Source organism: Podarcis erhardii (assembly GCF_964252035.2).
Source record: "Podarcis erhardii genome assembly, chromosome: 5".
In the NCBI taxonomy this organism is placed as follows: Eukaryota; Metazoa; Chordata; class Lepidosauria; order Squamata; family Lacertidae; genus Podarcis; species Podarcis erhardii.
Window position 1 is genome coordinate 49,211,923 of NC_138509.1, and position 72,089 is coordinate 49,284,011.

Consider the following 72,089-nt stretch of genomic DNA (forward strand, 5'->3'; position numbering starts at 1 on the left):
TATATTACCTAGTGTTCCAAAGAATAGTTTTATTCCATCAGTTTTACTCCTTAAAGGGGAGGAATGCCCTCACTATCATTTGTGTTCAGCTGCTACATAATCATTCCACTAGTTTACAGCAGATTCCACTGTCAATGAAAATAATCACCCATCGTGATTTTCTATTACTGAATCAAAGGTGGAAAAACAAAAGCATTTGCAATAGCCTGCAGCAGCTGACCATCAACATGAGTTTGGAACTGATTTTGCTGCCTCTCCTTTTATTTAGATGGACATTTTTCATACCATTTTTGGTAGAGTATTTTTCCGTCCGATGCAGCAGATCAACTTTTTGTACAGAGAAATGAGCCTGTCTTGTCCCAGCTTGAAAGCGATGATGACGATTTCCATGCCGACCACGATATAAAATGACAAAAACAAAAAGAAGTTGGGGTGTTCCAGGGCAACGTCACCAAAGCCAATTGTTGTTAAGGTGATGAAGCAGAAATAGAAAGCGCCCTCGAAATTCAAACGGCTTTCCCAGCGCGGAAGGATGGCGGCAGCACAGGAAATGTATACAAAGACAATGAGCATCATCAACCAAAATGGCACATCCAGCTTTTCTACTCTTTTCCCTATATTGTCAATATTGTCAATCATGTGGTTCATCATTGCCCCTGAATCCAGTTCAGGGCATGAACTCCATCGTTCAAACTTGCCAGGTCTCGGTGGTGCAAGGAACTGGTTCTCCCTGGCAATAAGTTGTTCAAATATTTCGACATTTCGACTTTGGCAAGGCTTTATTTTCAGTGAAGAATGATGTCTTAGCACTTCTTTGATGTTTAAAGGTTCATGAAGGACTACTTTGGTTTGCCTGAGGGCTAAGGATCCAGATTTTGAGTCTCTCTTCTTCTTCCAGCAGGATGCAAGAGAAAGCCTGGCTAATATTTTTGACTGTAGTTGTCTCCCTTTATTGTAAGATGTGGATAATATAGATGAGAGGATGTCTCCCATATCAGTGAGAACTAAGAACATTAGAGGGATGCCAAATAATGCATACAGCATACACAAGTATTTCCCAGGTCTTGTCACAGGGTAGGTATGACCATAACCTGAAACCAAACAGAATCAGACAAGCACAATTTAAATTCCATTTGATTTGTTTTTTCACTGGTATGCCAGTTAAATCCAAGCTGATGAAATATGCAAAGAATTTCCTCCCTTTATCCAATATTGCTTCCCTGCCACCCAGAACGTGAAGTCTAAAAACAGACAGCTCTACTACATTCATGTATTTCCATTGCATGTGACAAATACTATGCAGAACTTAATTTTCCTACCTACAATGCAAGATTAAATGGTTTCTTTAAGTCCCCTTTTGTGCATTTTTTAAATTCTTTTGGAAAGGTTGCCTCCTTCTGTAGAGTTTATCCTTAGTTTCTTCATGCTTATCAGCAAATAACAACATTCTTCCAGTACAGTGGTACCTCGGGTTAAGAACTTAATTTGTTCTGGAGGTCCATTCTTAACCTGAAACTGTTCTTAATCTGAAGCACCACTTTAGCTAATGGGGCCTCCCTCTGCCGCCGTGCCGCCACCGCATGATTTCTGTTCTCATCCTGAAGCAAAGTTCTTAACCCAAGGTACTATTTCTGGGTTAGCGGAGTCTGTAACCTGAAGCGTCTGTAACCTGAAGCGCCTGTATCCCGAGGTACCACTGTATCTAACTTGGGTATCGTTTGCTCAACTAAAGACTGACTTTTGGTAATCCTTGGTTGATTTTTATTTTTTTAATTGCCGGTAGGTGATTTAGCAAGATGTTAGCATACTCAACTTCATCTCTTTGTAATACACTGGTTGACTACAACACAAGACATTTTGCTGCCTGAGGCAAAGGGAAAGATGGCACTTCTCCCATTCCATGCACGGAAGTTGATCAAACTTGTACTTGACTCTTACATTTGGCAATGGGAAAAAATTATCCACCCCATCTGAGGACAGCAAGCTACCTTAGGGCTTTCAGGGCAGTCTGTATGGGTTACACCATTCTGCCTGCTCCCTTCCCTTTAGTATCTGCTGCCTGAGGCCTCACTCTCCCTTAAAGATCTAGCAGCAAAGGGCAAATCGTCAACAAATCAAATCACATAATGTCAACTTGCATTAATAACATTCCTATATGTTATGATCAGAGTCCTTTCCTCCTAAGAACTAATAGAAAATTGGGGGGGTACAGTGATTCCACACTGCATACAAAGTACAATATGAAGATAGTAGTTTATGAGGAGATCTGTCACTACATATGCTACTTAGTTCATCAAGAGATGTTAGCAAACCAAAGGTTTAACAGCATATCTTATTTGTGTCCACTCAAAAGCATGTCACACTGAGTTCAATAGGACTTACTCCCAGAAAAGTTGTTATAGAAGTACGTCCCAAATACTGCATGAATTCTTGCTACTAAGCATTCCTACAGTCTTTAGATTCCATTCTCAACTTTACAGCCAACTTGATGTGTGGCCTTGAAGCTTGGAATGCCTTTACCTCCTTACTTTCACACCTGGAAGCAACTAATAATATAGACTTCAGGGATTGGCTAGAGGAGGAAGTTAATTGCTATAATTTAAATGTGTGGAGTAGGGTTTTTTTGTTTCCTTTTTATCTCTTAATGATAGTAATCAAAAAGGCTTAAACCCAGACTCTGGGATTTTTTGGGGGATGGGGTGGGGTTGTTATTTGTAAAATACTTTAACAATACAGTCCACCCAAATACTAACAAATTCTGCCTGAGGTTACAGGCAACAGAGAGTGTGTCCTCCTTTCCTATCTCAAATAAACAAAAAAAACCTCAGCAAATAGATTGGCATTGCTTTCATGATTTTGCTGGCTTGGCTTAATTTCCTGAGTCCAGGGGTATTTGCCTTACAGGCACCGTCTAGTTCATGAGCCACAACTGTCTGTATTGCGTATATGGATTGGACCAGGAAGGGGAAGAGAACTGGTGGAGGGATAAGCCTTCTTTTGGAGCAGGGAACTATATTATTATTATTATTATTATTATTATTATTATTATTATTATTATTATTTCCAGCATTATGATAGTATGAAATCTCCAGTGCAAGTCTACAGCTGGACAAATATTATTTTATATGTTTGCTGCTTTAAGATAACGTTGAAAACCTGCTGTACTAAAATATCTTCAAATTTCTTGGAGGTTTTATTTCCCTGCAAGATAGATTCTTATTTTTCTGCCTCATTCACAACACCTGTATGTTTCCAGTAGTTTTAATAGTCAATGTTATCTATTCTGTTCAACATATAAGGTGGCAAATACCCAACATATGAAATTTTTATAATGATTTTATTCTAGGTTAATACAAATGGACTTTGCTGCAGCTGCTAAGAATGTCATATTCAAACTGGATTCCTTTATTTGTTCATTTATCATTTGCCCCCTAACAGGATTTGAAAACTAGTATTTCACTGGAAATATTTTTTACAATCAACTTTTTGATACTTAAGTTATAGAAACATTTCTATGGCTTTTCTAACTGTGAGGCTACAACATGGGAAAGTCAGGATGAGTAAGGTCACTCTGCATGAACTACTTGCATCACTGCAAACTCCCTTTGCATGCTTACAGAAGCAAATCTCACTAAGTTAATGAGGCTTACTCCTTAGTACAAGGATGGTCAACCTTTCATCTGTCTTTGAGAGTAAGCTATGGTGGGCTGAATGCCAGCAGTTGGCATAACCAGAGCTGAAAGTGGACCTAACCCCCACACCCATCCTCATCTTTATTCTCTCTCTTCCACTCTTCTGCCTGCACAAGGGGATGGGGACAGATGGCTCTTGACAGACATCTGATCCAGTAGCTTTCTGCAACCTAAAGGCCATAAGACCCAAACACACCTGCCATGCTCTACCCTAGCAAGTGGGCTGTGGGTTGCAGCCTCACTGACTTCAGTGGGCCAGCTGTTAAACTGATTCAGCCCATCTCAGTTGGAATGCTGTTGCTGGATTGCAATGTATGGTGTCAAAAATAAAATGTCTTATGGTCCATTTTAATCCTCACAGCAGTCTAGGCTAGGCTGAGATATAACTTCTATCCCAAGGACAGAGGGCAGGTGTCTGAACGTGGAACTCCCTGGCACTCTAAATACTATACCACACTGGATCTCAGTTAGATAGTAGGAATTTGCCACATATCAGGTCCATCTAGCTAAGTAGTCTCTACTCTTCTGTCCCTTTATATTCCTTTTCTTCTAATATACACATTTTTCTACAGAGTTTTACCTAATATACACATTTTTGGAAAGCAGTTTTCTTGAGTATAATGTGTGTGTGTATATATATATATATATATATATATATATATATATATATATATTTCAACAATAAGTTGATTCTCATACACATTTTACCCTGGGGGAGTGATTTGAAAAATTCAAAGATGTGCAAATTTCAGAGGATGGCTGTGCCAGTTGGTACCTCCTCTGATGCTCATGAAAGGTCTCAGTGAACATCCCCTCTTTCCCAAACTGTTGTCTAAACAGTTTGGGAAATTTTTTTAAACAGAAATCAATGACAGACTATAATTGGCCATTAACTCCCAAATCCTTATTGCCTGGATTCATAAGTGACTACAAATCAGACATGCACTGTCTTGTAATCCCAGAATTGTTGACGACAGCAAAAATGATAATTGCAAAAAGTTGGTGTAGTTCCAAAGTGCTCACAATCAAGAAATAGGTTGCCAATGTATGGCAAGCAGCCACAAGTGAGGAGGGGGGAAGAGAATGCAGAACAGTGTCAATCATGTCTTAACTTTTGAAAATCATCAAATGACATCAATACTAATATTTATATTTTATTTTTGTTAAAAATTGTCATGTATTAATATTTCTGTTATGAGATACCTTTTGGATCTACCCTGTTGCTTATTTTACTATAAATTCAATTGCTAAAAATAGCAATATGGCATTTGTCAGCCACAAACGAATTAGGTCCCTATTACTGTGAATCTTTTGGTATGCATATGTTGCTTAGATGATTCTTTCTTGAAACAGTCATCTTAAATGACTTAGCTAGCAGAAGAAGACTAGATTCACCAAAGCCCACCTTTCCCCATATGATGTACTACACTGGAAGGAAAATGCAAATGTTAAAAACTAACATTGCTCCTTGCTAATATATCTTTAAGAGAACTCCAAGTGAGATTTTACTTGCTCCTTGAATATCATTGGTTACCCACATAATATGTTCATTGAAGTGGTCCCTATAAGTTATTGTCTTTACCTCAATCGCAGGAAATAAATTGGGGTATACCAACTGATGACCTGAAGATTCATTCATTCATTTATTACATTTATATTCCACCTTTCCTCCAGGAAGCTCAAGGTGGCATACATGTTTCCTCTTCCTTCCCATTTATCCTCACAACAACCCTGTGAAGTAGGTTAGGTGGAGAGGTAGTGATCCAGTGAGCTTCATGGCTGAGTGGGGATTTGAACTCCAGTCTGCCAGGTACTCTAAGCACTATACCATACAGGCTATCTGTGCAGAGGTAGAGAATCTATCTCTGGTGCATGCATCACAAGAATATACATAGTACACATAGCCTAAGCACTAAGAGAGGCATCAATGCTCTGACACTGAAACCAAATCATCATTTATACATTATGCACTATGGCGGTTTGAGACTAGTGTCCTCCTGACCTGGTTTCTTCTTCCTGGTTTGAGGTAGTGGCAATCATATTTCACTGAGAAAAAATTGGGGTTTTTTTTCTGGAGGGGGAGCTCCCAATTTAATTTGATTATATACCAATATATTCTGACAGAAGATGAAATAATATTATTAGCAGCTGAATTAAATATGAGGGGTGAATGGGGTGTTAAGAGAGGGGTAGTACCTGTGGTGGGGGACACGTGGTTCTCCTTCTGGGGTAGTTTGTCCACTTTGGTCCCCACCCTGCACTCAGCTCTCACCTGTGGCTCTTAGAAGCTGTCAGCACGCGACAGCAGCCATATCCCAGGAATGACTTCAACTGGCTGGCTAAACCAGGTGAGGGTAGCCGATGGGTCTCAAACCCTTGGTGAGTTGGGGACTTCTCCTGCACGTGAAGACAGGCGCTGCCAGATTGAGTAGACAAGACCAGTAGTGGGTCCAACGATGAAGAAGGGAGTTTCTGCACATGCTGTAGAGCAGCGGTTCTCAACCTGTGGGTCCCCAGGTGTTGTTGGACTACAACTCCCATTATCCTTGAGCTCTGGCTTTGCTAGCTAGGGGTGATGGGAGTTGTAGTTCAACAACATCTGGGGACCCACAGGTTGAGAAAGGCTGCTGTAGAGGGAAGTGAGGGGCAGATGAGGCTCATCAACCTGGGAAGGCAGCCCATCTAGAAGAAGGAAAACTCTGATCCTAAAACTCTGCTGCCTTGCGGGATATCTTTGGGAGAAGAAAAGGCTAAGGACTAAACCCTACACAAATCCTGAGTGGAGTCCCTAACACAGTTGGATGGCATCTTGTATACCTCCTTCCGGCAACTCCTGCAGCAATGCTGGTGCCAAACATATTGCTCGGCTTTCCTTTGAACCACAACAGAGAGGCTGAGAGGGGGATCTTGTCTTGTCATCTTGGCAGCCCTGGACCTCCATACACACTGCCCTGGTTTGTGCCCCAGGGGAGTCACTTCAGTGCTGCTAGCACAGCAGTTTGACTTCCGCCTGCCCCCCAGGCACACTCCATTGTCTCTCAAGATAGATGGAGGCCAACAAAATTAATAATAAGGAACATCTCCACCTCCATTGTTCTGCCCGGACACTGAGGTCCACCTCCGAGGGCCTTCTGGCAGTTCCCTCACTGCGAGAAGTGAGGTTACAGGGAACCAGGCAGAGGGCCTTCTCGGTAGTGGCGCCCGCCCTGTGGAACACCCTCCCATTGGATGTCAAGGAAATAAACAACTATCTGACTTTTAGAAGACATCTGAAGGCAGCCCTGTTTAGGGAAGTTTTTAATGTTTGATATTTTATCACTTTATTATTATTAATACTGTATTAATATTCTGTTGGAATATAATTAAATATGAAGTGAATGTGTTTTATGTGTGTTTTATCCTGTTCTCTAAATGTTGTTCATCGACAAGATTAGTAAAGATTTGATGTGATGTGATTTGATTGGGGATTAAAATATGAAGCACAAGTCTTCAGAATGTATATAAATTAGAGACACGTCTTTACACATAATACTAACTGACATAATAAAATTATATTCGAATATTGCAAATATTATTTTTTTAACATCAATAACTTTAAACCTTTTCCAAACAGAAATGTAAGAAGATTTCTAGATTTGGTGTGCCTGGGGACCCTCATGAGCCCCACATCCTGTACTCCCTTATATGGCTGCCCCAATGAATAATCCTGGAAGCTTTACTCCAGCTTTCTATGGGAAGTTTCTGCACCTAATGATGATTTAACTTACTTGTTTGTTTCAGCTATTTTTATAACACTGAAGAAGTGTCTTCACGTTGTATGTAAAAACTTTATGAGAGGTCCTTGATGTAACTTGCAGTACAATCACGTGTTTTCTCGGAAGTAAATCCCACTGTATCCAATGTGACTTACTGTCTGATAAATGAGCACAGGATTGTAGCTTTGCAACCATAAACCCTATGTGTATATATATTTGGAAGTAATCTCTCTGAGTTCAATGAGAGTTACTCCTATGTACATAGACACCGACATTCACCCTCAAATGACTATATTCATGGTGTAATGTAGGTAACTTTGAGATTCTGGTGGCATATGCTGTTGCTGAAGAAGCTACAGGTTCCCACTGGGGTTTATATATTTCTTGCAGACATGCTGATGAGCTCAATTATCTTAACAAGTCAAGTGCAAAATACTTTCGAAAAGTCATACTTACCCACTGTTGTGAACACAGTGCAGCAGAAAAAGAGAGAGCCCAGAAAGGACCATTTCTTTTTAGGGTCGCCAAACCATTCCCATTCAATTGTTTCAATCAGCTTACGTGCTTCTTCCTTGAACTCATCAAAGGAGATCTCATTTCCTGTTCATAAGAAAGTGGGATTTAGTATTAAACAAACTGAAAATTATGGTCCTGGATGATGGACAATAAGTAAGGGTTATGGACCGTTGAGTTATTCAGCACAGACTGGCTGGCTGGCTTTTATTGAGGTTTAGCTTTTTTAAAACAAGTCCACACACGCCTCTCTTCCAGTCCATCATTCCATGGAGAGGAAAGTAATGATTGGACGGGGGGGGGCGCTTATGATCTGGCAGCTGTTCTTCCCTAATTCCTGGGTGAGGGTGGGGGTTTCCACTCTAGCTGGTGTTGAAATAAATGCAAACAGCACCTGCTTGGTAACACAAGCATGTGCGTTTACATGTTTTCCATAGTACTGAGTGAAGGCATGGAGAAAATACTGAGGAGTGATAGAAAAAAGAAAACATCATAAAATTAAACCTGAGATTGAATTTAAAGCATAATTTTAACAAAATGTTCCTGACAAATTTGGATCTTAAATATTTTTTCAATAAATTATCACCATTGTTCCAAACCCATTCTTTCTTAAAATGATACATCCTGGAACAATCACATTCCTCGAAAAGGACTTATTGCTTCTTAGGATATGTACAAAACTTGACTTTAGGATTGTAGCATTGTAGGGCAGGCATGGTACAGCCGCCTACAGCGATTGGTATGAAAGAAAGCCTCAAAATAATGAACTGCTTTAATGGAACCAAGGAATCTGTTTCACACCAAAATGTCCATTCATGGGCAGTGTCCCACAACCCATGACCAAGATTGCGGGGTAAGAAAGATCTACACAACAATAGAGTCATAAAATGGGGAAGAAGACCTAAGCAGCAGCTGTTTTCATAAACCAGAGATAAGTATAATGTTCGGAAACTGGGAGCAGAGATTCCTCTGAAGATGAGAAATCCTTTCACATTAAAACAAGCAAAAAACCAACCAACCACCCAACACAGTATATTGCAGAGTCACAGGTGCCCAAATATATTCAGACATTCAAAAGGACAAGAGAATTGACATCCACTCTGTGAAATAAACTTGGGTTAATACATCTCTGCCAATGCTACTTGTGCACATACCTGATGAATTCTTTGACAGATTCCAAAGCTGTCGCATGAAAGTCTGATATGCTTCTGTTTCATTGCTTTCTCTGTTGCCTTCAACATGGGAAAACATGAGAGCACCCAGCAATGCGTAGATCACTAAGGAACAAATGAAGCAGACATGAGGGAAGACTGTCCAAAACACTTGGTTGCAGGACTTTTTCTCTGTCTGGGAAGGCGATGGTTCTGTCTTCATCTTCTCAAAACTTTGTCTCGGCAAAAGCAGACTCAAGAAGGCTCCAGCACTCCTGCGAAACCTCTTCCGCTTAAGAGGAATAGAATACACTATTTCTGTTCCATGCTTAAAGCGCTCTTGATATTATAACTGGAGTTATCGTCACAATACCCAAAGGAGCCTGGAGAGAGCTTGCAACCAATCATGTCTGAGAAATATCCGTCTGTCAGATGTTAATACTTTGTGCAGAATGGCTATTGATTTCCACCGGAGCTATAATGCATGCAGATGACAGGCTACAGTACAGCCTCTCCGACAGTTACGTGATATTTGAAAGGAGGGGATAGTTTGGGTACTGTGAAGTATAACTTCCTGCGATCTGCCCTCTGGCAACAACTGAAACGAAATTTCCAGTAAGAGAAAGCAAACTGCAGAGTATAGATAATGGATACAGATAATGGATCGGAATATGATCAGGGGGTGTCCCCAAGGAGTGAAGATGTAGTATCTATTGTGCTTCTGCCATTGTATGGATTGATGTCTATTTTCCAGGGAATTCAAAATATCACTCTGTTTTGCTATTCCTCCCACCCTTTCATCCTGGCTTTCTGGGTGTTTGCTGCACTAAGACTGCACTCCTAACAACAACAACAACAACAACAACAACAACCCCACTAACCTGGAAATAAGCCCCATTGAATTCAAGTAGTAGACAGGATGTGTTGTAGGTCAGTATCCTGTGTATATATACAGATTAGAATGCCTTAAGTGCCTTCATTATACACCTTTAGGTGCCAGGCAAAAACGTTCCTCTTTAACCTGGCCTTTGGCTGATGGCCCTTTTAAAATGTGTTCTGGAAGGGTAGATTATTGAGTAGAGATGAGTTGGGGGGCTCTGCTGTGGTGGAGCCCAACCTATACCCAAGTGGACAAGAGGATTCCTCCAGACAGTCTCCCACCAGCAGTAGGCAACATTAAACCCCCCCCCCCCAAATGGAGTGTTTGCAGCAAGGTACTGGACAGTTTGGATACACTCCATCCAGTGGGAGGGGCTGAACAGGAAGAGGTGGAGGAGAAGCAGGAGTCAGAGTTAGCAGGACACAGTCTTGTTGCCAGTAACCAAGTGCTGCTTCTGTGGACTGGATCAGATGCACTAGCCCAGACAGAGCATGACTTTGAATGGTCACGTAAGTGAGAGAGTCTTGCAAGTTAACTCACCCTGACTCATATTTAAAAGCTTGGTGGGAGGGGAGGGGAAATTGTTGGGACATCTGCATTGCTTCTGTTCAGTTCTGTATGTGTTACCTTGGGATCCTGATTTCTGGGCCCTATGCTTGCTGCTGAGCCTGTAACATTTTTAGCCAAAATAAAGATCCCTTTCTTATTCTCAACTAAGAGCCACTGTTGTTGAGTTTGGGGATGAGGGTGTGACACATGGGAAGAGGCCTGAAGGACCACATTCAATTCCTAGGCCTGGCAATTCTACTCATTTCTCTCAAACCAGGCTGCAAGTCACTATTTGCTATGTGCTGTTGTATCTCTGAGAAGTATTTTCATGAAATTGCTGTGACATTGTTTAATCTGCTCCTGAAAGCATCCTGATGTTGGGATAAGAAGATGTTGAGTAGCCTTCTGACTGGGCACAGACTACCTGACCCATTCCTGAGCATGATCCAGTCTACATGGATCAAGAAACTGGGTATCTGTGCACTCCCTCCCCATGTTCAGGTCTGTACTAATAAAAGGTAAAGCCCAACACATTTTCAAAAGTCTATTTCATTTGCTAACACAGAGATGTTGTGCTATGAAAATATTCTGTGGAAATAGGGGGAGGGGGATTACTGCAGACAAGCCTAATTCAATTATTCCGTCAGATAAGTGCAAATTAGAATGCAGGCAGTTCTTCTAATTTTCTTGGATCACAGTAGTTCAAATTAGAAAGCTCTTTCTTTGGATACTGAAAGGCTTTTAGATAATCAATAACTCTCCCTGCATTATTTTATCAATGAGCTGTTGTTTAGGTGTTCCATTATAGTCAACTGCCGTACTTCCAAGCATTAAATGCTCAGATTTCAAGTCCATATAATTTATACATATACTATACGTCTTCCCTTCCTGCCCATCACTAAGTAATTCATTGGGGGAAGGAGTAAAAGGAAAGGGGCAATGTTTGCTACATGCCACACTGTACTCGAGGCATTCCATTGGACAAGAACAGCTGCAGGAATCCCTCACCCTCAAGATCACTGAACTGAGTGGGCAGGTTGGCAAGCCTTGGAGATCAAGAGCAGAAGCAGTGGCAGATAGCATGGTAGTGTGGCACCATGTGCCTGTCCTTCTGTCAGTCATGCTGCTGCTGCTGCTGCTTGCCAGGACATATAAGGGGGGAGGGGAGAGATATGTGGTGGTGAAGCAAATGCATTCATAATAAACACATTCCAATAGTTTGTTGGGAGGAAAATGAGAAACTGGGCAGGGCAAGGGGAATGAACTGGAGTGGGTAGAATTGTTAACAGGACCACTCTGCACATCACTGTTTTATTGCAGGTGCAACTTGTATACAGTCTAAATGGACAATCTCTGATCGGCTATTGCTTTGATGCAACTCGCTATCTCCATGTTTTGGGGTCCCTGTGGTCACAATGACCAGATATTAATGCTAAGACAAATCTGGGTACGTAAATCAAGATTGTCATGTTATTTGTTCCATTTCATCTTTTGAGCCATTATCCCAGGCTCATATCTTACAATATAAGACCACTATGGTGAAGATTATGTATTACCACCAGCGCAGATGGTACTACCTGAAACCATATGGTTAGATGTGACAGAGCCATAGCCAATAACCAAACAACCGCATTTCATTTATATGGGCATTGATTTTCATCTCTTATTTTGCCTGCTCTTGCCTGCTGCTCTCTTGAAATATTAATAGGTGGGTTATAGTATCTTCCATTAGGCATTGCTGGGCCAGGATAGTAGCTTTTCAAGGCATTCCAAATGATCAAAAGCCAACACATGCACATTAACGTTACACTAAAATCAATGGTCTTGAGCTGGTTTATGACCATGAAATTATATTTCTTTTTTACCTCTTTGGTGGCCTCTCTTCAATTATATTAGTTTTTTAAATAGTACAGATATAAATAGGACTTGACCCAGAAGTATGATCTTTTTTATATATCTCACAGTACCTTTAAATTACAATTCATGCTTTCCCGAACAGTTTTTATATGTGATGAATTATGCTTTACATCCTGAATATAAATGAACTAGACTTCTCATAGAGATGGAAAATAATGAACAGGGTGGAAACAGCCAAAGGTGTCTTTCAGTTACCTTTAATAAATATTCATCTAAATAGATCTCTGAACCAAGTCATCTGTAAATGCTTAAATGGAGGAGCTGAATGTTATTAAACTAACAATAGATGTGCATTTTATGGAGTAAAGAAGCTCACTGTGTTTGTGTTATCATAAAGGAAAACCTTTTACATTTAGATATAATATAATTCTGTTGGGAGCTGCCCAAAGTGGCTGGGGAAACTCAGCCAGATGGGCGGGGTATAAATAAATTATTATTATTATTATTATTATTATTATTATTATTATTATTATTATTTGGTGCTCATCAAGATAAGCTACAATCCTAAGCCTGGCTGACTGTAATATTGTTGTTATCAGTGTGGTTTTATGCTCTTAAATAATATACTTGCTTACTTTGGAATATGTTCCACAGGGATATACGTGTGTTTAGGACTGAAATAAACCATTCCCAAGATCTAGGCAGCACCAGAAAATAAAAGGAAAATATTTTTATGTGTTTGTGCTGGTTGCATTTGAACAATTTAGATTCTTTTATTTTCTTAAAAAAAACCCTTATTCTATTGATACAGTGATTTTTATACGAAAATTATTCAACAATAAACAATGAGTTGTATTGAAGAGTTGACTGGGTTAAGAATCTGTTTTTGATTGCTCTAAGCACATCACAACGAAGGCAGAAGGAATCTCACACACAACTTGTAATAGCATGAATCTGCTTTTTCTATCTCTTTTGGATAAATTAGTAGATAAATTACACTTGCTCCACAGCATGGAACCAAAAAATCTGTGTCTTTTGGTCCTGCACTCTGGCACAGCCCAAACGGGACATCTGGTGTTGGGATCAGAAGTCAGGGTAGTTTCTGTAAATCTGGGGTGTCTTGCTTGAAATGGGACATTTGTGCGGTATGGGGTAGAGTTAATGTTAGCCACTGAGATACTGGCTTAATCAGGGGAATCTTTCTTTCAAGAGGAATGGGGCATCCGTTTACTGCTTTCTTCTTCTTCCGATTTAAATTGGTGGAAGAGGATCTTTAAATTCCCCGTGGCACCTTTGTTTAATTTAATGCTTCTACAAATATTGCTCTTAGATAAATTATTGATGGGCCTTATTGAGGAATGCCATTTAGAGTATCAAGGGCATATCCCACTATGCCAAGTTTTGTAGTAGCATTTAAAAGAGCCAAATGGGAATGGTGGTTTTGTGCCACTATTATACTTAACAAGGAGATGCCATTACTTCATCCTCAAATTGCACCACAATCCTATCTTCATACTCAGGTCACATTTCTGCTCTACAGCACCTGGCAAGCATTGGTGGTTCTTAGAGAACAAGTTTGTGCTTGTGGATTTAAATAACAGCCATAGGCGCCGACTCCATGGGGCCTGAGGGGGCCCGAGCCCCCTCAAAAATTCGTTTGGGGGGGCTCTGCCCCCCCAATAATTTAAGAAAATTATTAGTTATATTATGCTTTGTAAAATCACAAAATTATGTTGGTATTTTTTATTTTCCTTGTTTGACGATAGTTACCTTTTAAAATACATTCAGTAATGAGTTAAAACAAAGCCACTCCCGATCTAGAGAGGGGGTGGGGTTGCGGGCTCTCGACTCATCAACAATCTCGCGGGGCTGGCGTCAGCCCCGCGAGAAGCGGGGATTCCCCCTAGCTCATTAATATTCACCGCCCACGGCGGCAGCCAATTGGCTGCCGCAAAGGGCAGGCCCTCACAGGTTCACTTAAGGTCGGGGCAGCCCGGGGTTCGCCCCTTTCGTTCCCCCAGCAGCAGCGGTTTGGAGGTCTTGGGCCCCCCCAATATTTTTTATAAGTCGGTATGGGCCCCCGCCCCCCCAATATTTTTTATAAGTCGGCGCCCCTGATAACAGCAGGAACACTCCCAACTCTTGATGCGTGATTCATTCCCAATGCAGAAGGTTAACAATCTTAAGAGAGAAATACGCTTGCTTTTGACATAAAGGCTTAAAACTAATGACCTTTAAGACCAACCCATATTATTATTATTTATTAAATTTGTATACTGCCTTATACCCGTAGATCTCAGGGCTGTTTATAACACAAAATTACAATATAAAAAACACAAATAAAAACAAAAACAGAGACATCCCAATAATCCCCCCCCCCCTTCCACAAAACATTTAAAAGGGCATCGGATGTCAATTAGCCAAAGGCCTGATTAAAGAGCAATGTTTCTCCTGGTGCCTAAAGGTGTAAAATGAAGGCACCAGCCGAACCTCCTGGGGGAGAGCATTCCACAAATGGATAGCCAGAAAGGGTCCATTCTCGCGTTGCCAAACTTGGGACCTCCCATGGAGGAAGCACACAAAGAAGGGCCTCAGAGGATGATCTCAGCTTCCAGGTAAGTTCATATGGAAAGAGGCGGTCCTTGAAGTATTGTGTGATCATGACCTATATGTCCGCTGACACCATACCGAGGGACAGGGAATGTGATATCTACAATGGCCGCCTAAGAGATAGTGACTTGCCCAAGAGTTTCTAGTTCAAAGTTTCCCACCAACCCAAAGTTTCCCCTGCCCTTGTCGCCACCTACCCTGACCCATCTTAGTCCTGATGAGCAGTAGTGCCATCACAGCCAAGAGGGTAGTACAGTGACAGTACCCCAGCTCATGTGCCACAACTCCACGGGGAAGAAGAATCCCCAAGCAGGACCTCCTGAAACATACCCTGACAAGAGCCACCACACACTATGCCTCTGAGACCTGTTTCTATGTATCCTGATACATAGCAGATGGTAATGGAAGCTGCGGAGGGGTCTATCAGAACCAGCAGCCTGGGGACATCATTTGTGAAGATAATCTAGCAGGACAACTGGAGCCAACTCTGCCCCAATGCCCAAGCTAGAAACCAGATTTTCCAGGCCTCAGAAAACTGGCCTCACTCATTAAACCCTGGACAATGTCCAGCCCTACCATTAGGCAGATTGAGGTAGCCTCCAAAGGAAGCTGATTTGCACGGCTAATGAGAGTGAAGCAATTACTTCAGGAAGTTGGTAGAAGGGCAATAAATTGTTGGTCATCTAATTTGTTTGCATTGGAGGTTTAAATTATTATTAATAATAATAATAATAATAATAATTTCAGAGTGGGGGTTAAGAGACATTTGTGGGATTTTCTGCCCGATGGACATCAACATTACTTGACTAACCTTGAGTACTATGCACGCTGATTTAACATCCCTCTCAAGGCAAAATGAAAAGAATCACATTGTCAATATATAAAGCCCTGAACAACTCAGGACCAGGTTACCTGAAAATCCCCCTGGCCCTGCATACAGTTGTAAGATCACTTCAATCATATGGGGTAATTCTTCTCGGCTCACTGCAGAGGGCATTTTCTTCTGCTGCCCCTGTACTGTGGAATGCCCTTCCCTCTGCCGTATGTGAAGCAACTACCATCAGTTGCTTTAGACAGCTTCGTACAGTAAATGCTTACACTTAGTAAATGTTGTACAAAAGTGTGCAACAGTTGTACCCCAGAAGGAAAATAGGTTTTGTTTACGGTTACTCCAAAGTATTTCTTTGCTTCATTAGACAAAGATGATATCCTTCTATATCATCAAATGTTTATATGAGCAAAAGTGATTAGCTCAGCAGGCCCATTCCATTAGAGAGCCATTTCATCTACCTGTCTGCTTCACGGTTATTTTGTATTTAATCATTTGGGACTGAGAGTTCTTCTGAAGCATACCACAAATAGTAGGAAGCCAATGGACCATTTAAAGTTAAGTAACAACAATAAATTGCCTGGCACTGGTCAGTCTGTGGTGGATTGTGGCCAGATTCTGACCTCATTTACACTGAAGCTACCCAGTGTTTGGTGGTGTAACAGAAACAACGGGAAATTTGCAGGACTATTGATGAGCTATTACCAGAGTATTTTTCAAGGTTGTTTTTTCACTTTGGCTTATTGATTATTACCTCTAGCTTGTTATGCATAGAATCGATGGTAATCAAAGAATAATACGTGGATTTTGACCTGTGCTGGATTATCCATTATTCTAAGCATTCTTCAGTATAGGACACCAAGTTATATAATGTGTAAATGCAGCGTTTTTGCTGCCTCCATGGGATCCTTTTATAATTTTTTGCTGTTAAGATTCATAATGCCCATCCCACTTCATAAATCAAAGCACAGCAGCCATGTACCCACCTGGAAGTCAACTTACCTGTCAGGAATGCTCCGCAATTCCTACATGCACCATTCAGCTATTTACAGCCTTTTTTTGACTTAAGTAAAAAGAGCCACAAGAGGGCACTCAAGGAACACATGATTTGTTAAACCAGGCTTTTAGGGAAAGGTGGGGAAAGCCTCATTTAAGATGTTTCGCTTCAACAGTTCAAAGGTGTTCCAAAATGTCAGGCAAGTATCTGTAGGAAAGTCCTTGGCTACAATCAATAATTGGGCAAGCTCGACTCATACCATTATTATTATGAAGCTGGACTAGCTCATGAGCCAAACCACCCCTGATCCATCTTAGTATTGACTCTGGCAGATATGTTTGCAAATTTAGATTATTCAGATAGCCCGCACTGCATTTTTCTTACCTTTACTTTACTTTAAAGTAGATCAGGTAATAAGGTATCAAGCCAAACACTTTCAGATATCAAAATACCAGAGAGACACAGATTAGACCACAGGAAATCTGCAAGTGCACCTTTTGCTCTCCATTTAGACGACTATGATACACCCTCTCGAAAATGATTTGGCAGGTGCAGAATGCAGACGCCATTGTGATTGTTGCTTCTAGTTATAGGAAATGTACAACTGCATGAGCATCACTGGCTGCCAGTTTGTTTCTGGGACCAATTAAAAGTGCTGGTACCCTTTGGAGCCGTTCATGGCTTGAGTTCAGGACATTTGAGGAATACCCTCTGCTGTATACAGTGGTACCTCAGGTTAAGTACTTAATTCATTCCAGAGGTCCGTTCTTAACCTGAAACTGTTCTTAACCTGAAGCACCACTTTAGCTAATGGGGCCTCCTGCAGCTGCCACGCCGCCGGAGCCCGATTTCTGTTCTTATCCTGAAGCAAAGTTCTTAACCTGAAGCACTATTTCTGGGTTAGTGGAGTCTGTAACCTGAAGCGTATGTAACCTGAAGCGTATGTAACCCGAGGTACCACTGTATAAGCTACCACAGCTTGGTGCCCTCCTTTTATTTTGGACTCCAACTCCCATCAGCCCTAAGGCCAATGGTCAGGGGTGATGGGATTTGTAGTCCATCAGCATCTGTTGTGCATCACAGATCCCTAGGGCAAGCTCTGTGGGAGACTGCTTTGCTTAAAGACACAATATAGGGAAACCATCTCCCACAATAAAGCAACCAGATTGTGTTTAAGCAGACAGACTATGGAATATGTCAATTAGACTTGTAATTGCTGCTTTTCCCTGCAGTTGAAACTTATTTGTTTTTATGGCTTATTGGATGGCTTCCTTAACTGGATTATGGCTCTTTGATATTGCAGTTCCCTGCATTGGGAACACTTTACTTTTACTGAAAGGCAAGCTAAAAAGTTTCTAAATAGACAAATAGTGCATGCTTGACTGAAAATTACTATCAACAAGTCAATATTTTCTTTTACAATATACTCAAATGGCCGCTAACCATCTTCTTCAAGTTTGGCCCTGCAAGTTAGAAGAGTGGCCCTGTTAATTGTGTCGTTACCAGTTTAACCAGAGATGACACATTAGAGAGTGAAGCTCACATTCCAGAAACTATCACAATTAACATCACTTGGAATTAACAGCATTCATTGCTTTCTCTGATCAGTCTAAGATTCCCTAGCTTTAATTTGGTTTTACACGGCTTGTGTGTTAAAGGCGCACAATAGCACATAAGGATGTTTGTGTGTAGATTCATCTTACTCTCTGGAGGGGTGTGGGCTTTATTAAAAAAAGAATGGGCCCCTTTTCTTGTGTCATATGCGTAACAAACCAATTCAACTGCCCTGTAATATTTCCAGTCTATGGCAATAATGGATGTATTATTCAAAAGCCTATTCCATCCCATTGCTGCATTAATCTGCAAAATAAATAAATAATTCCATACGCAAATTCATATTTAAATGCATATTTGTCTCATGGATATATGCATTTCTGAATATATTTGATCCTAAAATGCACATGCTTAAGATGTTTTGGCATGTTTCTCGAGCTGGAAAGCAAATTGCAAAATCCAAGGAAGTACAAAACCTTATGGGCTGTATTCAAAGCCATGTATTAGTCCAGGAGGTATGAATTCAATTACAGTGGTACCTCGGGTTACATACGCTTCAGGTTACATACGCTTCAGGTTACAGACTCTGCTAACCCAGAAATATTACCTCGGGTTAAGAACTTTGCTTCAGAATGAGAACAGAAATTGTGTGGCAGCAGCGCAGCAGCAGCGGGAGGCCCCATTAGCTAAAGTGGTGCTTCAGGTTAAGAACAGTTTCAGGTTAAGAACGGACCTCCGGAACGAATTAAGTACGTAACCAGAGGTACCACTGTAGTTTGCTTCTGGGTAGACAAATATAAGATTTCACTGTAACTGTGTTTAGGATTGCAGCATAACAGAGTTGTCAGATACAAAAGAATACACTTTTAGAAAAGGGAATTTCAGCCATTATAGTGCACCATGCAATCTACAGTTGTATGTCCATTCAGAAGTAAACACCACAGTATTCAATTGGGCTTACTCTCAAGAAAGGGTGCACAGAATTGTTGCTCCCCACATCACCACCATTGTCCATTAGGGCAAATGGGGCACTGCACTCAACCAGCCCCTGCCTCCCTACCTTCTTAAAGGTAAAGGGTAACGGTAAAGGGAGCCCTGGCCGTTAAGTCTAGTCGTAAACGACTCTGGGGTTGCGGCGCTCCTCTCACTCTACTGGCTGAGGAAGCCGACATTTGTCTGCAGACAGTTTTTCTGGGTCATGTGGGCAGCATGACAAAGCCGCTTCTGGCAAACCAGAGTAGCGCACAAAAATGCCATTTACCTTCCCACTGGAGTGGTACCTATTTATCTACTTGCACTTTGACGTGCTTTTGAACTGCTAGGTTGACAGGAGCAGGGACTGAGCAATGGGAGCTCACCCCGTCGCGAGGATTCGAACCACCAACCTTCTGATCGGCAAGCCCTAGGCTCTTTGGTTTAGACCACAGCGCCACCCGCATCCCAACCTACCTTCTTACATACAACCAGCCCAAAGGGAGGCACTGCCTGTCAGTTTCCTCCTCCTCATTCTCAATGTTGTCCCTTGTAGAACTCAGCAGGGGATGGAGACACATGAGTTGGTTCCACCCGTTGTTCACTCTGGCCCCACCCATCATTGACTGTGGCCCCACCCACTGGCAGCCACCCTGCCTTGCTCTCTACCAGCTCAAATGGGCACCATCCACCACTGCTGCTATGCATTGCTTGTGGGAATGTTCTGGGGTGCAGGAGAGGATATATTGACTAATTATATCCTTATCCAACTTGTGCTAACAAGTTCCCAAAATATCAGCAGAGTTTATAGACATTCCCCTTTAAGTTCGCAACGGTAACGCTTGCACAGGTTCGCTAGAACCTCTATAATAATTACTCTGGTAATTTCCCCTTTGTTCCCTCTTAAAATACAAGACACGACACAGTCTTTATAAAAGTATAAAAGAGTTTACTCACGTTCTGTTCACAATATGATCCCAGAAGGTAGGCAGGCTTAAAAAGGTTACATGCAGTTAGAATCTATCTTGTAGCAAGATAGTACTGTCCTCTCTTGGCTGGGAGCCAAGAGGGCATGTTGCTCCTTCAGAAGATGAAGATGGCAGAGAGGCAAGAGGCAAGAGGCAAGAGAGAGTGGCTGCCTGCCCTGTGCTTTTATCATTACCTGCACAGGTGAGGCCACACCCACCTCTGGTCACATGCGGAGGAAGTCCGTCCCCAGGAAGTTTACCTGCTTGCTGGACAGACATCCCTCCCCATGTTCTAACATGTACACTCTAGGAATGTTGTCATTGACTGCTCCTGTGTTTACATCCCACATACCCCTTCTCAGGCAATACAACATTATACAAAACATAAACAACTTTATTCAACCACCCAGAGTCCCAGCTTGACACGTAGATTCTGGAAACTCTCTCTTGGTAGGGGTTTCGTCAGGATGTCAGCAGTCATCTCTTGGGTGCTGCAGTAGGATAGTTCCACAAGTCCATCCTGGATCATCTGGCGTATGTAGTGGTATTTAACCCCAATGTGTTTTGTTCTGGCCAGGAACTTCTCACTCTGCGTCAGCTTCAGGCAACTTTGATTGTCCTCTAGCAAGCTGACAGGCCCTTTTCTCACCAACCCAAAGTCCTTTATGAGTTGATCAAGCCAGGCGATCTCTCTGCAGGCTTCTGTTGCTGCAACGTATTCTGATTCTGTGGAAGATAATGCTACACAGCTCTGTTTATAACTGCCCCATGAAACAGGTCCATCACCAAACATGAAAACATGACCACTTGTTGATTTATAATCAGCATTATCCCCAGCCCAATCCGCATCAGTATACCCAACCAACTTAGGGTCTCTGACGGCTGGTAACCTTAATTTACAATTCATGGTACCCTTCAAATATCGCACCACCCTCTTTACACCTGCCCAATCATGCTCAGTGGGAGAATTCACTTTTCTGCTAAGAATCCCCACAGCATTTGCTAAGTCAGGTCTACATGTGGTAACTAAATACAAAAGTTTACCAATCGCCGACCTGTAGTCATTGTTGTCTGGCAACTGCTTCGAATCCTCCTGATTCTTCAGGAAGTCAGTAGCCATCGGTGTAGCGACTGGATGTGCGTCTTGCATCTGCATGTGCTCAATTAGCTCGTGGATCTTCTGTCTTTGGCTGAGAAGAAATGAGCCGTCCTCTTCTCTTTCCACCTGGATCCCGAGGTAGTACTGGACATCTCCTAGCTCCTTGACCTCCACCTCTTTGCTAAGGTGTTTTACTATCTGTGTATAGTCTTTCTCACTTGCTGTGGCAATAATCAGGTCATCAACAAATGCTAAGATATATGAGAATTGTCCATTATTTGACTTACTGTACAAGCACTTGTCAGCGTCGCCTTGCTTGTACCCAAGTTGCGTCAGCATTTTATGCAACTTCTGGTTCCAGGCTCTAGCAGCCTGTTTAAGTCCATAAAGTCCTTTCTGCAGTTTGCACACTAAATGTGCCTCATGTGGTTTCACAAAACCTTTAGGCTGCTTCATGTAAATTTCTTCAGAAATCTGCCCATGTAGAAAAGCGGTAGCAATGTCTATGTGTTTCACTCTCATTTTCTTGGAGGCTGCAATGCTTAAAAGCATTCTTACGCTGCTGTACCTCACGGTTGGTGCAAAAACTTCATCATAGTCTTCACCAAAACGCTGTGAAAATCCCTGTGCTACAAGTCTAGCTTTGTAGCGCTGCACTTCTCCTTCTGACCCCTTCTTAACCTTGAAAACCCATTTACTGCCAATGGCCTTCTTACCGGGAGGCAGCTCAGTGAGTGTCCAGGTCTTGTTCTGATGCAGTGCATCCATCTCCTCCTGCGCGGCCTTCCTCCAGAGACTGGCTTCTGCAGCTGGCATCTCCTGTATCTTTTCCCAAGTGGAAGGTTCTTGTGGAAATGCCGACCCTGCAAAGTAGGACAACCGTAATGGTGGGACACCTTTGTTGGTTCTGGACGAGCGCCTGACCTCTGGTTCTGCGACCGCATCAGCTTCCTCATCCTCCTCCAACGCAGGCATGTCCCCATCTGAGTCCTCATCTTCGTCTCTGGTGCCGCCAGGGTTCTGGTCCTCTGCGTCTTCTGGTGCGTCGCCTGTAGGGGGCGCTGTAACACTCGAAGGCAGATTAGTACTTTGTGGGGTCTCAAAAGGGAAATATACAAACTCTTGAGTCCTTTCTGACTCATCTGAAGAATCCACAACAGTGTTCTTAGTGTCTACCTTTCCATATTCATCAACATAAACTGCATGGTATGCATTTGTCTTACCAGTTTGTAAGTCCATAATTCTATATCCTTTGCCTCCAGAGGCGTATCCCACAAGGATACCTGCTTTTGCCCTGGAGTCAAGCTTGTGTCTGTGTTCCTTGGGCACGTGGAAGTAACACGGACTTCCAAACACACGTATGTGTGACAGATTGGGAGCTTTCCCATGCCAAAGTTCAAATGGTGTGCGCTCTGCACCTTTAGTTGGCAGTCTATTCTGCAAATAGACCGATGTGTACACTCCTTCGGCCCACAGCTTCTGTGGCAAACATGCATCCTTTAGCATGCACCTTGTCATGTCCATAATGGACCTAAACTTTCTCTCAGCTATGGCATTCTGCTGTGGTGTGTAAGGAATTGTGGTTACATGTGCAATTCCTTCCTTGGCCAGGAGAGCCTGCATTTCATTTGAGCAGTACTCACCTCCATTGTCGCTCATTAGCACAGCTGGAGCTCTTTGGAATTTATTCTTGACCATGGCAATGTATTCCTGGAGCTTGTCCACTGTCTCACTCTTCTCTTTGAGGAAATACACAACACAAAATCTTGAAAAGTCATCCAGAAATATTAAAATATATCTATTCTTTCCCAGTGAGGGAACACTCATGGGTCCACATATGTCAGTGTGCACTATGTCAAGCACTTTGTTGCTTCTTTGTTCTGCACAACGTGGAAATGAAGGTTTTACAGCCTTCTCAGTAATACAGCTTATGCACTTTGCTGGAGCTTTGTTGCTCTGCTTTACCTGCAAACCTCTTACAAGATCTCTTTTCTGTAGATCCAGAATGACGTTGGTGTCTCTATGTCCAAGCCTTCTGTGCCATAGGTCCAGATCTGCTTCATCCTTCTGGCTGGAATGTGCCACTTTTGCAGACTGATTCTCTGAAAGATCAAGCTCATATACACCATTGATTAGCTCTGCTTGAGCAAACACTTTGCCATTTCTAGTCACCTTGCATTCTCCATTTCCAAATGTGATCTGGAAACCTTTCTTTTCCAGTGTGGACACGCTGATTAAATTGCAGCTCAGCTCTGGTACATACAAAACTCTAGAGATTGTGTTCTCAATGCATTCATTGTTTATATTGCATTTCAGACTCATGGAACCTGCACCTTTTGCTTTAACAATGTTCCCATCTGCAATTTCAATTTCAGATCCTTCTTCATCATTTATCTCATTAAAATAGTCCTCTTTATATGAAAAATGTGAGCTGGCACCTGAATCAATTATCCATTTATTACGTCTATTTTCACGATTCTGGACAGTTAAATTCCTTTCTTGCAGTAGCCATGTGCATTCACATTTCCCCTTCTTTTCTCCTTTTGGCTGAAAGGGGTGGGGTTTCTTGGCTTTAGGAGCCCTGCAATTCTTTGCAATGTGTCCTTCTTTGTTACAATTGAAACAAATCACTTTCTTAGGCATCTCTTTGGACTTTGTAAATTGCCTAGATGCATAACTACTGTCTTTGCTTCTAGCATTTCTCACTGGAGATTCAGCTCTATCTCTACATTCTTCTTTTAAATAACCAATCAAGTCTTTAAAAGTCAGACCTTGTCTATGATCCATCAAACTTACAAATGCGCTAAAGCGTGGTCCAAGTGATGATAACAAAAATGCTATCTTTGTATCTTCATCAAAAGCTTTGGGAGTCAGATCAATTCTTTGAATAATCTCAGTAAACTTGTTGATGTGCTCTGTGAATTCCTCTTTTGAATTCATCCTCACTCTGGTTAATTTACACACCAAGTTTCTGAAGCAGTTTATGCTAGATTCTCCATACACGCGCTCAATATCTCTTAAGATTTGAGATGCATCATCTGTACTATTTATTAATGATAGCTGCTCATCACGAAGTCCACTCAAAATTATGTGTCTAGCTTCGCTGTTCATGCGTTTCCAAGCACTTATCTTGGCTAAATCGTCCTCAGTTGTTCCTGTAGGTTGAGGGTTTAAAGCTTCCAAAATGTGCTTATAATCTAAACATGCTATCAAGCGCTGCTTCCAGTGTATGAAATTGTGTTCATTCAGCACAGGCATTCCTAGCTTTGCATCACTATCAAAAGCTGCTCTAGCCATCTTAAAATCCAAAAATTTGAAAATTCTTCAAAATTTCAAAATTTCTCAAAATTTTAAAATCAAAATCTCAAAAATCTCAAAAATGCAAAACAATTCTTCACTGCCTTGGGTCACTGTGAACTCTGAGGGAAGGGGGGGGTGCTTAATCCCCACTGCACAATGGAACAAAGGACCATGTGCTTACCAGGAAGTTAACTCAGAAAAATACTACTCAACTCAAAATCACAATCCAACGCAATCCTTCAAAAATACGCAGAAATATGTAATACTGGGCCCAATAACCCTTTGTGGGAATGTTCTGGGGTGCAGGAGAGGATATATTGACTAATTATATCCTTATCCAACTTGTGCTAACAAGTTCCCAAAATATCAGCAGAGTTTATAGACATTCCCCTTTAAGTTCGCAACGGTAACGCTTGCACAGGTTCGCTAGAACCTCTATAATAATTACTCTGGTAATTTCCCCTTTGTTCCCTCTTAAAATACAAGACACGACACAGTCTTTATAAAAGTATAAAAGAGTTTACTCACGTTCTGTTCACAATATGATCCCAGAAGGTAGGCAGGCTTAAAAAGGTTACATGCAGTTAGAATCTATCTTGTAGCAAGATAGTACTGTCCTCTCTTGGCTGGGAGCCAAGAGGGCATGTTGCTCCTTCAGAAGATGAAGATGGCAGAGAGGCAAGAGGCAAGAGGCAAGAGAGAGTGGCTGCCTGCCCTGTGCTTTTATCATTACCTGCACAGGTGAGGCCACACCCACCTCTGGTCACATGCGGAGGAAGTCCGTCCCCAGGAAGTTTACCTGCTTGCTGGACAGACATCCCTCCCCATGTTCTAACATGTACACTCTAGGAATGTTGTCATTGACTGCTCCTGTGTTTACATCCCACATTGCTTACAGAATATCACTGCCACCCTTTGCTTAAGTGAATACGTTATAAATGAATAAATGACTAGACTGAATCTAATGTTTATGATCATGGGCAAGGCCTATAAGGAAAGGATCCCTCTGAAGTCTGGGAATCCAGTTTGCTTTTCTGCCTCCCCAAGCTAACCAGTTGTGCAGATTCCATCAGGACTAGCTAGAGGTGTTTCAATTAGTCCCTTTGTTTATGGTGTTTAAAGCTAGAGTGTTGCTGATCTCATTGTTCTTATTTGTATCACGTTTGTCTCAGCTGGAGGGATATTGTGGAAGGCAAGTTGGAGTCCAATCTAGGAAGGAAAATGTTCAGAAGTGTTGAGAAAAAGCTCCAATTTTTCAAACAGCATGCAGATCACTCCTCCACTCATATTATTAAATTCTAATTATAGCCTGTTGATCCCCAAGACGGTGCTTGTTGGTAAATCCATATATACTGTTTCTCAAAGCTTGCATGTTCCATTTCTCAACCTGTTGACGCTTAGTTAAAAGAAAAAGAAAAAAGCAAGCATTGCATATATATGTGAAGACAGGGTCAGGTTAGATATATGACTTTATTGTAATGTGTACTGAGTTAGTGAGAAATTCTGGTACTAGAATATATAGATCATTGCAGGCCGTGCCAGTTCCAGGCTTTGGGAAGCCTCTTGGACAAGATGCTCTTAGTGGAGCACCTGTCTGGCTGCTTCCACTAACCACTGAGTTGCCCTCTCCCTTTGGGCTCAATTCACACAACTGCCTAGAGAAGAAAAGGCAAGACAAGTGGAGGGTGCTTGGGGAAGGGCCATAGCTCAGTAGTAAAGCATCTGCTCCCCCAGGTTCAATCTCCATCATCTCCAGATAGAGCTGGGAATGTCCCCAGTCTGAAACCCTGGAGAACTGCAGCCACACATTGTGGACAACCTTGGTGGCGTAGGGCAGCTTCCTGTGTTCCTGTGCTGCCCTGTCTCCTCATTCTTCTCCCTGCTTGGTTGCCCACACAGAGATGGCAGGTCAAAAGCCAATGACAACAAGGAGGAGAACAGAGTCAGGAGGTCCCAGGGCTTGGCAGTGGGCCCCCTGTGGGGCTGTGGACCTCATCAGAAGCCCAGGGATGCCACTGTCAGGAGCTCCTCCTACACTCGAGTAGGACCCTGGTAGAGACACATGCCCGACTGGCATGTTCTCTCCCTCCTGATCATTCGTTCGGGAGCTTCAAAAGCTTTATTCAACCCAAACATCACAACGACAGATGCCAACAGCCATCAGCACACTTAGGGATCCACAAAGTCTTTGCAGCTTGTATAACAGACCTCAGCAACTCAGCATTTTGGCTAATCTGCTTTATTTACATATAAACACACACGGAGCACTGCAACATGGCTCCCTCTCTAGCATCAGACAGCAAAGAGAAAAAGAACAAAGGACAATAGTCCCACTTCACGGAACACAGTAACACAAACATCCTGTCTCAGTCACTTTCCACTCTGTGGAGTCAAAACATAGACCGTCATGTGATAGACAACAATCCCATGACTGCAATCATGGAGCAGAAATTCTAACAGCCACCATTCCTCATAGGCTTATGGAAATGATGTTTTAATCACCTGTGAGGGTGGAAGTGTCTCCTCATTACTTTCCTCTCTCCTCCAAAGCTGGTGATGCAAGGGTAGTAGAGGAAATCAAGGCACTTCTGCTCCTATTGCAGCTGGTTAAAGGATATAGGCAAGACATCTCTGCTTTCACAACCTTCTTCCTTGTACCCTGAGTCCACAGTCAAGTTGCAGCAGCCAGACAAAATCATCTTGTGCTGCCCATCAGGATGCTGCGTTGCATAATAACTGAAGAGATGGTAATTGTTGTAAATTTAAGACCTGGTGCTTGAGCTCACTTTTATCCTCCCCCCCCCCATTCCTTATTCCTTGTGTGTCATGTCCTTTCTTGTGTGAACACTCTACAACCAGGACATCAAAAAACAAAACAGCAACAACATAGTCATGCAAGCCACACCTTCTGAAAATCCCACCTTGACACAACTGCTAAAAGTGCAGAGGAGCCCTGTCCTCTTTTCCTACCTGGCACCCTCCACCCCAGTTAAGAACTTTACTCTGCATCTCAAACAAGAACGGGACAGTAACAGGAAACTCCTGATTCCATCCAGAAACAATTAGGAGCAGTGCCAACCTTAGAACACTCTCCACTCAATTGCTGAACTCTGTTTTATCTGAAAGAAAGGCATTGGTGGTGGGTAGGTGGATTCTCCAAGCAAAATCCCACATCTGTAAGAAAGCAGCTCTTTTGAGCCTCATGGACCTAGCTCAGTCAGTAGAGCATGAGACACTTAATCTCAGGGTTCTGGGTTCTAGCCCCACATTGGATGAAAGATTCCTGCATTGTAGGGGGTTGGACTAGATGACCCTGGTGGTCCTTTGCAACTCTATAATTATATGATTCTATGATGAAAGCCGTGAAAATTTATGCCACAATAAATCTTGTAAGATTTTAAGGTCCACAGGCTTCTTTGCTGTTGACCCTGGTATAAATTAGCTCTTAGCCATACAGGTCAATGAGTAGTTTTGACGAAGTCCTTATCTCTTCTTTAGCAAATCTGTAGTGGATCTTTGTTGTGATTAATTATAGAAACTTTGTGCCCTTTGAAAGTACATACTGTATCGCAGAAATAATTAATTGTGCCACAAGAGGGCGCCTGATCACTTTGAAGATTGTCAGGATGGAAAGAACTTGGTCCTCCTAGTTGACCATGTCAAGCGGGATGCGTAGAAAGTGCAATCAATACAGCAGTTACGATTTCATTTAGGCCATGTTAATTATATAATCTAAATTGTTGATTAGATAGTTAACATCTAAGAGATAGACTAGTTGCATTTAATGAACCATATTTCTATCTTAGTCCTGTACCTAAAAAAAGAGAGGACAAGAAGCAGAACATTGCAGCATATCTCCACTCTGTAACAAAGGGTCAGGGATCCTGGTGCCCTGCAGATGCTGCTGCCCCAGGTTACAGCTCCCATCATCCTAACAATTTATCATACTGGCTTGGCCTGATAGGAGTTGGAACTCCTCAACATCTGGAGGGCCACAGCCTCCTCATCACTGTCTTAACAGGAATACTCCTGTTCAGGGTTCAAGTCATCGACATTCATGTCTTCCTCCAGAATATAAACAGAATATAAACTCCATTCACTTTCCTCCCTCTCTTTCCCGATTCTTCCTTTTCGAAGCTCAGTGCTGATAACACCAAGGTCACAGGTTGGATCCCCATATTCCTGCATTGCAAGGTTGGATCCCTGCATATTCCTGCATTGCAAGGGGTTGGACTAGGTGACTCTAAGGGTCCCGTTCCAGCTCTGCCATTCTATGATTCTATGAAATGGTTACTCCACATACACCAAGGATGCCAATTCTCTTGTTTAGCACTGACTCTGTTTTGGCTCTATTTCTTTCAGCACCAGGGCACTAGGAAACTGAGTGATGTGATTTGCCCACCTTCTAGGGTTGTTGTAAAGATCCCTGAGATAAGATATGTGGAGGGTTATGAACATTTTAAATGTGTGGTATAAAATGTTATTGTTGTTATACGAAATGGCTAACTATTGTTAAGTTAAAGAGGTCTGCAACCCTAAGCGTTCTTACTTGAGTGTTAGTCCCATTGAAATCAGGATTGGACTTAGTGTAAAGCCACAATCCAATAAAGAGTTAAGTGCACTTAAGCCCATTGATGTCGATGGACATAAGTGCACTTGGCTATCAGTTGGATTATGACCTAAATGTATTTTGCCAGAGAGAGAAACAGTGGAAAGACTCTGTATGAAACACTGAGCTTTTGGCTATTTCATATTCATGAACCAAGTCAAGCATTCATGCATTTCAATAAAGCCAGATTCCAAATGGACACCCTTTTGCAGAGCTTATTAAATTTGTTTCTTTCATCAATTCATACCTTGAAAGTCTGAACTGAATGCATCATCAATTTATACTTTGAAAGTAGGTTAAAGCAACAGACATTTTAGAAGCAATAGCCAGTAACGGTCTTTTAAAAATTGTGTGGCTGAATACTGAACGAGTCCAGGTTATCTGTGTTTAAAAGGAAAGCTTAAAGAAATTATCATCCACATTGAACTTGAAATTTTGAATGGAGCTGATGGATGCATCACATTCTTGAACTGCAACCCTCAAATATGCTGTAGCTGCTCTCTTTCCATTGCAGTTCATTAAGAAATTTCAATAAAGGGTGGCACAAACTATGACAAAAGTTATTACCTCGTACTTCATTTGGTGCAAAAACATGTACAATTTCAGAACTCATCAGGGATTTCCAAGTCCCTATTTACAGAAGAGTGAACTCAGCCCCACCTTCATGGCAATCCCTGTTCTCAAGGAGGTCATAAAATTATGTGGTGCCAAAAGGGAATTTTGCAAAAGACACCAAGAATAGCTCGAGGTCCAGCCAATGTGTCAGTTCGGAGACAGTTTTCATTTGTGAACCCTATCAGCCTCTGATATATTATGTGTTCTTTGTATCATTTTTAAAACTGTAGAATATAAAGCAATCCTAAAACAGATTGTACAGTGTGCTCTAGCAACCGTAGATTTTACATTTGCAGTATTAGATAGGGTGAAATGTTTAGTCAAGGGCTGGGGAAACTGTGGCCCTTTAGATGCCGGACTCCACCTTCCATCAGGACCACCTGACATAGCCAATGTTCATGGATGGTGGGAGCTGCAGTTTCACAGCTGGAAGATAGCAGGTCTCACTTCCCTGGTTTACCTAAGACTGCAATCCTATACCCATTGAACTCAGTGAAACTCCCTTCTGAGGATTGCACTGCCAGCAACGCTATACATATAAACAATGGGTGGGACTACATGCGGCTCCTTATTCACTGCCTATTTACCGTATGTACAATGCCCGGGAAATTCGCCCCATAGCAATTCTTTAACACCAGCATGTTTGCAGCCAGGAGGGCTGTTCTTTTCCCTGACCCGAAAGACAGGCCTCTGCTGCAGCTGCCGATGACCCTCGAGGCAGCTTCTTTCTCGCGCTTCTGCTCTTCCTCGGCCGGTGCAGACGCTCGAGCGTTGCTGCGGAGAGATGCGGGGACGGAGCGGGCGCCGGTGTGTCCTGTGGGTTGAAGAAGCGGCGCCCTGGACTACCTTTCCGTGGAGGGGGGGGGGGAGACTTCGCAGAGGCCCACCACGTGCGTGGCGATGCTGTCTTCGGCGCTTCAAAAGGGCAGAGGGCGAATTTCATTTTTGCAACTGTTCTTTTTCGAGCTCGTGTTTCGACCCTAGACGAGAAGGGTGGGCGCCAGGGGGAGAGTATAACCAGCAGAAATGGGGTTCGGTGTTTATTTCCCCCTTGGCGATTATTAAGATCCTGCTAGGGTTTCGGAACTGAAGACAGCAGTGACCCGGGCGTGATGCCCCCACAACTTTTTAAAAATACCACCTTAGTCACTAGTTCTGACAGCTACCGGGGGGGGGGCACGTTTGGACTAAAATTGGTGGGCGACAGCGGGTAGGGCTGAATTCAGTCAACGCCCCCCACCCCCCAGCTAGTTCTGGGAAGTGCGGGGACGCAGAACTGGTTAATGCAGAATCGCGCAGGTATCTGCGTGTGGGACTTGGTTTGTCGGTACAGTATATTATATCAGAATCGTAGAGTTGGTAGGGGTCCCAGGGACATCTAGTCCAACCCCTACAATGTAGGAATCTTTGCCCAACGTGGGTCTCGAACCCACAACCCTAAGATTAAGAGTCTCATGCCGACTAAGTATGATACCTGATTCGGAGGCTTTGAGATGGATGGATTTATCCCGCCAGCCAATTAAACTTTACCAGGAAGGCTTACATTTATTTATAGTGCATTGGCGAACCCATTCTGTATGAGGCAATCGGAAAGCTGCTTCCGGGCTGTTTTAGCATCTGATCGTTCATTCACACGTGCAAATTCCTGCGTTTGTCATGAATTGTCCGTATGCGAAACCTGCGTGCACGCACCGAGGCCAACGCGGTCGACTAGATTTCTAGCCAAAGATGAGCTTTTCTCCATGCTGGCCCCATACAGTGTTTCTTAATTTTCTTCCACCGGCGACAGACGTAAGTGGAGCCAGCCTTGATGAGTTTACACCAGAAGAGAGGTCGAGAAAACAATACAAAATTCACAGAGCAGGAAGTTTTATATCTTGGGGGCGGGGGCGGGTTAGGCGCTCTGTCTCCAAGTTCCTTACAAAGTTCCTTGTTTCCTGTGCTAACTTGGAAGTGGAAGGGGAGTTTCTTAGTTGCTCAAGTGAGACAAAGATCGTCTGCACATGCTCAGTTGCTCACCTCATCTTTCTTTAGATGGGTGTCGGTGTTGAGACCTGGCTCTGGGCGCTGAGTCCCGTGGAACCGAGCCAAGTTTAGGAATTCCGTCTGGGCTGGAGGAGGAATCCCCACTTAGGGCAAAAGGAACTGGGGCCCGGAAGAGTGTCTGCTGAGCAGAAGAGCCGCTGAGCCGGGTGACTCCTGGGCGCCTAAGCAGCGCCGCCCTCGCCCAAATTCGACGGAGGCGTTTCTCTCTCTCAGCGCAGATAAGAAGAAGCTACGCCTCTTCAGCGGGGGATACGGGGGTGGAATAGCGGCAAGCAATAATAATACTTTGCTATGTGTATGCCGCCCATCTGACTGGGTTGTCCAAGCCACTCTGGGCGGCTTCCAAGAAATTATAAAAAAACCACAGTAAAAACAAAGATTAATTTATTTGACTTTGCCAAAGCGGGCACTTTTGGCTGCTTTGCAGTTCCTTATTTCGTAAAAATAATATTCATGGTGGAGCAGGCCTGCTAGCCAAGGCAGCTAACCAAAGCCTCCATGGGCAGAGGCAGTGTATCTCTGCATGGTGGTGGCGCTACATTGCAGGAGACGGTCCATCATCATGCTTGGGAGCCCTGCCTGGTCGCTGCTGAGTGCTGAGCCAGGCAGACCTGCTCAGCCTGAGGGAGTAGATGGAGAGAGTCTTCTTGTTGGGTTTGCGGGTTGCGATGGGATTCTGAAAAAAGACACAAGCAACAGTCTCGTAAGGCTTTTGGGAAGGTGTGTGTGAAAGAGAAGGGGGGAGAGATTCCCGGGATTGTGTCTCCTAACCAATATTTTATTAAAGGTCATAGTTTCTTCAACGGCGAGTCTCCTGCGCCCATAGTTCCAGAAATAACGTAGCTGCGCGGAGGAAAGGCGAGATGCGAATGGAAACGAGTGGATCATTTCAAGGACAACTTGCTCAAAAGAGAAAGCGTGGACAGAAGTCACCATCGTCCTTAGCATCATGGCACACGGTACGAAACTAGGGCATTCATTTGCTAAGGCTGCAGTCCTAACCCAATTCACCTGCGAGGAATTCAATAGGACTCTCTTCTGAGTAGAGCTAGTTAGGATACAGTGGCTCCGTTTTATTCTACGCTGTTACCAGATGTTTATATAATGATCATTCAAAATAATCCACCCGAGATTAGCGCCTATATTATAGTAGATATTGAATGCTGCAACATATATGAAATTCAGAAACGGTGTGTATCAGAAAGGTGTGGAAGGAACACTCAAAACATTTAGCACGGATTTATTTTTTATTTTTTAAAAAAACAAACTTTTCATAACTTTCCTTGTGTCCACACAGAGATACAAAAATCCTAAATGGGGATCTTATTCTTCTCCCAAAATAGACCCCCCAAAAAGTGGGGCGTAGATACTAATAAGGAATGATCCTGAAATTTTTTTCATTCCTCGATTCAAAGACATACAGGACAATAGACGAACAAAAAAATACCACTTGCGGTTAAAAATAAATATAGAGGCTATCTTAATTTTTTTAAAAAACAAAACAAAACCTGAGGGCGTGTGTAAAAAAATATGAAGAAGCTGTCAAGAGAAGTGGGTGCAAAGGCGGAGGACAAGTGTTGCAACAGACGCTTCCGACCAAGTCCCATTAAAATAAAAATCAATACCTCCTACTTCAGAGTAAACATGGTTAGGACTGCGCTGTGGGAAATGGAAGGAAACACTGCCTAGATGCAATGTACGGGGAGCGTAAGGAGCTAAAACAGTAGAAAACCAGGATAATGCGACACTGATAGAAATAAAAACCGGAAAATGGGTCTATAGCTCTGAAGATGGGTGGAGACAGCACGAAAGAGCGGTGGGCGACTACCAGAGCGCCGCGCGTGAGCCACAGTTATGCGTGAACTCGGAGGGTGCGAAAGCAGACGTGGCGGCGTGGGATGGAAGGAAGAGAGCGCGTTTGCTGCCTTTCTCCGACGTGGGTGGTGCCGCCGCCCCCTTCCACCTGGGGGAAAGTGTGGCTTGGGGGCATCCAGTACCCCGGAGCAGGTCTCTATGTGGCTGACTCTATGTACCTGCCCATGATCACTTCCCTCGCACCCGCGCGCAATCCGGTTCGCTCCAGTTCGCGCAACGCGTCGCCTTTCCGTCGAACAGTCCTCTCGGGCGGGAGGGCTAGCGCTCAGTCCCGCGGCCCAGCAGCGCTGCCCGCGGCAAGGAAACGGCGCTCGGACCTCTAAACCAGGATATTGATGATTGAAGAAGAGGAAGGTGATTCGCGACGGGGTGGGCTGCGACCGATCGAGCCCCCCTTCCCCCAATAGTTACACGCACCCCTCTCTCCTGGGAGAAACTGACCGAAGGCTTGCAATCCTCTCCGCTTACCTGGGAGTAAGCCCCACTGAATTCAGTAGGGTTTACTTCTGAGTAGAGATGTATAAGATTGCCTTGGAAGAAACAGACGCCCGACCTCGTCAAGTTCCACAGCCACTCCCACCAGGCGATTAAAGAAAAATGCCACACTTTGGGACAGGAGCCTAGGCGACTGGTGCCTGTCTGCCTGCCACCCTCCCCAGACACGAGGCGTGGAAAAACACCCGGGAGGAACAATCCGGAGAAGGCCAGGGGTCAGTGGACAATGGACAGCATGCCGAAGATCCCAGGCACTTCCAGACTTGAACCCTAGAGAGCTGGTCTCAGTGTAGACAAAACTGCGCTGGATGGAACAGTGTTTCTACTCAGTAGAAGGCAGCTCTCTATGTAGCTCTGTGGTCTGTCTCTGGATTCGTTGAAGTCTGTAGTATCTTGGGTTTCCAAGCATCCCAGGACTCGCCACGGGGGGAGGAAGAAGAGAGGTGGCGAGAGGAGGAGCGGGATGGGGGAAGTTTGATTTCTTATTAAAGTGAGATTTCATTTTAAAGGCTTGTTCTTTTTTTCCACTACTCTGTGTGTGTGTGTGTTTTAAACTTTTCTTGCCAACGCAACGTGCTGTCGAAAGAGAAGGGAAGAGACGCTGCTTTTGACAACTCCAGCTCTGTGCCCTTTACGCCCTAAAGTTTATGGTATCTCCCAGTGTTGTTGTTTTTATTAAAAAATGTTTAGGGGTACTCTCATTTTAACTCAAGAAAATCACCATTTTATAGTTCAAATCGAGAAAAATAAATACAGTAAATGGACAAAAGTACAAAGAGTCACAAAATGTTTAGGGGTATGTGTACCCCTGCGTACCCCCAGAAAAAGCACTGGTATCGCCTATAGTTAATGCAAATAGGCGTGGGAGACTGAAGGAATTCTTCTTCTTTGGCGATGACTCGGAGCCGAGTAAGGTTGTCTTCCATGAACACAGACTTAACAGTGAGTCCATTATAATAAGCTCCTGAGCCATACAAATCTGTTGGGAATTTTATTTTATTTTTTAAGAGGACTATGTAAGGGAATAACACAACACACACTTAACTCCCAAGTCCCATTGAACTTGATATGGCTTACTTCTGAAAAGACACGTAAAGGCTCACGCTGTGAACCCAACATTTTATTTAAAAATCAAGGTAGAGTGAGGTTTGGGACTGTACTAGGTGAAGGATCACGGGCTCCCATATAAGCCGGCCCGAGATCGACCCTCAAAGCCTGTGGTTTGACTCGCAGTTCAGAACCATCCGATTGGCGCTGAGACCAGAGATAGGATCTTATCGGTGTTGGCCCCTTATCTTCGGAATTGCCAGCGGTGAAGACCCCTAGGATCTCCTCAGTGCTGGCTTTCAAGCAGATTACAAAATTTATTATTATTCCACTCAACATTTTATAGATGGCTGTATTCGGTTTCGTGCATTAGTTGCAAATTGGTGGGTTTTGTTTGCTTGATCTGTGCTATTCATTTATTAAGCGCTGCAAGCTTCCTTGTGAGAATTTTACTGTAAAAGGAGGGATATAAACGGACAAACAAATAAAGATGGATGTAGGCTTCTAGAAAGGCCGTTTTCCAGCCCAAGCCCGCCCGGATTTTCCCATAATAAGTCGCACTGATTTCAATGGGACTTACTTCTCGGTAAATAAAATGCTAGCTAAACAGAACACAGCCGGATCCTGATCCAGATTTGTACACCCATGAAGTGCGGCTTGAGATTGCGGAGACTGAAGCGCAGTCCTGATTTGATTCACAAGTGAATTTGATTTTCCGGAATTTCTTCCCATCGGTTTGTATCCTGCCTGTGACTCAGGTCACCTTGGCCGTTCTGAAACCTTGGGCAGAAGTCCCAGACCCCAGATAGAATATAGATACATATACTTCTAGGGTCTGACTCTGCTGCACTTGTTACGGGAGCTAAAACTATTTTTTATGTGACGAAAGTTGTGCTTCAAGACCCGCGGTCCTATTCCCCGCCCCCAACAATTCTGTCTTCTTGTTGATATTCTGTAAACATTTAGGAGATCAGAACAGCAAGAAAGCAACGACGCCAGGCGCGGAGGTGTCTTTACAAAGCCCTTGTGGAGGGTAAGAGATTTGAACGAACAAGGCAGATCGCTAGCAGAAGCGCGCGTCTCACTTGACGGCAGTTCGCAGTCGCGGTGGCAATAATGGCTGCTTACAGCCTACTTCTGAAAGTTCAGATAACGGTTCAAACACGTAAGTTTACATACACACACACAGAGAGAGAGGGGGGGCAGCTTGTTCTCTTTCACAGAGAAATAGAAAAGCATCTGGGGTGTGTTTCTCAATATCATATGTTGTTCGATAAAAACAGCGAATAGTTCCGCTGAAACCTTTAAAGATTAACACATTTATGATGGCCAAAGTGCCAGCTTGAATAAAATATTGGGGGGGGGAGCTCTGTCCCGCATAATTGATCACATGATGTGGTGTGCACACACCATTTGAATAACAATGCTCATCAACTGGGGGGGGGGCAGCCCCTTCACATGTTTTATTGGGGGAGCAAAGACCCCTCTGTCCATAGGAGTGGGCTCCTATGATGATGGGAGAAGTTCTTCTGAGAACTTCGTCAACGGTCCACTTTATTGTGTGCAAGAACAGCGTTAGAATTTGATTCCAGCTGCTTACATCAGCATCGCCCTTCCATCTCTCCCTCCCTCTCTCCCTCTCTCTCTCTCTCTCTCACACACACACTCACTCACTCACTCACCCTCTTTTTACGTCTGGGCTCAGCCTTACCCTGTCTGTTTGGGTCAGTTTCAGTTTGTAGTATTATCTGATGGGACCTCAGATTTTGGGAAGCCCACCTTCCCTGAATAAAGGCAGCTGGAAGAAGCTGAGTCTAGTGGGGGGATGGGGAAGCTGTGGCCATCCAGAAGTTGTCAGACTTTAAGGCTACATACACATTATTACTTAAAATCCAGTGAGGTCATTTCCCCTGCTGCATTTCAAGTTGCTTTCTAATGTTGCTGTACACACCAGGGGGGCAGGGATCTCTTCACCCATGCACAGTACCTGTTTGGTTTCCCTTTGCCAAACTCCAGTTCACTGTGACTATCATTTGGGCATGCACTGTCTTCTGGGCATGTGCAACAGCTGTCTTCAGTGTACACACCTCAGCTTAACTGCAGCTTCTGCTTTGGATGGAAGCTGAGGGACAGAGCATCCAGTGGAACATTTCTCAAGATGCTACAGGACACAGGTGGATTGTGATTGATATCATGTGTACATGATTTCAAATACCATTGGTGTGAGCGCACTGGAGTCAGAGTGTGACAGCCAGAAAGTGCCATGTGCAGCCTGCTTCCACTTGGTTGTGGCTGTTTTACACATTATAGAATCCAGAGAGTCTTTACCTCAAATAACTTGGTCACCATTAAATCAATTTAACAAATGTTTGGACACTTAGAGGGAGAAGTAAACTGAAAAGCAAAAAGTAGTAAAAACATCTTTTGTTTGTTCATGCTACTCAAGCATTTGCATGCATGCATATAATGATTTATATGGTAGATATATTTTGTTTGTTCTTGAGTATCCATACCTGAATACCTGAATGTCTTATAAGCCAATGTAAGACATGGTCCCAAGGGTGGGTTTCTATTTATCACTGGAGAACTGTGATACAGTCAGCAATGACTCACAGACAAAGAGAGAGAAAAGGCATTCCAAATATAACATTATTTCCAGAGCTTATGTTTCACCTAACATCCCTTTTAGCATAACCATTAAATGGAGGCAGTTCGTGTAATTGGTCAGCTGCAAGCCACTGAGTAATGGAACACAAAGCCATAAATTGTCCAGTGATGTACATGCATGAATCATCACAAGGTCTGCTCAGAGTTATAACTGAGATAAGCTGCCTTCCTAGGGATGTCAGGCCAATCATCCAATCAGTCATGTAACTGATGTGCATGTGTAGCAGAAACATCTACATTATTTTAGGTGCTCAGGGGCTTAATAACGTATGGCAAGGGTATCACTGTTGCAGCTTCTCATTGTCCCAGTGTCTGTAGTGTAACAAATAAAGTGAAGTCAGCAACTGAATACTGCTGGTGTGGAAGGAGTAAAGTGGGGATCTGTGATTCCAGTCTTTTCTTCCTGTCAGAACTGGAACGGCTGGCTGAGCTCAGTCCAGGAGGAGACTAAGAGTGAGTGATCTTGACTGCTTTGAAAGAAGCAGTTGTGAGGCCCCCTGCAAAGAAAACCTTCTACTGCTTGGAACCAGAAAACCTTCTACTGCTTAAGATTCAGCATCTCCCATTTTAACCTGCCTGAGTACTGAGATATATTCAGAGAGGTCCTTCTCCAAATGCCTTTGCCTTCTGAGGTATTATGGTGATGGCCAAGGAAAGTGCCTGTTCAGTAGTGATGCTGTTTTTGTGCAACTCTCTCCCCAGAGAGGCACACCTGGCATGGAGCCTTTTCTCCTTCCAGCATCAGGAAAAGACCTTTTTGCTTACCCAGACCTTTTTGTCTACTTTTGTATATGAATACTGGTGATCCCCTTTCTGAATCTGCTGCTGTACAAGTTATTGTACTGTCATTTGGTGGCTCATTACTATGTTAGGCTATCTTATGTACTGTAAGTGTAAGTCACCCTAGGAAATCTATTCCATCAGGAGGGTAGGACATCCAGTTTTAATTAAAGCACAGATCACGTATATTATAATCCAAAACCTTCCATTAAAAACAATGGTCTAAAACTCTCCTGAATGAGCTACTTCCATTTGTGTGGTTTTAGTTGCTGCAGGGAGGGGAGGAGGAGGGACATAGGACTGGCTAGTTTAAAATAGTGTTTTAAACTCATCACCTAGATGGAACAACTTCATCAAACGGCACCTAGAAATCACAATGGTAGTAGCAGAAAAGCAATGACTTTGTCATATTGTTTCTGAAAGCTATTCCTTACCCCCATATCTATTTACAGATAGGTAGCCGTGTTGGTCTGCCATAGTCAAAACAAAACAAATTCCTTCCAGTAGCACCTTAAAGACCAACTAAGTCAGTTCTTGGTATGAGCTTTCGTGTGCATGCACACTTCTTCAGATACACTGAAACAGAAGTTTCCAGACCCTTCTATATAGTGAGAAGGTGGGGAGGGGTATTACTCAGAAGGGTGGTGGGAATGGGTGATTGGCAGATAGCTGTGATGAGCCTGTTGACGACTCTTAACGACTGCAATAGGTCTTACAGGAAAAAGCAAGGGGTGAAAAGGTGAAAATATCTATGATATGGATAAAAACTTCATCCATGACTCCAAGGCACTGCATCATGATAGTAATGTCAGACTAGAAGTCCACCTTCTCCTGTCTGGTTGGCAGGCAGAAGAAATATTTAATTTGCTGCTGCTGCTGTTACTGTTTCTGTTTTTAATTTACCAAATTGAAGAGTACACATACCACATGGTGACCATTTTTATGGCTCAGTCGCTGAACAGCTTTGCATGCCATGCCTGATTCCACACTGGGGTATTTAGAGTGGTGTGAGAATGAAAGCCAATGGGGCCATGCAACCCGCTTGATGTTAGCTGAGCCCCCAGAGCTGGTGCTTGTTGTCTCACAGGTGAAAATGCAGAAGCAAGTGGATGTTAACATTGTGTGGAATGGCCCATGGATTTCAAAGGCATTCTTCTAGGCAAGGAAGCAGGAAGGCCCAAAGGTGCAGAGGAGCAAACAGGAAAGAGCAACAAAGGATGCAAGACAGAATCATGCTAGTTAAAAGTGTGAGGCAGAGTGGTGCAGTTGGCAGCATATTGAGTTTCCAATCCTTGTTCATACAGGAAGCATAATAGTCAGCCTTGGGTAAGTATCTCTCAGGACTGTTGAGAAAATATGATGGGAAACCTATGTAGACTATTTAAAATGGTGTTAAATAATAGCCTACATCAAGGTGGACGACTTACCTTTCATCACCTTTGGACTTGGTGACAAAGTATCTGCTAGTGACTGTGTTACACATTATTGTCCTACACTTTCTTTCATTTTGTTCAATACAGTTCACTTTGTATGCAAAGTGTATGCAAAGTGTGGTGGTAAATAATACCCTACATTAGAGGAACTGATTGTATATACAATTTATGTATACAAATAACTTTAATTTAAACTCTCCGTCAGAGGAGTTTTTTTATATTGCTTTTCAATATATATGTAGAGAGAGATGCTTCATCTTTGACCTTATATTTTTTAATGCATTGACTTCACATTTATTTTATACAGCAGCTGGGGGCCATTATGAAGGTGACAATATACCACCACTCTTGCTTGCGGGCTTCTTTCTATTGGATGAAGTGCTTCTATTATATATGATACTGTGTACAACAGCACATGGTAACTGTGGGATGTAAACACAGGAGCAGTCAATGACAACATTCCTAGAGTGTACATGTTAGAACATGGGGAGGGATGTCTGTCCAGCAAGCAGGTAAACTTCCTGGGGACGGACTTACTCCGCATGTGACCAGAGGTGGGTGTGGCTTCACCTGTGCAGGTAATGATAAAAGCACAGGGCAGGCAGCCATTCTCTCTCTTGTCTCTTGCCTCTCTCTCTGCCATCTTCCTTCGATGAGGAAACATCTAAGGATGCCCTCTTGGCTCTCAGCCAAGAGAGGACAGTACTATCTTCCTATAAGTGCATGTTTCTAAGTACATGTAACCTTTTAAGCCTGCCTACCTTCTGGGATCATATTGTGAACAGAACGTGAGTAAACTCTTTTATACTTTTATAAAGACTGTGTCGTGTCTTGTATTTTAAGAGGGAACAAAGGGGAAATTACCAGAGTAATTATTATAGAGGTTCTAGCGAACCTGTGCAAGCGTTACCGTTGCGAACTTAAAGGGGAATGTCTATAAACTCTGCTGATATTTTGGGAACTTGTTAGCACAAGTTGGATAAGGATATAATTAGTCAATATATCCTCTCCTGCACCCCAGAACATTCCCACAAAGGGTTATTGGGCCCAGTATTGCATATTTCTGCGTATTTTTGAAGGATTGCGTTGGATTGTGATTTTGAGTTGAGTAGTATTTTTCTGAGTTAACTTCCTGGTAAGCACATGGTCCTTTGTTCCATTGTGCAGTGGGGATTAAGCAATCCCCCCCCCTTCCCTCAGAGTTCACAGTGACCCAAGGCAGTGAAGAATTGTTTTGTATTTTGAGATTTTTGAGATTTTGATTTTAAAATTTTGAGAAATTTTGAAATTTTGAAGAATTTTCAAATTTTTGGATTTTAAGATGGCTAGAGCAGCTTTTGATAGTGATGCAAAGCTAGGAATGCCTGTGCTGAATGAACACAATTTCATACACTGGAAGCAGCGCTTGATAGCATGTTTAGATTATAAGCACATTTTGGAAGCTTTAAACCCTCAACCTACGGGATCGTCTGAGGAAGCTTTAGCCAAGATAAGTGCTTGGAAACGCATGAACAGCGAAGCTAGACACATAATTTTGAGTGGACTTCGTGATGAGCAGCTATCATTAATAAATAGTACAGATGATGCATCTCAAATCTTAAGAGATATTGAGCGCGTGTATGGAGAATCTAGCATAAACTGCTTCAGAAACTTGGTGTGTAAATTAACCAGAGTGAGGATGAATTCAAAAGAGGAATTCACAGAGCATATCAACAAGTTTACTGAGATTATTCAAAGAATTGATCTGACTCCCAAAGCTTTTGATGAAGATACAAAGATAGCATTTTTGTTATCATCACTTGGACCACGCTTTAGCGCATTTGTAAGTTTGATGGATCATAGACAAGGTCTGACTTTTAAAGACTTGATTGGTTATTTAAAAGAAGAATGCAGAGATAGAGCTGAATCTCCAGTGAGAAATGCTAGAAGCAAGGACAGCAGTTATGCATCTAGGCAATTTACAAAGTCCAAAGAGATGCCTAAGAAAGTGATTTGTTTCAATTGTAACAAAGAAGGACACATTGCAAAGAATTGCAGGGCTCCTAAAGCCAAGAAACCCCACCCCTTTCAGCCAAAAGGAGAAAAGAAAGGGAAATGTGAATGCACATGGCTACTGCAAGAAAGGAATTTAACTGTCCAGAATCGTGAGAATAGACGTAATAAATGGATAATTGATTCAGGTGCCAGCTCACATTTTTCATATAAAAAGGACTATTTTAATGAGATAAATGATGAAGAAGGATCTGAAATTGAAATTGCAGATGGGAACATTGTTAAAGCAAAAGGTGCAGGTTCCATGAGTCTGAAATGCAATATAAACAATGAATGCATTGAGAACACAATCTCTAGAGTTTTGTATGTACCAGAGCTGAGCTGCAATTTAATCAGCGTGTCCACACTGGACAAGAAAGGTTTCCAGATCACATTTGGAAATGGAGAATGCAAGGTGACTAGAAATGGCAAAGTGTTTGCTCAAGCAGAGCTAATCAATGGTGTATATGAGCTTGATCTTTCAGAGAATCAGTCTGCAAAAGTGGCACATTCCAGCCAGAAGGATGAAGCAGATCTGGACCTGTGGCACAGAAGGCTTGGACATAGAGACACCAACGTCATTCTGGATCTACAGAAAAGAGATCTTGTAAGAGGTTTGCAGGTAAAGCAGAGCGACAAAGCTCCAGCAAAGTGCATAAGCTGTATTACTGAGAAGGCTGTAAAACCTTCATTTCCACGTTGTGCAGAACAAAGAAGCAACAAAGTGCTTGACATAGTGCACACTGACATATGTGGACCCATGAGTGTTCCCTCACTGGGAAAGAATAGATATATTTTAATATTTCTGGATGACTTTTCAAGATTTTGTGTTGTGTATTTCCTCAAAGAGAAGAGTGAGACAGTGGACAAACTCCAGGAATACATTGCCATGGTCAAGAATAAATTCCAAAGAGCTCCAGCTGTGCTAATGAGCGACAATGGAGGTGAGTACTGCTCAAATGAAATGCAGGCTCTCCTGGCCAAGGAAGGAATTGCACATGTAACCACAATTCCTTACACACCACAGCAGAATGCCATAGCTGAGAGAAAGTTTAGGTCCATTATGGACATGACAAGGTGCATGCTAAAGGATGCATGTTTGCCACAGAAGCTGTGGGCCGAAGGAGTGTACACGTCGGTCTATTTGCAGAATAGACTGCCAACTAAAGGTGCAGAGCGCACACCATTTGAACTTTGGCATGGGAAAGCTCCCAATCTGTCGCACATACGTGTGTTTGGAAGTCCGTGTTACTTCCACGTGCCCAAGGAACACAGACACAAGCTTGACTCCAGGGCAAAAGCAGGTGTCCTGGTGGGATACGCCTCTGGAGGCAAAGGATATAGAATTATGGACTTACAAACTGGTAAGACAAATGCATACCATGCGGTTTATGTTGATGAATATGGAAAGGTAGACACTAAGAACACTGTTGTGGATTCTTCAGATGAGTCAGAAAGGACTCAAGAGTTTGTATATTTCCCTTTTGAGACCCCACAAAGTACTAATCTGCCTTCGAGTGTTACAGCACCCCCTACAGGCGACACAGAGGACCAGAACCCTGGCGGCACCAGAGACGAAGATGAGGACTCAGATGGGGACATGCCTGCATTGGAGGAGGATGAGGAAGCTGATGCGGTCCCAGAACCAGAGGTCAGACGCTCGTCCAGAACCAACAAAGGTGTCCCACCATTACGGTTGTCCTACTTTGCAGGGTCGGCGTTTCCACAAGAACCTTCCACTTGGGAAGAGATACAGGAGATGCCAGCTGCAGAAGCCAGTCTCTGGAGGAAGGCCGCGCAGGAGGAGATGGATGCACTGCATCAGAACAAGACCTGGACACTCACTGAGCTGCCTCCCGGTAAGAAGGCCATTGGCAGTAAATGGGTTTTCAAGGTTAAGAAGGGGTCAGAAGGAGAAGTGCAGCGCTACAAAGCTAGACTTGTAGCACAGGGATTTTCACAGCGTTTTGGTGAAGATTATGATGAAGTTTTTGCACCAACCGTGAGGTACAGCAGCGTAAGAATGCTTTTGAGCATTGCAGCCTCCAAGAAAATGAGAGTGAAACACATAGACATTGCTACCGCTTTTCTACATGGGCAGATTTCTGAAGAAATTTATATGAAACAGCCCAAAGGTTTTGTAAAACCACATGAGGCACATTTAGTGTGCAAACTCCAGAAAGGACTTTACGGACTTAAACAGGCTGCTAGAGCCTGGAACCAGAAGTTGCATAAAATGCTGATGCAACTTGGGTACAAGCAAGGCGACGCTGATAAGTGCTTGTACAGTAAGTCAAATAATGGACAATTCTCATATATCTTAGCTTTTGTTGATGACCTGATTATTGCCACAGCAAGTGAGAAAGACTATACACAGATAGTAAAACACCTTAGCAAAGAGGTGGAGGTCAAGGAGCTAGGAGATGTCCAGTACTACCTCGGGATCCAGGTGGAAAGAGAAGAGGACGGCTCATTTCTTCTCAGCCAAAGACAGAAGATCCACGAGCTGATTGAGCACATGCAGATGCAAGACGCACATCCAGTTGCTACACCGATGGCTACTGACTTCCTGAAGAATCAGCAGGATTCGAAGCAGTTGCCAGACAACAATGACTACAGGTCGGCGATTGGTAAACTTTTGTATTTAGTTACCACATGTAGACCTGACTTAGCTAATGCTGTGGGGATTCTTAGCAGAAAAGTGAATTCTCCCACTGAGCATGATTGGGCAGGTGTAAAGAGGGTGGTGCGATATTTGAAGGGTACCATGAATTGTAAATTAAGGTTACCAGCCGTCAGAGACCCTAAGTTGGTTGGGTATACTGATGCGGATTGGGCTGGGGATAATGCTGATTATAAATCAACAAGTGGTCATGTTTTCATGTTTGGTGATGGACCTGTTTCATGGGGCAGTTATAAACAGAGCTGTGTAGCATTATCTTCCACAGAATCAGAATACGTTGCAGCAACAGAAGCCTGCAGAGAGATCGCCTGGCTTGATCAACTCATAAAGGACTTTGGGTTGGTGAGAAAAGGGCCTGTCAGCTTGCTAGAGGACAATCAAAGTTGCCTGAAGCTGACGCAGAGTGAGAAGTTCCTGGCCAGAACAAAACACATTGGGGTTAAATACCACTACATACGCCAGATGATCCAGGATGGACTTATGGAGCTATCCTACTGCAGCACCCAAGAGATGACTGCTGACATCCTGACGAAACCCCTACCAAGAGAGAGTTTCCAGAATCTACGTGTCAAGCTGGGACTCTGGGTGGTTGAATAAAAGTTGTTTATGTTTTGTGTATGTTGTATTGCCTGAGAAGGGGTATGTGGGATGTAAACACAGGAGCAGTCAATGACAACATTCCTAGAGTGTACATGTTAGAACATGGGGAGGGATGTCTGTCCAGCAAGCAGGTAAACTTCCTGGGGACGGACTTACTCCGCATGTGACCAGAGGTGGGTGTGGCCTCACCTGTGCAGGTAATGATAAAAGCACAGGGCAGGCAGCCATTCTCTCTCTTGTCTCTTGCCTCTCTCTCTGCCATCTTCCTTCGATGAGGAAACATCTAAGGATGCCCTCTTGGCTCTCAGCCAAGAGAGGACAGTACTATCTTCCTATAAGTGCATGTTTCTAAGTACATGTAACCTTTTAAGCCTGCCTACCTTCTGGGATCATATTGTGAACAGAACGTGAGTAAACTCTTTTATACTTTTATAAAGACTGTGTCGTGTCTTGTATTTTAAGAGGGAACAAAGGGGAAATTACCAGAGTAATTATTATAGAGGTTCTAGCGAACCTGTGCAAGCGTTACCGTTGCGAACTTAAAGGGGAATGTCTATAAACTCTGCTGATATTTTGGGAACTTGTTAGCACAAGTTGGATAAGGATATAATTAGTCAATATATCCTCTCCTGCACCCCAGAACATTCCCACAAAGGGTTATTGGGCCCAGTATTGCATATTTCTGCGTATTTTTGAAGGATTGCGTTGGATTGTGATTTTGAGTTGAGTAGTATTTTTCTGAGTTAACTTCCTGGTAAGCACATGGTCCTTTGTTCCATTGTGCAGTGGGGATTAAGCAATCCCCCCCTCTTCCCTCAGAGTTCACAGTGACCCAAGGCAGTGAAGAATTGTTTTGTATTTTGAGATTTTTGAGATTTTGATTTTAAAATTTTGAGAAATTTTGAAATTTTGAAGAATTTTCAAATTTTTGGATTTTAAGATGGCTAGAGCAGCTTTTGATAGTGATGCAAAGCTAGGAATGCCTGTGCTGAATGAACACAATTTCATACACTGGAAGCAGCGCTTGATAGCATGTTTAGATTATAAGCACATTTTGGAAGCTTTAAACCCTCAACCTACGGGATCGTCTGAGGAAGCTTTAGCCAAGATAAGTGCTTGGAAACGCATGAACAGCGAAGCTAGACACATAATTTTGAGTGGACTTCGTGATGAGCAGCTATCATTAATAAATAGTACAGATGATGCATCTCAAATCTTAAGAGATATTGAGCGCGTGTATGGAGAATCTAGCATAAACTGCTTCAGAAACTTGGTGTGTAAATTAACCAGAGTGAGGATGAATTCAAAAGAGGAATTCACAGAGCATATCAACAAGTTTACTGAGATTATTCAAAGAATTGATCTGACTCCCAAAGCTTTTGATGAAGATACAAAGATAGCATTTTTGTTATCATCACTTGGACCACGCTTTAGCGCATTTGTAAGTTTGATGGATCATAGACAAGGTCTGACTTTTAAAGACTTGATTGGTTATTTAAAAGAAGAATGCAGAGATAGAGCTGAATCTCCAGTGAGAAATGCTAGAAGCAAGGACAGCAGTTATGCATCTAGGCAATTTACAAAGTCCAAAGAGATGCCTAAGAAAGTGATTTGTTTCAATTGTAACAAAGAAGGACACATTGCAAAGAATTGCAGGGCTCCTAAAGCCAAGAAACCCCACCCCTTTCAGCCAAAAGGAGAAAAGAAAGGGAAATGTGAATGCACATGGCTACTGCAAGAAAGGAATTTAACTGTCCAGAATCGTGAGAATAGACGTAATAAATGGATAATTGATTCAGGTGCCAGCTCACATTTTTCATATAAAAAGGACTATTTTAATGAGATAAATGATGAAGAAGGATCTGAAATTGAAATTGCAGATGGGAACATTGTTAAAGCAAAAGGTGCAGGTTCCATGAGTCTGAAATGCAATATAAACAATGAATGCATTGAGAACACAATCTCTAGAGTTTTGTATGTACCAGAGCTGAGCTGCAATTTAATCAGCGTGTCCACACTGGACAAGAAAGGTTTCCAGATCACATTTGGAAATGGAGAATGCAAGGTGACTAGAAATGGCAAAGTGTTTGCTCAAGCAGAGCTAATCAATGGTGTATATGAGCTTGATCTTTCAGAGAATCAGTCTGCAAAAGTGGCACATTCCAGCCAGAAGGATGAAGCAGATCTGGACCTGTGGCACAGAAGGCTTGGACATAGAGACACCAACGTCATTCTGGATCTACAGAAAAGAGATCTTGTAAGAGGTTTGCAGGTAAAGCAGAGCGACAAAGCTCCAGCAAAGTGCATAAGCTGTATTACTGAGAAGGCTGTAAAACCTTCATTTCCACGTTGTGCAGAACAAAGAAGCAACAAAGTGCTTGACATAGTGCACACTGACATATGTGGACCCATGAGTGTTCCCTCACTGGGAAAGAATAGATATATTTTAATATTTCTGGATGACTTTTCAAGATTTTGTGTTGTGTATTTCCTCAAAGAGAAGAGTGAGACAGTGGACAAACTCCAGGAATACATTGCCATGGTCAAGAATAAATTCCAAAGAGCTCCAGCTGTGCTAATGAGCGACAATGGAGGTGAGTACTGCTCAAATGAAATGCAGGCTCTCCTGGCCAAGGAAGGAATTGCACATGTAACCACAATTCCTTACACACCACAGCAGAATGCCATAGCTGAGAGAAAGTTTAGGTCCATTATGGACATGACAAGGTGCATGCTAAAGGATGCATGTTTGCCACAGAAGCTGTGGGCCGAAGGAGTGTACACGTCGGTCTATTTGCAGAATAGACTGCCAACTAAAGGTGCAGAGCGCACACCATTTGAACTTTGGCATGGGAAAGCTCCCAATCTGTCGCACATACGTGTGTTTGGAAGTCCGTGTTACTTCCACGTGCCCAAGGAACACAGACACAAGCTTGACTCCAGGGCAAAAGCAGGTGTCCTGGTGGGATACGCCTCTGGAGGCAAAGGATATAGAATTATGGACTTACAAACTGGTAAGACAAATGCATACCATGCGGTTTATGTTGATGAATATGGAAAGGTAGACACTAAGAACACTGTTGTGGATTCTTCAGATGAGTCAGAAAGGACTCAAGAGTTTGTATATTTCCCTTTTGAGACCCCACAAAGTACTAATCTGCCTTCGAGTGTTACAGCACCCCCTACAGGCGACACAGAGGACCAGAACCCTGGCGGCACCAGAGACGAAGATGAGGACTCAGATGGGGACATGCCTGCGTTGGAGGAGGATGAGGAAGCTGATGCGGTCCCAGAACCAGAGGTCAGACGCTCGTCCAGAACCAACAAAGGTGTCCCACCATTACGGTTGTCCTACTTTGCAGGGTCGGCGTTTCCACAAGAACCTTCCACTTGGGAAGAGATACAGGAGATGCCAGCTGCAGAAGCCAGTCTCTGGAGGAAGGCCGCGCAGGAGGAGATGGATGCACTGCATCAGAACAAGACCTGGACACTCACTGAGCTGCCTCCCGGTAAGAAGGCCATTGGCAGTAAATGGGTTTTCAAGGTTAAGAAGGGGTCAGAAGGAGAAGTGCAGCGCTACAAAGCTAGACTTGTAGCACAGGGATTTTCACAGCGTTTTGGTGAAGATTATGATGAAGTTTTTGCACCAACCGTGAGGTACAGCAGCGTAAGAATGCTTTTGAGCATTGCAGCCTCCAAGAAAATGAGAGTGAAACACATAGACATTGCTACCGCTTTTCTACATGGGCAGATTTCTGAAGAAATTTATATGAAACAGCCCAAAGGTTTTGTAAAACCACATGAGGCACATTTAGTGTGCAAACTCCAGAAAGGACTTTACGGACTTAAACAGGCTGCTAGAGCCTGGAACCAGAAGTTGCATAAAATGCTGATGCAACTTGGGTACAAGCAAGGCGACGCTGATAAGTGCTTGTACAGTAAGTCAAATAATGGACAATTCTCATATATCTTAGCTTTTGTTGATGACCTGATTATTGCCACAGCAAGTGAGAAAGACTATACACAGATAGTAAAACACCTTAGCAAAGAGGTGGAGGTCAAGGAGCTAGGAGATGTCCAGTACTACCTCGGGATCCAGGTGGAAAGAGAAGAGGACGGCTCATTTCTTCTCAGCCAAAGACAGAAGATCCACGAGCTGATTGAGCACATGCAGATGCAAGACGCACATCCAGTTGCTACACCGATGGCTACTGACTTCCTGAAGAATCAGCAGGATTCGAAGCAGTTGCCAGACAACAATGACTACAGGTCGGCGATTGGTAAACTTTTGTATTTAGTTACCACATGTAGACCTGACTTAGCTAATGCTGTGGGGATTCTTAGCAGAAAAGTGAATTCTCCCACTGAGCATGATTGGGCAGGTGTAAAGAGGGTGGTGCGATATTTGAAGGGTACCATGAATTGTAAATTAAGGTTACCAGCCGTCAGAGACCCTAAGTTGGTTGGGTATACTGATGCGGATTGGGCTGGGGATAATGCTGATTATAAATCAACAAGTGGTCATGTTTTCATGTTTGGTGATGGACCTGTTTCATGGGGCAGTTATAAACAGAGCTGTGTAGCATTATCTTCCACAGAATCAGAATACGTTGCAGCAACAGAAGCCTGCAGAGAGATCGCCTGGCTTGATCAACTCATAAAGGACTTTGGGTTGGTGAGAAAAGGGCCTGTCAGCTTGCTAGAGGACAATCAAAGTTGCCTGAAGCTGACGCAGAGTGAGAAGTTCCTGGCCAGAACAAAACACATTGGGGTTAAATACCACTACATACGCCAGATGATCCAGGATGGACTTATGGAGCTATCCTACTGCAGCACCCAAGAGATGACTGCTGACATCCTGACGAAACCCCTACCAAGAGAGAGTTTCCAGAATCTACGTGTCAAGCTGGGACTCTGGGTGGTTGAATAAAAGTTGTTTATGTTTTGTGTATGTTGTATTGCCTGAGAAGGGGTATGTGGGATGTAAACACAGGAGCAGTCAATGACAACATTCCTAGAGTGTACATGTTAGAACATGGGGAGGGATGTCTGTCCAGCAAGCAGGTAAACTTCCTGGGGACGGACTTACTCCGCATGTGACCAGAGGTGGGTGTGGCCTCACCTGTGCAGGTAATGATAAAAGCACAGGGCAGGCAGCCATTCTCTCTCTTGTCTCTTGCCTCTCTCTCTGCCATCTTCCTTCGATGAGGAAACATCTAAGGATGCCCTCTTGGCTCTCAGCCAAGAGAGGACAGTACTATCTTCCTATAAGTGCATGTTTCTAAGTACATGTAACCTTTTAAGCCTGCCTACCTTCTGGGATCATATTGTGAACAGAACGTGAGTAAACTCTTTTATACTTTTATAAAGACTGTGTCGTGTCTTGTATTTTAAGAGGGAACAAAGGGGAAATTACCAGAGTAATTATTATAGAGGTTCTAGCGAACCTGTGCAAGCGTTACCGTTGCGAACTTAAAGGGGAATGTCTATAAACTCTGCTGATATTTTGGGAACTTGTTAGCACAAGTTGGATAAGGATATAATTAGTCAATATATCCTCTCCTGCACCCCAGAACATTCCCACAGTAACGGGCTTATTTGGCAAAATAACAGCATCTTAGTAATTTTAAGGGTCATGTTGATATCTCCCTTTTCTTCTATGTAATGGAGTGTGTTTAGGATTGCTGATTTTGTCCCTCTATTTCTAGAGTAAGTTAAAGCACTAGTCACAAGTGGAAAGAGTTTGAGTATGCCATCTTGGTCAGATTTCTTAGAGAGCTCTTTGACTGAGTGGCTTATAATCTTTCTAAGTAAGTAAATAAAATTAAAAATTAAAAAAATCCCAAATAGTATGTTCAAGTTACTGGGGTTTTTTTGCTTGTTTGTTTGTTTGTTTGTTTGTTTGTTTGTTTGTTTTGCTAATGTATACATACTTGGTTTTCAAACAATTATGACCTCCAGCTATGGAAGGATCTCCCCTTAGAGGTGTGCCTGCCATCACATTATTGAGTTTCAGGCGCCAATTAGAAACGATGAGTATCCCACAGTAATCCAGTATTGTACCACATCAGCTCATCTGTATCCTATACTATTTCAATCTTAAATTTCTATCCAGCTCTTCCAAGGGAGCCCAGGGCAGCAAACAACAAGGCAGCAGAACAGAACAATTGGATCTGGGAGAAAGGAAACACCCTCCATTAAGGATGGAAAAACAAAGCATGGAAATGACAAATGATGCCTCCTCTCACTCTCTAACCTAACTCCACCTCTTAATTAGCATTGCCATAATAAAAGAAGAGTGTATCTGCAATAGTTGTGAGTACAGATTCAGCCTTGATCTCTATGAGAACAAATGGTTTCATTATTTTTAAACCAACACAGTCAACTCCACTCATTTGTTTGCCATTGTACAAATGTTAGATAATCCTTTTATGGATGTTAACAACTGCCTCTCATTTAGAGCACAGCCAATCTAATAGTTCAGGTGCGTTACATGGCCACATTTGACGAGCCTTCCTTTTAATTTGCTCAACAAGATTACTTTGTTATGGCATCAAGGCCTTCATGCTCTTCTAATTCATCTCCCTTTTTTAAAATAATTGAATCATTATTTTCGCTGAGGACTAAATTCCTTTGGTAAGTAATTTATAGACACATGTCAGGTATACTGCACCGAAAACAAGCTGCATGTATTGCAATGGTTAAATGTCTGCTGTCTGCTTTCTCAAGGAGAGCGGCCTTCACCAGTCTGGTGCTGTCCAGATATTTTGGACTACAAGCCAGGTATTCTGGCTGGGGCTGATGGGAGGACACCAGGTTAGGGAAGATTGAAGTAGAGCAATGCCTCTCTCTGGAAGCACATCATCAGGAGGTCCCAGTCTATGAGGATGCTAAGGTTTATGCTTAAATTAAGTGACTATTTAAGGACACCCTATGATTTCTCACTCTGACTGCCTCATATTCCATTCCTCTTTTTTAGATGTTGCAGTAGTAACCAACTGCTATGAGAGAAAAAGAGCATAGATTTTTTTTCTTGTGGTGAGAAGGTTCACACGCTGAATAACCTGGCAAATAGAAGTATACCGGTATATATATATTACCTGCTTTACTGATTTGAGTAAGCTCTTCTATTCTAACCTGATCATGTGGTTCAACCCTAGCTAGGTCACAAGAAACAGATACCCTGGGAGTTGGTGGCAAAGCATAGACTATACTGGGACGGAAAGCCCCTTAAGGCCTGATGTCTCACTGAATCGCTAGGCTTACTGGCTATGGGGTATGGCTGTGCTGCCAGATTTTCTTTGGCACAGCTCAAGGTGTGTGGGCACAGGAGAGGTTGTACATGCCATTGTTCTGAGGCTTTGAGCCAGGTTAATGTTGCCTGGAAAAGGGAAGGCAATGTCTTACATAAATATCTGATACTATGTGTGCCCCCTCAAGCAATTACATAAAAGATAGATTTGCATGAAAGAAAGATGTGACACCATCATCCGGGAAGTTTTTAAAGGTTTAGGGAATATCATACAATCCATTCCTGCCATCTTCCTGCCGTTGTGGCAGATTAAGCCCTGTCTGAGAGTTTCCTAATTTACACTCACTTGTTTAGAGTCATAAATACGTAGATCTCATTTTACTTAAATGCATTAGTTCCCCAATCCAGCAACCTTATTTAGCTAAGTGTATCTCCTATCTAAGGCACGCAGGGATATTTATAAAGCTGAAATTCTATGGAAAAGCTGGTGGAAGATTATTTTATTTCACAGAACAGGGATACAAAATACAAGATGAAATAAGTAGGTGCAATAAGGTACAGTATATTTTCTGATCATTATAGCATCTCTTTCATGTTCTAGCTCGATTACAATTTATGCAGTAAATAAGCTCTACATTTTAATCATCTACTGGAAATAGATCAAATACAAACAAATGCTGTTTTAAATACTGTATCAGAATAGACATCACCTAGGCATGTCATTAAAATCTTGGGGCAGCACGAGGGGACCAGGATTAGATTTTTGTGCAACAAGACTGTGAACTGAGCTCTGATACTAAAACAAATTAGAAATTCTTTGTTCCAGTCAGCTGTACAACACAGGTTCTGTTATTTACACTTTCCTGGGCTGAGCATATGCAGAGAAGCATGCTGTTCCTTAGTTTTATAATACCTCCACCCAGTCACTATTTTGCACCCAGCTCTGGTTGCTGGACTTTGAGGTTCTAGTAAAAAGATGCTGAAGATCCGCCAATCCTGACATCTGCTCACCTCTGAAATAGATCACCTTAGAGCTATGATTCTGTATTTATTGAAGAAGGCCCCTTCGGACAAATTTACCAATAATGCACTATTATTGAGTCAAGAACATGTTGCAAAATACACTTGTAATGAAGCAACAGTCTGGAAGGGCCTGATATTTTATTTTGAGACGTGCAGGGGCTGAACATTACCACGCCTATTCAGTTTGGCACATTTTCACTATGAACTTTTCAGCCAGCTACGCTAAAGCAGCCTATTTATTTTTTTAATATTTTAAACAATATTTTGCACACTTCAATAAATTATTAAAACTTGCAAAAGCCTGGAAACAGCAGATTCCCCTATCCAGCAACTGTTTCCATCATTTTGCAAAGAAATTAAGCAAGCCTATAATCAATTATAATGAAGTGCTATTGCATGGAAACGTTAATATAAGCAAAAATAGCATGTTACCATACTATTTGTTTTTAAGATAAGCATGTTGCTGAAATGACTTGCTCAGGTGAATTTTCTCTCTCCCATCTATGTGGCACTTATGCCCAATAGCACTGATGAAACACAGCAAAGTATACACCTACACACAGAAAACGCTAGATTCACTGAAGTTCTAAAGTCTTTTACAATTTTACATAGAGGTTACAACAATGACTGGTTCATGCTAAAAGTCCCTAGTCTGGAAGAGAAACTTCAATGAGTATGCAGCAAAAGCAGCCATCTCTCTCTCAAACCATCTTCAGCTATCTAAAATGGGTAACCAACACGATGCCCTCCAGACGTTTGAGGACTACAGCTGCCATAACTCCAGATCACTGGTGGTGCTAGCTGGGGCTGATGAGAGCCATAGTCCAAAACATCTGGAAAGCACTACCTCAGCTACCCCTGCTCTAAAACAAGGATGGATAATTTGTATTTCTCCATATGTTGTTGGACTGCTATTTACCTCATCCCTAAGCATTAGCTACACTGGCTGGGGCTGGTGGGTGCTGGGGTCTGTGAAGATCTTGGAAGGCCACAAGTTAGCCACCCTAGCCAAGAAAAACCCAACAGCATATAGTCTGTCTCCATCTTAAATTTATTAAGGTATCCATCTGCTAAGTCTTTAACATTAACATTTATGTGTATGCCTCCAGGAATGTAGTTCCTACTTATGAAGAAATTAGGTTTTCCTCTTCAGAATTCAAGAACAAACAAAAAACAAAGGCAGCACCTGACCTAACTAAGCAATTGTGAGAGAGAAAAGGCATTTGGGAGCTGACAGTTAACAAAACGAAGAATGCATTCCACACAAAGAAAGCCTTCTATTCTGGCACACTGGTGGTCATCTGATAGACGGGAGAAATAATCCAGAAATTATAAGAATAAACAGGTAAAATAAGCTAGGATGGTGTTGTGAAAAAAGCAGTGGCTCTGAACGTTAAAGTTATTATCATTATTTGTTAAATTTGTTAGTCGCTTAGTCTTTCCCTAGGCAATTCAAAGTGATTTACAAACAAACCCACAAAGATACATTAAATTCCAGTTCCTTTTGTTTGAAAGAACAAACCAAACCCCTTGCATAATGTCTAGTACCAAATACAACCTATAAATAACATGGACAAACAATTGAACAGCAATCTGTCACAATGGGTGCGGGTGTGGAGGAAAGTATGAGGTTGTGGCTGAAGGATGCAGCAAGTTGCTCCTCACCTGCCTGTTACTCTGAGTAGGCAGGGGTTAATGCTGCAAATAGCCTGTGATGGCTTCTGAGGTTCCAGCTGGCTCAGTAACTTTGGAGTGAGGGGAAGGGGGGAGAACATTCTGCAACAGGTAACAGGCTCCACTTCCAACTTCTCCTCCTTCTGCAAATTTCATCTCTTGCCTTTAAAGGATTATACCTTTGACTCCTGATAGGATAAGCTAATGAAATGAAGACTTTTGTCCTTGTTCCTGAGAAGGCTGGGCTCTCAGCTGGGACTCATAAGGGCTCAAAACACAGGAATTAACCAATGACAGGGCAGGCCCAGGATGTTTTCCTGCCTAAAGGGAAAGACAAGGTGGTGCCTCCTCCTATTCCATGCCCATAAACTGATTAGATTGGCAGTTGAATCATACACAGCAGGAATAGCCTGGGGACCACCATCACCGCCCAGACGGTCCAGAAGGATGTTATGGTTGATTGTATCAAAGGCCGCTGAGAGATCCAGCAGAGAACTAGGAAACAACTCTCACCTTTGTCCCTAGCTCGCCGGAGATCATCAACCAGCGCGACCAAGGCAGTTTCAGTCCCATGATGAGGCCTGAATCCCGACTGGAAGGGATCCAAATGGATCCAAGGACTTCAAGAATGAGACTGTCTCACATTTTCCAAAAACAAAAAATCTGATGTTGAAAAATTGTGCACATACTTTGAACAGAAGATGCCTTATGCTGTGTAATGTGTGGTATTATGAATAGTTTCCCACTTACAGCAGTGTCTTGCCTGATTAAACAGCCATTCCATTATGCAACTCATTTTAAAAATTGCAACAGTTGCGGTAGAATCACATCACAGCAAATCCTATAATATATGATGGGAGAGTGCACCTCTCTTTCCAACGTATAGTTTACTCCCTTTTAATTCAGCCTGGAATTTATTCACATATTATGTTGAGGAGATGTGGTGGGGGGCGGGGCAGGGGAGGGAGAGAAGTGTTTGCTGTCCAATATACATTTTACAAGCCTGATTGCCACCATCAGGCCTTCTCTCATTCACTCATACCAAGCAAAATAATTCTAGACTTCACAGTCTTTCTTTGTACGTATATCCTACCACACCTATAATCAGTCATTTCTATTCCTGCTTCCAGGAGCTTTTCAGACTGCCAATAAATATAACTTATGAGGCAAGTGACCCAAATGGAATGTGGTATTAATGGGGGGTCGGGAGGGGGGGGGTCCCTGGTATAATTACATTTCAGGGATATGCTTTACATTTCTTTAGACCCTCTTTTTAAATAAAGTACCCAAATGATTCCTTTTGCGGCTGTTTTAAAACTGCAGCCACAAATTCAGAAGAAAGTGATGCTGATGATACATGCAGCGGTTTTCTGGTCCTCTGAGAGTTCTGAATGTTCAGAGGCCATCAGATTATTTCACAACCGTAGCATGTTGCAAGTGCTGTGTGTTGCCTTGCATTTATCCCTGATCAGTGTTCCTTCTTGACGTGCTGCCCAGTTTCCCAGTGTGCTTATGTCCCCCTGTCATACAGCAGGATAACCCCAAACTGCCCTGAAAATCCTCCACAGATTTTAATAAATAGTGCCATGGGCAATTCTCTTCCTAACCCTGCTTTCACACTCTCTTACAAGTCATTAGGAAGTATATTGAACTATATGAAGTGCCCATTTGAAGGATGAGTCAATTAAAGATAATGAAATTCTCACAGCTCCAGAGCCAGAGGTCAAAGCCAAGAATTTATCGTAAATGTAGACTTCTCTCCTCCTCTGCCGCAACAACAAATAAAGTTTCCTTGCCTTGTTTCCCATTATGAAGCGAAATGAAGAGATGGTGTGATAAAATGACTTTGTTGCAGATGTCCAGATACTGAGTCTCCTATTTCTGAATTCTTACACAGAATACCTCTGAGTTCCTAAGGTGGCACATACTGTATGTTCTTCAGAGAGCTTGCTCAGTGGATTCACTAGAAGAGTAGCTGTATGGAACACAAGGTGATGACTCCCACTCATAAGAATTATACAGTCAAGAGCAGCCCAGGCCCAGGAACGGCTGAGACTTGATGAGAGAAAAATCAGGAGTCCAGTGTGGCCCAGCACTTACTGGGGCCCTGGAGAATCAATATACCCCAATGGGCAGTCAGAGCCTACCAGCACAGAAGCTACACCCCCTCAATGGGCAGCTAGTGGACTGGATGCACAACTTAGCTCCAGCCCCTCCATCATCACCAACACAACTCCAAGAATATTGATATATTCATTTGTTTAGTAGTTTAGTTAAAAAAAATACTGCTTAGCTGACTTTTAAAAGAATCTCTCTGTGGTATGTAAGAATTTCCTAAAAGTGATATGAAGGAAAATATTTGGAACGTAATGAAAAATATTTGGATAATCATGGATACTATAGAGCTAATGTTTGCAATATAAGCAAATATATGTTCACCATAGCTCTTTCGTTGTTATTAGTTATATTATTTGTTTTTTATGGAGGAAAATTTAAATAAACTGCACAAATACAACTGAGCAGTGTGCAAAACAAAAAAGTTAAAAATTAAGAGTCAGAGTCTAGGAAAGCTTGGGTGAACATATATTCTAAAGATCTGTTGAACGGTCATTATTGTCTCAATGAATTACCCAAAGGAGGGCATTCCTAATGATGGGTGATCTCACCAAGAAGGTAATCTTCTAGGTTGCCTCCAAGTGATGACCATCAGAGTTTCCTCAGAAGATCTTGATGATTTGCTAGCACTGTGGGGTGGGGTGGGAGTCTGCTAGGTATGCTGATCCCAAGGCAAACATCTCTCAGATAGGGTTCCCAAATTCAGCTCCCAGATTCTAGATGAGGACCCAGCTATACATAGTTGAAGCCTTCTTTAGGGGGTATCAACATGTTGAACTTGAAATATAAGGGGGGGCTCAAGCCAGTTCATTCCCAGATGAAGTGAGTGAGTGAATGAATGTAATGGTTTCAACTAATGAATCAGATTGGATGGTCTCCTTACCACCGGTTCAGATATACAAAAATTGTCTGCACATGATATATTCATGTGGAGAACTTAGTGAAAAGATGTAACCCATCCACACTATCCATGGATAGAGCAATAGGTGTACTATTGGATATGATGCTATGTATTCTTTTCCACTTGTGACACTATTCTGCCACTAGTATATGGGGCATGTGTGTGTGCGTACACAATGTGACATTTATTGTGGCGTATGGTTAATGTAATAAAGAAACCCATTTCTCTAAATACTTCTTTAAAGCATTTGCTCCAGTTTTCATTGGCATTATTAACAGCTTGTTCTGCAATTTGGGGCTAGTGAAGAACACTGAGCTAATATTTCCAACTATCTACACTGATATGGCACTCTCTCTTTTATGTTGTAAATAGTTATGAGCTGGAGAGAGGCCAGCCTTATTTGTCTTCATTAAAATTGAAGATGTTTAGCACATGCCGGCTAAACAGAATCTAGAGGTTTGGGCTCAGAATAAATCTCATTAGATTGTTTATCTTACAAGAGCTTCACCTTTTATACTGGGCTAAATATATGTAGCTCTGAGTCTGCAAGTAGATAAACACCTGTTCAAACACTGTTGTAAAAATGCTGGAACCTACTGGATTTTTCATGAAAAACTGGTCATTAGGAAAATGGAACATTTCTGATAGGGTGCATTCAGATGTGGGGAATAATGCGTTCGTTTTCCTGATTATAATGCTAGGCCTTCTGTCCCATTTAACAATGTTCCTTTCACATTGCAGTACCTGTTGTGTTACGGAACTTTGGCTTTTGGGGACTTCCGGGATAGCGCGAACGGGTAATGGCGGATTCCCTCCGAGCTCTGGAGGGAATCGGCTCCGCTAAGGACGGGTCTTGCCGTGCCGGCGACACGGGGACCCTTAGAAACCGCAGGCGCTGAAGCCTGCGGACATGGAGACTCGGCGGGCACCTTAAGCGCCCTCCCCGACCCGCGAAGAGCCTTTTTAAAGGCTACGGAGGGGACCGGAGAGTGGCGTGGAGCTGAGAGTCGATCGCTGCCTTGGCGGAGCGAAGCCGCGAGCCATGACCGGAGAGCGCTATCTTTCTTCCTGAAATTTGGACTGAAAAAACAACTCGTGAGTAGAAGGAAATTTTGGCACTAAAAGTTTTATCATTGAATTTGAGTACGAGCGGGGGATGTGTTAAAAAGGAAGTCCACACTCCCCCCCCCACCAAAAGACTTAAAGCAAGGAGAGGAGCACTAAGTCGGAAAGACTCTGGTGTTGAAAGGAGAAAGAACACTTTCATAAATTGGTTGAAAAAGTTATTTGTGCTGGAGTGAAGAGAGGGGAATCCCAGAGGTTTTGCTTTTGGCGGACCCCCCCCCGAACCCGGGCAGTGCCCTGCTTGGGAACCCGAGAGAAAAAACAAGGTGTTTGACAGCTGTCAAAAGAGCTGTCAAACGGACGTCAGCTTGGAAATTGAGTTAAAACTGTGTTATAACTATATTGTTGGGACTAAAAGTGTTACATTAAATTGACTGGAAACAAACTAATTCTGAATAACAAAGTAACGAACTGTTGGAAAAGAACTATGATGGAAATCCCCCTGGAGGGAACTAAAGACATTGCAATGGCTGCGGAAGGAAAACTACTGGCAGAGATAAAAAAAATGTTTTCCCTGGTGGGAGCTCTGCAAGAGCAGAGCTTAGCCATGAGAGATCAACTGATGACCTTCAATCTTAAACTAAACAAATCTGTTGGTGGAGCTAACCGGATGGAAAAAGAATCTGCAGCTGCAGAAAAAGAGACAACTTCAGAACTGGGGGAAAAAGAAGAAAAAGAAGAAGGAGTTCAGGAGGAAGAGAGCAATCAAATATCTGTAACTTTTGGGAGGAAAAGAAGTGAAAAAGACAACCAATGGATCATAAATCTGCAAAGAGAGAGAAAGATGGAAGTCCCTGGAACAACTGAAACATTAAGCTACGAAAGAACGAATAAGTATGATGGAGACTTCTTCTTTAAGCTGCAACATGGGAGATCTGTTGATCCTGGACAAAGACTGTTTTTGTTTGAAAAATATGAGGAACTGGTGACAGAATTCCTTCGAGAAGAGAAGATCAATAAAAAGGACTATAAACAAAATTGCTGGAGAGTGATTAACGGGGGCCTAAGGGCCTCTGATGTGAGAAATCCGGGTTAAATCTGTCTTTTTTTTTTTCTTTGGGATATTAATGTGGGAAGGGGCAAATACCGGGACAGAGGGGGAGGGGAGTGCAGAGTGGTAAAAGTCTGGGGTTTAGAATAGAAATATTATTGTTTTTTGATTTAATATAAAGAGTAAGGAATTTGTGGGAGAGAAATTAGGCCGACCTTAGAGAAACAACTTAATATGTATAATGGGATTTAAAGTAAAAATGGACAAAGGATAAATTATAAGAAAAGATATGAATAATATTTAAGAGATTTGAACAAATAACTTGCTGAGATATTTAATGAAATGGGAAGGTGGCTGGGGGGGTGGGGGGAAGTCACTGAAAGAGGGTAATGATTGTAAGGGTATGAAACTACAGATATTCTGTTTTGTGTTTTGTGTTTATGATATATGTTTGTGTTTGTTTAAAAAAATTTTGAAAATCCAATAAAAAATTTTATAAAAAAAAAAAAGGAACTTTGGCTTTTGACTGATATAGAGGCATGCTGCGCTCAGTGGCGTAGTGTGGGGGGTGCAGGGGGGCCGGCCGCACCGGGCGCAACATCTGGGGGGGGCGCTTGCCGCCTCCGGAGTCGCCGAAGAGCCTCGGGCGCAGGCTGTAGCAGAGCCCCATGTCTCGCGTAACCGACGAGCTGTGCGCGCGTCTGGGCTGAAGGCGTCCGGCAGGCAGCGGCTCTCAGCGCTCGCCACGGTCCCCGCATGTCAGGGCCGTGGAGGGCGCGCCAGGCAGCCCCTCCTCACAGCCCCGCCGCCGCTGCTGCTGCTGCAGCTGCTGGGCCATGTTGCATTTTCCTCGCCTCTCTGCCCTCCTCCTCCTCCGGGCAAGCGGCGTCGTTTGGGCGGCAGCGGCAACTCGCCTCAGATCACCTGACACGGACCCGCCGCCACCGCCGCGGCTACCTTACCGTAAATACCCCAGCCCAGGCAGCAGCAAGAAGAAGCTGGCAGCGGCGGCAGGTTATGGGTTAGGGGCGCAAATTACTTGCTTTGCCCCGGGTTAGGGGGCGCAAATTACTTGCCTTGCCCTGGGTTAGGGGGCGCAAATTACTTGCCTTGCCCCAGGTGCTGACAACCCACGCTACGCCGCTGGCTGCGCTAAATTTAATTCACACCACTAGGCATGGTGTGATACAGCCACGGACTTCACTGGACAACATGGCTACTCCTCTACTCTTTCTACACATGCCTGCTTCTGTTCCCCCATGAAAACTGAAGGAAAGAATGGTATAATGCCCCAAAGTTTGTCACTTTACTCCTATGCTTTTCTGGTGTTGTTGTTGGCATCTGTCTGTCTCAAGAGACAATGGAGTACTCCTCCAGGGGTGAAGTCAAACCACTGTATTAGCAGCACCAAAGTGTCCTCATCTGGGCTCAAGCCTGAGCAGTGTGTAAGGAGATCTTGGGTTGCCCAGGTGACAAGGCCCTCCTCTTGGTCTCGCTGATGTGATCCAAAGGAAAGCAGAGCAATATGTCTGGCACCAGCTTGGCTGCAGGAGTTTCCTGAAGGAGACGTACAAGGCGCCATCCAACCGCCTTAGGAACTCCACTCTCAATTTGTGTAGGGCTTTACACCTTTGCCCTTTCTTCTCCCAAAGATATCCCACAAGGCAGCAGAGCTTAAGGGGGCTGTAAAGGAAAGGAAATTAACCATCAGTTATGGGTGCTTTTGTTGAGATTACTGCTTTGCAGGAGGTTGGACTAGATGACCCTTGAGATCCCTTCCACCTCTATGATTCTATTATTTCTGGAACCAAACAATATGGAAATGAGTGTTAAACATGAATACTATCCATTAGTTTTATTGGAAGTGGTTTATCACATTGTTCAAAAACTCAAATACGATGCAGACTTTGAAAGTGAGGGAAATGTTGGGGAAATGGTATCAACTGCTGTGTGAATGTAGCCATAGCCATAGTCAATTTATTTATATACCATTTTTTTAAAAAAATATTTGTGCTCAAAACAGTCCTCAAAAAATAAATAGTCTACAATAGAAATACATAATACATAGCAGAAGCTATAATATCACTACAACGTAACCCCAGCAATTCCACTGGTAACAATTCTCATTTACAAAACATTATAAAGTGAGCATAAGCTTACTATTGTCAATTAACAATGTCAGTATTTAGCACACGGTCACTGCTAAAGTGAGGAAAAATATTTGGAGGTGATTATTATGTAAAAGAGTATATTTTTGTGATTTTCCTAAAACAAACACTACATGATTTATAAGGTTGGTGTGTTTTTAGGTATGCAACTCAAGTCAAAGAGACAAATTGAGTGCCACCCAGTGACTTGACTGGGTTTTGTGTTAAGCCCATAGTACTAGAGCATAATGATCAAATTCAAAATATTTTGATTTAAACTGCATAATTGAGCCAAACAACTCCATCTTTTTATTATGCCATACATGTGGATAGGAGCATAACTGAAAGCATGGGGGAAATGTCATAAAGACACCCACACACTATTTTACAAATATAATTATAATTTCTCCTTCAGGTTTATAATAGAACAGGTTGCCAGGTTTTCTTTTAAAACGCTTGTGGCATTTTTTACAAGTATAAAATGCAATTTTCTCCTATTTGCCATTATAAAAACATATTGCTTCCCCACAGACCACTAATACAGGGATAGTCTCCAATCTTACCTATTGGAGGTAAGATTTTGCAAAGACTAGAAGCACCAAGAACAAGACCGTGAGATGCAAGGACCACATTCATGGAAGGCACACAACTTGCCTATACAAAATGCAGTGCTCAAATTATGGGGGAGGGGGTCAGCCTCTTACCTCTTGTCACAGCTGCCTGAGCTGCTGTTTTTAGAACAGCATGGGAGAGTCATAGGTAAAGGTAAAGGGACCCCTGACTGTTAGGGCCAGTCGTGGATGACTCTGGGGTTGCGGCGCTCATCTTGCTTTATTGGCCGAGGGAGCTGGCGTACAGCTTCCGGGTCATGTGGCCAGCATGACTAAGCCGCTTCTGGCGAACCAGAGCAGTGTATGGAAACGCCATTTACCTTCGCACCGGAGCAGTACCTATTTATCTACTTGCACTTTGACATGCTTTCAAACTGCTAGGTTGGCAGGAGCAGGGACCAAACAATGGGAGCTCACCCCGTCGCGGGGATTCAAACCGCCAACCTTCTGATCGGCAAGTCTTAGGCTCTGTGGTTTAACCCACAGCACCACCTGCATGGGAGAGTCATACTTTGGCTAAAACTGGGGGAGTCATGGGGTAGGGCTTATGGGTTTTATTAAGGGCCCCCTTCCTTGTCCCCATAATTCAAACATGGATAAAGTCTCATGGAACCATAGAATTGTAGAGTCTGAAGGGACCCCAAGGGTCATCTAGTCCAAGCCCCTGCAATACAGGAATCTCAGCTAAAGCATCCATGACAGGTGGCCATCCAATCTCTGCTTCATATGGTCATCTTTTCTCTTGGCTTATACCAAGTCAGATAAATGGTCCATCTAGCTCAGGATTGACTAAACTTGCTAGCAGTGGCTCTTCCAGATTTTGGTCAGAGTTCTCTCTCAGCCCTGCCTGAATATGGTGGAGATTTAACCTGGAGGTCCTTCTACGTGCAAAGCAAACGCTCGACCGCTGAGCTCCAGCCCTTCCCCTTCCTGCTCTCACTTTATTTGACAACAACTATCAGACTTTTAGAAGACATCTGAAGGAATCCCTGTATAAGGAAGCTTTTAATGTTTGATGTTTTATTGTGGTTTTATCATTGTTGTGCTGGGGCAACCTACTCAGATGGGCAGCATGTTTGTTTGTTTGTTTGTTTGTTTGTTTGTTTGTTTGTGAATGACATCTTTGGCCATTATGCTTCCTTGTTCACAGGTTAAAGACTTTGCCCCACCACAGCCAAAGGTCAGAGTGGTCCATCACAATTGTTTGCAGGAAAGCATATATAGGGATGCTGCCTGCTGTAGTGAAGGGATACATTTTGATGTACAGAAGTTCATCATGATAGCTTCTATAGCTACACTGCCAAGGAGAGTAGAAAAATGCAAGGAGCTTCATTTATGCATTTGACATAAGGACCAGCTGACAGTCATAAAATGTTAAGTTGATCTCATTCGCTCACTTCCTTTGTGCAAATATGTCAATAATGATGATGATGTATTATTTGTACCTCGCCCATCTGACTGGGTTGCCTCAGCCACTCTGGGCGGCTTCCAGCATATATAAAAACATAGTAAAACATTATACCTTAAAAAGCTTCCCTATACAGGGCTGCCTTCAGATGTTTCCTAAAAGATATATAACTACTCATCTCCTTGACATCTGATGGGAGGGCATTCCACAGGGTGGGTGCCACTACTGAGAAGGCCCTCTGCCTGGTTCCCCATAGTAGAACTTGAAAGCCTTGTTATCACCTCATTTACTTGCCAGAGCAAGAAGAATCTGTAATCAATTACTCTGGCACTCCAGCAGATGACACCACCGCTGCTGCTGCTGCTGCTGCTGCTGCTGCTGCTGCTGCTGCTGCTGCTGCTGCAGTGGCGGTGGCCACCACCACCACTGCTCTAAAAAGCATTATGGAGCAGAACTACCCAGAATTCCTCTTCCAGTGCACCCCTGGCTGTTGGGCATGTGGGCCAGATGAGCAATGCATGCAGTCCTGGTCATATGAATTGGCTCTTCCATGTGGAGCCTATGTATGCAACTGCTGCACTTTGTGTGAGTGCAACTCAAATGAGGCCACAGGAATTCTAAATATCATAAGCACACACATGCACATGTCCAATTAATTGGGGGCAAATTATTACCCAGCTAAAGTGTTTAATTTATTGATCTAACAACTGATCAGTCCATTGAAAATGCATCTCCCCTTTCCCACATAAAACTACAGTGCCTATAGAACATTTTGTATTGCCCTCCATTAGGGACTCAAAATTGCATTTTTGAATTTTGATTTATTTATGCCAGTTATGAACTCACCTCATCCTGAGGGATCAAGGTGCACATTTAAAATAACAACTGAATAAAAATAATATTGAAATGTTGTATTAACATATAAAATACTGCATATCATAAGAAATTGAATGTATGTCTAATGTCAGTTACAGTCTCAAGAAAATACTGCAATGTTTGCAGCATTACTGGAAATGCATCAGGCCCTTTCAGACGGCCATTTGCGAGTGGTTGCTTGCATGGACTCCAACTCCTATCAGCACCACCCAGCATGGCTAATGGGAGTTGTAGTCCAACAGTATCTGGAAGGGCACAGCCTCCAACACCTGCCCAAGGCAGATGGCTCTCCTCATATACAGGCAATCACATCCCACTTACATATACATGCTGAAATCCAATTTCTTCTTGTGTTGACTCCCCAAAAAGTCTGGGGCTGGTATGTACAGTCATGTGAAAAGGTGACATGTCCAGCTCAACCTTGAATTAGTTTCCAGGAGAAGTAAACCTTAGTGCTGTTCAAACCTTAGTGTCGATGGAGGTTAGGGAGCTGTCCCATATATATATATATATGTGTGTGTGTGTGTGTGTGTGTGTGTGTGTATAAAATTGAGTTTCCATTTTATAGTATTTAAATACATCTTTATTTGTTATCTTAACTTTTAGCTCATATGAGCTAATTGACTTCCCTCCCGCTCACCTCATGGTTTTTGTAATTTTTTCCCATGTCATAGCATTTGTACCTCTTCCAATTTAAATTTTGCTTATTCCAATTATCACAATTTTTTTAAAAGTATAAAAAGGTATTAATCATTAACATTACAAGTCTTTTTATATCAACCCTACAAGTGTTGTTAACTGTTTACAGTTGTCCTTCAAATATTGTATAAATTTACTCCAGTCTTTTTGGAAAGCTTGATCACGCTGATTTCAGATTTTCCCAGGGAGCTGTCTCATCCTGAACCAGGCGGTTGGTCCAACTAGCTCTTGACTGACTGACTGACTGACTGACTGACTGACTGACTGACTACAACTCTCCAGGGTCCCAGCCAGGGTTTCTCTCAGCCCTGCCTGGATATCCTATCAGGGACTGAACCTGGGACCTTCCTCGTGCAGCGCAGGTGCTCCACCACTGAGTTTTGGTCCTTCCTTCTACAAGGATTAGAGAAATTAATGGAATATATCAATGGCTACTAGCAACAATGGCTATACTCTGCCATCATGGTCGAGGCAGTGTGCTTCCAGTTGCTGCAAACCGCAGGAGCGGAGATTGCTGATGTGCCTGGGTTTTGCTTTGGGGTTTCCCATGGGTATCTGGCTGGCCACTGTGTGACAGGATGGTGGACTAACTGGACTACTGACCTGATCCAGCAAGTCTCTTATTATGTTCTTTGCTTTTGCTGCTCAAAGCTGGCACACAAAAAGCCCAGCTGAGAGGATCTATGCCTTGTTTCCTTTTTTCAGGTTCATTTTCCTTCAAGAATATGTCCATATGTTTCCTGCTTTGACCTGCAAAGCTCAAATATACAACTTGGGTGTAGCTGGGTTCTCCCCTCTCCTCCTCCTCCCCCCCCCCAAAGTACTGCTGCCCCTTCTGTACTGTTTCTTGTTTTGCCGTTGTAGTGTCATTTTTAGCTAGGGAAAGTTAAAAGCCTTCCTTCTCCAGTCCCCCCTTAGAAGACACAAGCAAGGAGCCTAAGAGGGTGGGGAAGGATGTCTAACTAAAATGCCTGGATTTGTGTGAAAAGTTCCCTCGCTTTCTTTCTCTAGCCTGGCCCCTGGAACTCTTTTGTGAATGGGGCCAGTGCAACATGTGGCCTTTCACCCCGCCCAAGAACCAATGCCAGACAGCCACACTCAGAGGATTGTTTGTTAATAGTCCAATTAGATAATTGCCATCTTTCACTCCTTTCGCTCTACATTTCCCATAAAGGCATGAATAAGGAGAGCAGCATGAAGAGGGCTTCTGCCCTGCAAGGTGACAAGAAAGGCTGAAGCATGCTCTCTGCACAAAGCCATGCGCTTGAATTGAATCATTGTAGCCTAATCAATGGTCTTATTGGATTACTGGCTGTTGCGGTTCTCAAAGATATTGTAGCAGAGACAATGAAATAGCTGGGGGTGGGACTTCTCCCCTCCCTTTAGTAGATCACGCAGTTGAGATCTCCCCTGCGCTCTCTCTCTCTCTCTGTGCTCTCTTTCTCTCTCCCTCTCTCCCTCTCTTTCCTGGATCTCTCTAAATACAAAGGAGGCTTTTTGAACACACACACACCAGTCTAGGAGTATGCTCTGCAAATGTTGTTCACTGTGAAGGTGCAGAGAATTAGAAGGGAGGAAGGGAGGGAGTGGACCCAAGCCAAGCCTCTGAATTAAGGAGAGGTAGGAGTTTTAAGATGGCTGGCTGTGGAGATAAGTGTTAAGTAGGATTTTTGCTATTTGGCTGGCGATGGGTGGGGGTGGGGGCTGAAGGGGCACGAAGGCACATCTGCTTTCTTGGATCACTATAATCCCCCACCAAGGAAAATGGCTACTTTTTAGTTGTTGGTGGTGTTCCTTTAGTGGGGTGACTTGGCGGTGGCTGTTTGTTGAGGACCCGAGACTCCTTTCCCACAGCTTCCAGGGACTCCGCATCTATATTTGTTTCCTTGGCCGTTTAATTCAGACGTATTAGGCGTGCCTCCTCGGATAAAACCACTCTGTAATCTGGAAGGGTCAAAGGCAAACTGAAGAAAGTTAATAATGGCCGCTAATGGCTCCTAACAATTCAGGCTGAATCTTGTCAAAAGTTTTTTTTTTCCCTCCCCTCTCCTCTCCCCCCTCTTCTTCTGGAAAGTCTCAGTCGTTTGATTGTGTGTTTCCTGAAAGCAAGGCCAATCATTTCAGTTTATTCACTGGCTAAACTCGACTTGATTGGGGACAAGCATACAAACCACCCATTACGATGTGATATATTATCCAAACAATTTAGTGTATTCATGAGGTAACCTAAATGTGGAGGCTGCAAAATTACCCGTAATCAATTGAAACAGCGAGTGCGCGTCCCTCTGGGTGTCTAACAACCACATCCCCTTCTCTGTAATAAGGGAGGCATTAAATCATTTTAGAGTTGCACTGTTGAGTACCTGATCATTGGGGCACAGGGAAGCTGGACACTCGCACTAGGACGCTGGGACGGAGGAAGCTGCTGATTGCCTGCCTCTCGATCAGAAGAACCGACCTCTCGCCTTCGAGGGACTTGGCTGTTTACTCGCCGGTCTGACCACGAACCGTGCAATACCCAACGCAGACTTTTCTTCCCTTGCTTCCGACCCCCCCACCCCTTCCAACCTACCCTCCCTCCCTCCCTCCTCTTTTTTTTTTTTTTTTTTTACTTTTTAAAAAACCATATTGCACTACATGTTTGGGAAACAAGACAAAATGGACGTTAGATGCAATTCTGAGATCGAAGCCAACCGGGTCTCCAAGAACGGGCACAATAAAGAGGGCAAGGAAAGCAAAGGATGCGAAGGAAATATTTCGACTTCTTTTTTGAAGGATCCACAAGGGACTTTCTCGTCTTCTGGCGGCTCGGAAGACTGCAGCAAAAACAAATCGAGTTCCGCTGACCCGGATTATTGCAGAAGAATACTAGTCCGAGGTAGGGGTGGAGTTTGCTTGTATTTTATTTTTTTCCCTTTTTATGTTGTGTCTGCGCCTGGAAAATCCCTGCTAGCGGATTCTTGCTTTTCTTTTGTTTTTGTTTCAAGCCAAGGTTTTGCAATGTTTCCTTTTTATCTATTTATTCTGTAGAGCTATTTCTTTCTCCACAATTCCAGGGGCATTTGGGGGCATCTAGTTTTGCGGGGATCTGGGAGACTTCCTATTTTCCCATAGCTCAGCATCCCAAGCCTTGCAGCTCAGCTGGGGGGGGGGGGTTCGTGGCTTTCCTTTCCCCACGTACTTCTCGCGCTCGCTTCGCTTAATTGTTTGGCTGCTGCTTCTCTGCCCTGGCTTCTACCCTGCAGGCATTTCTTTCTTAGTTTATTTTTGCGTTGCAATGCTGAACAGACAGACAGACAGACAGATAGATACCTGGGAGTAAGCTCTACCCGACCTAATGGGACTTGCATCTATACTCAGAAGTATAGGATCGCGCTGCCCGCTGCCTTTGGGGAAGGCTGCTAGTTTGGCGTGTCAAAAAAGGAAAAAGCGGGGCGGGGGAAGCGCCCTTGTTCCGACACGGGCTAAAAGGTAGACGGGTGGTAAAGCTCCGTATCAAGCAAGGGTGCTTCGGTTTTTGCAAGCTTTATGCTCTCCCCACTTTGGCGAGGGACTGAGAGATTTTGTTTTGGAGCCCGCTATACGTAGCCACACCGGGAAGCGGTGTTTATTTAGGTTGGATCCGTTCCGAAGGCTGGGTTGAATATTTTGGAGGGTCTTTAAAAAAACAACAAAAAACCAAAAACGGTGTAAAGTTTCCTTTCCCTAAAAAACAAGCAAACCCATATAAACTCCTTCCTTTGATTCATTATTTAAACCTTCCCCTTAACTCTACTGTTTGGGGGTTGTTTGTTGTTTGTTATTTTATTACTTTGTGGAATATTCTCCTCCCCTCCCTCTAAGTCCGCCAATGCAATAATTTCACAACATTCTTTTTAAGTGTCTGATTTAAATTCCCAAAGTTTGTTTGCGTGTGATAAACGTAAAGAGAAACTTCTCCTAGAACAAAGGGCCCGGTAAACAATAATTAATCCTGGCGCGATCGGTGGACCCCCTGGAAAGCGATCACTTTAAAACAAAACAAAACTGGAGTTCCTTAGGCTTCGAGACTAAAGATGGGAAGGTAAAATTGTGAGAAAGCAAGGCTGGATGAGCGAGAAGGCAATTGGAATTGAGGAGGTGCTCATAAGATGTGGAGAGCTTTTGCGGGCAGGGAAAACGGAACCAGGCTTTTTACATGGAAAAAGAGTTCTTAGGTCCTTCAGAGAGGCGGGGGGGGGGGGGAGAAGCCTGCCAGTTTCCAAACAGGAAGGGGGAGCCGGAAGCCGGCCTTCAAGGCGGCCTTATATGGTTAACATGTGTCCTCGCCTTGTGGTTAAAAAGCCAGGCCAAGCAAATATGATCATATCACTGCAAAGACAAAAATGCTAAGAAGGAGTTGCTGTTGTTAGGCCTCTGTTGATTGGACGAAGCTGGTTCTTACACTAAACCAGCCCATGTTGTTGTCGTCGTCGTCGTTGTTGTATCTTTCCATCCCAGTTGCCTGTCTTGTGATGAAAGTTGGTATTTATTTATAGACGATGCGCTGCTGTTTTAAGGGCCTCCGGATAGAAATCAGGGTTGTGGAGCCTGTGGCCTCCCAGGTGTGATTGGATTTTCACCTCCCATCGGCCCCCCGCCAGTCCAGGCCAATGGTCAGGGGCGATGGGGGTTGTAGTCGTGCAATATCGGGCGGGCCACAGGTTCCTCCATCTCTGGTTTGAAAGGAGAGTCGCCTCAGCTAAACCAGCAGATGAGGCTTCGCTCTGTCGATATGCATTTGCCTCTCGGTGCAGGTCCTGAAAATGGGTTCTTGTTCTCCTCCTCCTCCTCTTCCTCTTCCTTCTCCTGGGTCTAAAAGTGCCTCTGTCTCTCTTTGCCAGATGCCAAAGGTTCAATAAGAGAGATTATCCTCCCGAAGGGGCTTGATCTGGACCGACCCAAAAGGACCCGCACGTCTTTCACGGCGGAGCAACTTTACCGGCTGGAGATGGAGTTCCAGAGGTGCCAATACGTGGTTGGACGGGAAAGGACCGAGCTGGCCAGGCAGCTCAACCTCTCAGAAACTCAGGTACAAAATGGGCCAGAGAAACCAATGGAGAGAGCGGCACCTCCCCTCCCCCCGCCGCGTCCCAAACATCCCGGGTGTGTTGCGCTCAGAGGTAGGTGACGCAGTGACTCCAACGCCGTTGCACTGGAACGGGAGGGAGCCAGGATCGATCCCCCCCACCTCCCACACTAGGTTATGAAGCTGCAGGGGGGAATCTACTGACTTGCTACAACATAATAAAGCCTAACGCTGGGGTGGCTCCCTGCATGGCTGTGACCAATCAATAGAACCAGCCCGAGTTCAGGCAGGTAGACGCCTTTCCCAGAGCTTCCCAGATCCGGACTCCAAATGACTTTTCCGGACACTTTCACTTCCCTGCTCGGGTCCTGAATCATAATTTGGTACCATTCGGGACCAGCACAGTTGAGACCCCTCGCTTTCCGCTCTCGCACCCGCAAATATACGTCTATCATCACGTTTAAAAAGGGGGAGTAGGTAGATTAAAAAGGTCGGAGGCATTTCAGTTTGGTCGAGGCCTGAGCTGCCTGGAGGGTGTGGACGCTGCAATTCTAAGCAAGCCTAAATGCTTAGATGGAAAGACAGATACGCAAAAATAAGAGAGTTGCGTGGA

General features: G+C 43.3%; 2 protein-coding genes across 2 annotated transcripts in view; one reads left to right on the forward strand and one right to left on the reverse strand.

The window, feature by feature from the left end:
• Positions 1 to 279: 279 nt before the first annotated feature.
• Positions 280 to 9,334, reverse strand: KCNK18 (potassium two pore domain channel subfamily K member 18; the record flags this gene model as incomplete). The annotated part of the gene is made up of 3 exons (XM_081863570.1): positions 280 to 1,091; positions 7,904 to 8,047; positions 9,115 to 9,334. 3 exons carry the CDS (start codon positions 9,332 to 9,334, stop codon positions 280 to 282), a joined length of 1,176 nt encoding a protein of 391 aa, XP_081719696.1.
• Positions 9,335 to 69,066: 59,732 nt separating this feature from the next.
• The window catches only part of VAX1 (ventral anterior homeobox 1), a gene marked incomplete at its 5' end in the record, with an annotated part of 8,873 nt that continues 5,850 nt past the window's right edge, over positions 69,067 to 72,089 (forward strand). The window contains 2 exons of the mRNA XM_081864571.1: positions 69,067 to 69,307; positions 71,292 to 71,479. Of these exons, the coding sequence (XP_081720697.1) occupies positions 69,067 to 69,307; positions 71,292 to 71,479 (429 nt within the window). The remainder of the gene's footprint in view (positions 69,308 to 71,291; positions 71,480 to 72,089) is intronic.